This window comes from Perca fluviatilis, chromosome 8, assembly GCF_010015445.1.
Source record: "Perca fluviatilis chromosome 8, GENO_Pfluv_1.0, whole genome shotgun sequence".
Taxonomy (NCBI): Eukaryota; Metazoa; Chordata; class Actinopteri; order Perciformes; family Percidae; genus Perca; species Perca fluviatilis.
The window spans coordinates 14219291-14289173 of NC_053119.1; the positions used below are offsets into that span (position 1 = coordinate 14219291).

At 40.3% G+C, this 69883-nt stretch overlaps 6 protein-coding genes and 2 long non-coding RNA genes across 14 annotated transcripts; 4 read left to right on the forward strand and 4 right to left on the reverse strand.

The window, feature by feature from the left end:
• Positions 1 to 3906: 3906 nt before the first annotated feature.
• On the reverse strand, positions 3907 to 13240 carry LOC120564470. The gene is made up of 2 exons (XR_005640108.1): positions 7008 to 13240; positions 3907 to 4906 (listed from the first exon to the last, which is right to left on the reverse strand). It is a non-coding gene; the product is annotated as an uncharacterized LOC120564470 (long non-coding RNA).
• A 433-nt stretch (positions 13241 to 13673) lies between these two features.
• Positions 13674 to 17114, forward strand: LOC120564468 (receptor-interacting serine/threonine-protein kinase 3-like). 4 transcript variants are annotated; one of them, XM_039809487.1, is made up of 12 exons: positions 13675 to 13805; positions 14038 to 14231; positions 14359 to 14707; positions 14794 to 14942; positions 15038 to 15087; positions 15353 to 15514; positions 15666 to 15748; positions 15883 to 15940; positions 16031 to 16101; positions 16423 to 16468; positions 16581 to 16823; positions 16915 to 17114. In XM_039809487.1, exons 2-12 carry the CDS (start codon positions 14077 to 14079, stop codon positions 16920 to 16922), a joined length of 1374 nt encoding a protein of 457 aa, XP_039665421.1. In that variant the 5' UTR covers positions 13675 to 13805; positions 14038 to 14076; the 3' UTR covers positions 16923 to 17114. The 4 variants fall into 4 exon arrangements, with proteins under 4 accessions (XP_039665422.1, XP_039665421.1, XP_039665420.1 ...); XM_039809488.1 differs by lacking the exon at positions 16915 to 17114 and having other exon boundaries at positions 13674 to 13805; positions 14389 to 14707; positions 16581 to 16887; XM_039809486.1 differs by lacking the exon at positions 16915 to 17114 and having other exon boundaries at positions 16581 to 16886.
• Positions 17115 to 17720: 606 nt separating this feature from the next.
• On the forward strand, positions 17721 to 24709 carry impdh1a (IMP (inosine 5'-monophosphate) dehydrogenase 1a). Its single transcript, XM_039809485.1, has 16 exons — positions 17721 to 18623; positions 19132 to 19230; positions 19913 to 19961; positions 20720 to 20821; positions 21001 to 21075; positions 21233 to 21439; positions 21572 to 21659; positions 21754 to 21953; positions 22428 to 22518; positions 22637 to 22732; positions 22864 to 23007; positions 23235 to 23376; positions 23475 to 23618; positions 23697 to 23780; positions 23990 to 24006; positions 24144 to 24709. The coding sequence occupies exons 1-16, from the start codon at positions 18388 to 18390 to the stop codon at positions 24245 to 24247; spliced, it is 1878 nt and encodes a 625-aa protein (XP_039665419.1). The 5' UTR covers positions 17721 to 18387; the 3' UTR covers positions 24248 to 24709.
• A 1220-nt stretch (positions 24710 to 25929) lies between these two features.
• Positions 25930 to 32679, reverse strand: LOC120564658 (proline-rich transmembrane protein 4). Of its 2 annotated transcripts, XM_039809826.1 has the most exons (4): positions 32214 to 32679; positions 31333 to 31921; positions 30994 to 31212; positions 25930 to 29464 (listed from the first exon to the last, which is right to left on the reverse strand). In XM_039809826.1, exons 2-4 carry the CDS (start codon positions 31799 to 31801, stop codon positions 27351 to 27353), a joined length of 2802 nt encoding a protein of 933 aa, XP_039665760.1. In that variant the 5' UTR covers positions 31802 to 31921; positions 32214 to 32679; the 3' UTR covers positions 25930 to 27350. The 2 variants fall into 2 exon arrangements, with proteins under 2 accessions (XP_039665760.1, XP_039665759.1); XM_039809825.1 differs by having other exon boundaries at positions 30994 to 31921; positions 32214 to 32678.
• A 4589-nt stretch (positions 32680 to 37268) lies between these two features.
• On the forward strand, positions 37269 to 40935 carry si:dkey-5i3.5 (uncharacterized protein LOC565091 homolog). 2 transcript variants are annotated; one of them, XM_039809642.1, is made up of 4 exons: positions 37269 to 37527; positions 37923 to 38207; positions 39618 to 39864; positions 40053 to 40414. In XM_039809642.1, the coding sequence occupies exons 2-4, from the start codon at positions 37971 to 37973 to the stop codon at positions 40412 to 40414; spliced, it is 846 nt and encodes a 281-aa protein (XP_039665576.1). In that variant the 5' UTR covers positions 37269 to 37527; positions 37923 to 37970. The 2 variants fall into 2 exon arrangements, with proteins under 2 accessions (XP_039665576.1, XP_039665575.1); XM_039809641.1 differs by having other exon boundaries at positions 37270 to 37527; positions 37945 to 38207; positions 40053 to 40935.
• A 2521-nt stretch (positions 40936 to 43456) lies between these two features.
• Positions 43457 to 54055, forward strand: rbm28 (RNA binding motif protein 28). Its single transcript, XM_039809529.1, has 20 exons — positions 43457 to 43825; positions 44125 to 44271; positions 44363 to 44469; positions 44598 to 44673; positions 44787 to 44879; positions 45014 to 45085; positions 45221 to 45320; positions 45413 to 45696; positions 45790 to 45856; positions 45985 to 46094; positions 46182 to 46255; positions 46404 to 46539; positions 46856 to 46920; positions 47054 to 47212; positions 47384 to 47533; positions 48747 to 48821; positions 48914 to 49043; positions 49879 to 50017; positions 51308 to 51422; positions 53608 to 54055. The coding sequence occupies exons 1-20, from the start codon at positions 43708 to 43710 to the stop codon at positions 53743 to 53745; spliced, it is 2355 nt and encodes a 784-aa protein (XP_039665463.1). The 5' UTR covers positions 43457 to 43707; the 3' UTR covers positions 53746 to 54055.
• A 283-nt stretch (positions 54056 to 54338) lies between these two features.
• Positions 54339 to 56787, reverse strand: LOC120564497 (leptin-like). Of its 2 annotated transcripts, XM_039809530.1 has the most exons (3): positions 56707 to 56787; positions 55454 to 55653; positions 55015 to 55353 (listed from the first exon to the last, which is right to left on the reverse strand). In XM_039809530.1, exons 2-3 carry the CDS (start codon positions 55601 to 55603, stop codon positions 55015 to 55017), a joined length of 489 nt encoding a protein of 162 aa, XP_039665464.1. In that variant the 5' UTR covers positions 55604 to 55653; positions 56707 to 56787. The 2 variants fall into 2 exon arrangements, with proteins under 2 accessions (XP_039665465.1, XP_039665464.1); XM_039809531.1 differs by lacking the exon at positions 56707 to 56787 and having other exon boundaries at positions 54339 to 55353; positions 55454 to 55603.
• Positions 56788 to 64605: 7818 nt separating this feature from the next.
• On the reverse strand, positions 64606 to 65672 carry LOC120564348. Its single transcript, XR_005640087.1, has 2 exons — positions 65282 to 65672; positions 64606 to 65090 (listed from the first exon to the last, which is right to left on the reverse strand). It is a non-coding gene; the product is annotated as an uncharacterized LOC120564348 (long non-coding RNA).
• Between the last annotated feature and the right edge of the window lie 4211 nt (positions 65673 to 69883).

The window sequence follows — 69883 nt, forward strand, 5'->3', positions numbered from 1 at the left end:
GTGAGAAAATCATAGATGTATGGGTCTAATCATAAATGTTAAAAACAAATTGTGACATAAAAAAGTTGTGACAGTAAGCTAGTTTTTGTGAGCTGGGGTGACAGAAAGAAAATCTGGGGTGACAGCACGGCTGTCAGCTCTAACAGTAAGAGCACTTGTAAAGGGCCACCCTCTATGCTAATGCTAACCTAAGCAGAGGCAGTGTAAAATGGAGTCAAGGGACACCAACTGCCTGCCAGCAGATTAACCCATTCTTGTGTGTGGGGGGGGCAGTGAGCAGAGTTGATTGAGTAGCATGAGTTGTATCTGAAGGAAGCAAGCTCATCTGCTTTTTCACAGTGTATTCAGGGGGAAGGCAGCTAGCGGCTCAAGGAGAGATGCCTACGATTTGAGACAAAAATGAAATCGCGCTGAAACCATGCAGGAACTCATAGTGCACCTTTAAGAATGAGTCTGTGTTGGAGAGGACAATTTTAAAGGTGATCATATTTGTCGTGTTATTTATTCTCTCATTATATGTTGTCTGTGGTGTCTGAAACTGTCATGGATGCCCTGCACTTTTTAACTGCGCAACAAATTTACCTTTGGTTATAAATAAAGTAACCTGAACCTGTAGTGTGCCACTTTCCCTTTCTCCTCCTTTTCTTACTCACTCCTTCTATTCCTGCCCTCATCCCTCACTTTGTCTTTTTCTCCATCCTGCCTGTGCCCTGTCCATCATCTCATGCACTCTTCTCCCACCCTGCTCCTTTTACTGCTGCCTCTCCCTTGAGTGGGGTGCATGGCCTATCGCCATAGTAACAGACAGCCATGACAGGTGGAAATAGCAGGTAGTGCGGCGATGCATGACTCCCCCTGGGACTGCAGAATGCCAACACTATAGAATGAGAATGAGCAGAACAAGCTCTCATATACAAAGTACACCCTGCATACGGCTTTTTATTCATTGAAGCTAATCGTGAGAGGGGTCCATGCGTTATCTGTATTCTACACATGCAGCAAAGCCCCCCTGCCATTGTTTCACTGTGTGGCCGGACAGAGCTGAGAGAGGAGGTCAATGGATTTGCACATGTTGTGTGCTTCTATTTCATCGCTCTCTATGGCCAGATCTGAACCAGGCCAAGCCAAGCCAAGCCAATTTGTTTCATGTCAGTGAGGGACAGGGTTCTACACTAACAAGATCCTACAAATCCTCTGTTATGGGCTGGTTTTCTCTATATTGTGTAGCCCTAATTGAATTGATTCAGTCTTAAAGATGGGAAATGATCGCTTGCTACAGTAATCTCACACACACACACACACACACACACACACACACACACACACACACACACACACACACACACACACACACACACACACACACACACACACACACACACACACACACACACACACACACACACACACACCCCTTTAGCAACTTATATACATGCACTGCAGACACACACATGCCATTTTCACACTAAGATATATTAAATGACATCTGTCTCCGACATGCACAAACACCATGTTCAGCACCGCATCCCAATGCCTGCAGTAATCTGTGAGGGATTTCTCCCACACCTCACCACTGCAGTAGTTGAGCACGTGGAGGAGTTAAACCAAAGCTAGAGTTTTCTGAGTTGGATGCAAAAGACAGCCGTTTCTTTAGTATGGAAAGTGGCTTTAGAGCCTCACTAGGAAGTTAATAAAGGGGAGGAGCAAACAAGCAACATCCCTTTTAATGAGATGACAGCTCACCTACTGCATTAGTGGCTGCATGAGCATTTGCAATGAGGAGAGAGTGATGAGAGAAAGCCACAGCAGTGAAAGAAACGAACAAAGACAGACAGTAGACAGCGCCGACAATACTATACCCCTCCGAGACTCACCATGAGCAAACACACGGCTGATTCAGGCATAAGTTGGACAGCCATGTTGGGATCCTCCTTTAGTTTCTTGTGGAAAGGGAACGTTGTCAATTTCCTGGAGCGTCTCTCTTCGTTATCCTCTTCCTCGTTCCTTTTATTCTCGGTCTTCACCTAGGAAGCAAGCTCACCTCTGTCCAGATGAAGTCCTTTGACTGTCCTTAACCACCTCCCTCTGTCTCTCAGTCAGTGCTGCAGATAGCCTCTGGTCTCTGGTTGTAATGCCACAGTCCCTGGAGAGCCTGTGACTCCCCAGTCTCTCTGCGACTCTTCAGACTGAGCGAAAAGCAATCCTCCTTCTTCCAGTTCTTTGATCTGAGAGCAGAGCAGACATCCCCCCCCCACTCCCCCTTTCACTTTTAAAACACTCCCCGCAGACCCCACGCCCACCTCCCCCAAACCCCTGTGACTCGGGCGCCTCTTGCTAAATGCTCCCCTCCCTCTGTTGCTGCCTTCTGCCTCCCTTTTTCAGTCTACTCTCCTCACAACACAAAGCACATCCAGGCGTGCACGTGGGTTTTTGGTCTATTCTTTTTCCTGAGGATGTCCTGTTGCTGCTCCACAGGAAGTAACCTGCATCAGGGATGCTCCCCAGTCTAAAGCACCTCTCCACTGTGGTGGGAATGACAGACGCTCACCTCAGCTCTCCACTCAGACATCCAGCGCAGAAAGATCCCCTTTAAACTGATCCCCTACCTCATATATCATCAGCAGGAGACAAGGGCAGAGATGGAAGCAAATAAAGGAGAGTATGATAGACAGTTTCAAAAGGACAGAGGATGAGGGAAAAGGCAGCCACGAGGAGAGACATGTAGTGGAGATAGCAGCCACTGGTAAGAGAGGTCCACACTGTGCTGAGCATAAATGAGGGTGGGTGGAGAAGAGGGAGGGGAGAGAGCGATGGAAATGCAGAGAGCGAGAGCAGACCGCGCCTATCAACGGCAGCCAAAACAGCAAGGCAGCATGGGATGTGAGTAAATACACCTCAGCTCGCTTAATGAACAGGGTGTGCATGTGTGACATATGATTTACATCCATAGTAGCTGTCATGTTCACTGACACCTGTGCTACAGACTGTCAATTGGCATTCATAATTTAGCGTGGCTTGTGTCTTGTGTGTGCATGGGAGAGCATGCGTGGTGGAGAGATAAAGAAAAGTAATGAGAGGGAGATTCTCGAGAGAAGGTCAGAAATCATGAAATCATAGGAATAAAGAATGCTGTAGCTGGAGAGAAGGCTCAAGGCTCAGTGCAATCAATTAGCACCAGCTCAGCTTTAAATATTGTTATTTTGAGCAAATGTATGCACACGCATGATTCTGTGGGTGGGTGAACAGCTGGGTACATAATCCCAGCATTGTGCTTACTGTAAATAATTTAACAATTTAAGAAAAAATATTTAACAATCATTTTTCTCAAAAGACCCAGTTGAAACTAGTTCCATTACATGTATTTCTACCAGCATGATTCTACTGTATGTGAGTGTTTTTTTTTTTTTTTTAAAGACCCCCCTCCAATGAAAGTCAAATTTTGAACTGTCAACATGTCTTTAATTGTCAACGTGTCCATATCGTGTTTTTTATATGTTACAAGACATCATGAGCGTCAAAAGCAGCAAACCTCATGGCTGAGCGTTTCAGCCTTGGAACTGCAGTGTAGCAATGGCTCAAAAACATGGATTCAGACAGCCAAGGTTTCATACGTCACATATCTAAGGAATCTATCCTATCAACTTGCAGGGGGCTTTCCATAGCGTTAGCATAAAGCTAGGGTGAAATAAGGGACATTCGAGGAGAAGCCAGGGGTAGGCTACGTATTGGTATTTTGCAAGCTAAGTTTCACTTTTTTCAAAACAAAGGCAAAGACATACGCTGTGTCAGCCACTGCCAGTAACAAGCTAACAAGCTAACAAACAACCTAAACAAATCAAAGATGCTAATGTGGTGTATTTTGTAGCGATGCTGCATTGCTGGGTGGAAAGGAATCCGTCGACACTGTTTCTTGATTATAAAGGTTTATTTACATCAAAGAAATCAGCATCATGTACAAGCTCTGCAGAACTCGGAGAGGACCGCTTCTCAGATTCTCAAAAGTCACTCTAAAGTTCTTTGTGTGTGTGCCACATGTGTATATTCCATGAATTGGGGTGGGATCAATAACTGACCAATGGCTTCATGCCAACTGGCTCTGTCCTGGAGGGCCCCATTGATAACACTTTTCCAGATGTGTCTTCTGAAAGTAGGCTAAAGTTCATCACTTCTAGCTACATATAGATAGTTCAGATATGACCTAAATACAAGTTATAGAATGATCAGAATAAAGTAGGATGTTAATATACCTCATTTCCCCCCTTAGACTAATTAAGTCTCGAAACAAAAAGGAGTAAGATTGGTACAAAATAACACTCTCCATTACATCATGTTTCTTGTAGTATAACCTTAGCAATAACACAAGTTTTCATAGAGTGTGAACAATTTCTAGGAAGTGTAAACAAACATTTTATGGAGTGTAAGAGTGAAAAACCTGTCCGGCAGACAGAAATTCTCTCACGGCCCCTCTGCCCCAGGCGACCACCTTCAGTACTCCAGATCAATTAAAAATCTTTTTATCAATTCATGTAATGTCTTGGTGTAATCGAATACATATGACAGCCTCAGAAATCAAAATAAAATCAAAACAAAGTCCCAATTTAGACTGATCAAATCATCGGATCTGTAAAAGGACCTCGCCTTACCTAGACCCCGCTGTCCCTAAGCGTCAAGAAAAACATAAAAACATCTGAGGTCTCCATGTGCATCCCACAACAAAACATTCTTCTTCAAACAGTTTTAATACAAAATGAATATGACACAAAGAATATATCCACTGCATCTCCTTCGCAGTGTCGAACGTTCAATGTAGCGTCGATGGAATCTGAACATTTCATCACTGTATCCTTGTTCAAAATCCTCCAGTCCATTTTTATTGTCCATATTCAAGTATTTACCCGATATGCTTCTGGAAGAAAAGAGAACACCAACCAGTATCTTTGCAAAACAACACATAAAAGAAAACAAATCAAAATTACTATGAATGAATCAGAAATCAAAAATAATATGAATGAATCACATATGAATCACATGAATCACATTCCATTTCCCCCCTTTGATAAATAAAAAACACTAAACAATATTCAAAGAAATGTGAAAATGACGGCAAAATCAGATAAAAAATTGATATCTTTCCATCAATACTCCTAGATTTATCCTCAAATGATAGGATTCAAGATTACGAAAGTGTGTATTGTCTCTCTTCACTCTACTTTCAGAACTAGAATCAGATTGAACTGTAGCAAGTGCGTCCCTCTTTTTGCAACACAAGCTAACCCATATGCTTCCTAAATCCCTAAATGCAAAAAGCACACAGTAAAAACATAAACCATAGACTAAAAATTAAACCAAAGCCTTATTTTAAATGAAATGTCCAAATCCCTCTTTGCTGACCATTGATAGTCAGCAACAAAAGTTATGCCATTTTAAAGATAACTCTTATCCTAATGTATCAATCACACCTTCAACAAATTAAATCAAACAAATTGACCAAATCATAAACCTCCCCATTTTTTATTAACACATATGGATGTAGCCAATTAGATAGAGAAGACCAAATTTATTTTAAGAGCCAATCATTTTGTAGCATATAATTACGCACTTTCTACAATGTATCACACATAACTCTCTCTTCACTGTTTATTTAACAGATAGTGGGTGTAATAGATCTCCTTATGTTAAACACCCCTTCTTTCAACCTCATCTACTTGACATTCCTGTATAAACTGGACTGAAGCTGAAAAATAACCTGACACACAGCAATATACTAGCATAAAGCAATGTAGCCACCTTGCCACATTATGCAATTATAACCATGCATATATTAGTCAATACTGAATTCTCATTGCTCAATGCAAGCCATCATTGAAATTTAGACTGATACTTAAACTAACATCTCAACACATCAGTGTAACATGTTGAACTGTGAAACTTATCCTAAACTCTTCATACCAAGTCTACTCGCAAATGTAATGTGCAGAACAATCGTTCCTCTCCCTTACATTGTTTCTGTAATTAATAAGCCAACATTTTAATCTCTATCAAAATTCAATGAATTGCAGAGCTTCACTCTGGAGTCTTTGTAAGTTATTTTACCTTCTAACCCTACAGGTTAGAATCCTACAGGCTTCAGTAACACCACTGCAACTTATGCAGAATAATGAAATTCAAATCAGATTTCTAAACCTCTATATAAATGACAAAAAATGCTGATCCATCATTGGACTGTAATAACTGATTTCCATTCGTGAATCTATACTTAGAAAGAATAATATGAACAGATTACTGATACACTGTAAACAACCAATTAACCAATGCAAAAACTTTTCATTTGACTAAGATATATCTGTGAGTGGAAGTTATCTTATCTTTTCTCACATTATTACTGTTACTATTTTCATGCATCCCATATGGTCCTAATGACACTCGTGATACCACTTGCCCTTCTTTTTGTGTTAAAGATAAAAGGTGCATTTACAAACTACATCCAAGAATAGTTTACTGATGTTAATGTCAGGCTATTTTCACTAATAGTCTCACAATTGTTCTAAGCTTATTTTTAATGAAATTCTGAGAACAGCACTCTCAATCTGCTGTTTGTATCAACTTTACATTAATCCAATTCAAATTTATACATGAGATCACTTCCCAATAAATTATCTGAACAGCACTCAAATAATAGATGCATATTCAAAAATTGATGTCACTGGAGCACAAAAATAAAACCGTGAAATGTTCTTTTAACATTTCCTGACACACCAACTGAAATAACATGTTTGTCACTAATTTTGTTAGAAGCTGTCACAGGTCATTTCAAATTGAATAGAATGTATATCTCCAGGTACTGACAAAATGTAAGATTTTCATACCAAGTTGCTTAATTTAGAGGCTTATCCTAACCCTTCATATAGATGTGTTCACATAAGAGTAACTCTATTTTAAAAGTAGAACCAATTACTTCTTTAGAGTATATGTATTTTCAAAATGTGTGTTGTCAGTGCATTACCTACTTTCTATTCGTCGTTATGCGTTGATGTGCGCCAGAGCAAATCCGGTCTCTCTCCCCTCCTTCTCTGGTCAATCTGCAGATGTCCACGCTCATCTGTGGGGATCTATACCAACTTGTGACTGTCCTTGTCCTCAATTGTTGGATCTCTTTCCGGGCCTGATGACACCTCCTTTCAGATCTTCTGGGCACCTCTAGAATCCTGGCTCCAGACCCCTGTGAGGGTTCATCGGTCCTCCAATTGGCCTTAACTGGCCCCTGAATCCTCTTCTGTAATTTCCTCTAGGATTCCATCCTGGTATATTGCAATCACGGGAAAAGTGTCCATCCTGTCCACAATTGAAACACGCTTGTGAAGATATAAAATATGGATCATATCTTCCAGCTCGTCCTCTTCCTCTTCCTCTCCAGTTCTGTATCTGTCCAGAAGCTAGCTGTGGGTATATAATAACTGGAATCACTAATGGTGACTGTTGATTTGGTGAACACTGATTTTGCATAACCAGTGCCTGCTTCTTGTCCTTCCTGTCCTTATCTTTCTCCAGCTGCATTCGATTGGGTTTTCTGGGAGTTTCTCGGTCTTGTTCTTTCTGCTCATGTTCCTTTTTCCTATATAGCTCTACTTGGTGAGCTACATGATCTGCATAGACATTTTTTGCCATGCTTCCAAGTACAACCACCTCTTCCAGTTTGCTCCTCACTTGTTCTTCTCTCGATCCTGCTTCTCACCTGTCTGCCCGCTCTCAGCCCCAGGGGATATCCAGCACCTGCATCACTCATTTTTTTTGTTCAATAAACCTCAATACCTGTTCTGACCTTTTTCCGTATCTGCGCTTGAATCCAGGCAGCCCAGCCTAACAGATCTGTAAAGATCTTTATCAATTTCAGCATCATACATCTTCTGAGTCCAGGTGAAGTTGAGCTGAACTCCTCAAACTTCATTTCATCTGTGAATGTTCAACAAAGTACTTTGTGGGCATGTATGACATTGCTTCTTTAATGTCAGTCTCTGATCATGCCCTGAAAACCATCTGGGTGTCTGCTTCAACCACTCAATCATGGGCAGTTGCAAATCTGTCACCCCTCCTTTTCTGCTGCTCCAACTCCAGAGGTGTTTCTGGTGCCAGTATGTTGGGGATGGGACCAAAGTTGCACGCTGAATATTGTGTCTGTTGGATTGAGGTCATGTAGTACAGGGTCTGGTATTGTCCGTCACTGGTTCTGTAGCTTGGTGGGGGAGTGAGACAGGTCCGCTCTGACATCCATCGAGGCACACTGAATAAACACAAAGCACAACTCCTCCAAGAGGCATTAGCCTACTTTAATCATACTCATTTTGGTTTTCTTAATTCTCTTTCTACATTATAACCTATGACACCATTGATTCAAAATGTTGCTATAAAAATATTACCTAAGTAAGAGAAGTATCATAAAATATGTACTTCAAGTACTAAAAGTAACAACACAGAAAAGTCCCCACATTTTAAACTGGAAATGATCACAGTAGTTGTATCAATCAACTAAGTATTCAAGCAGCTAATCATTTCAACCAAACTTGTAGGCGTATTTGTTGGGCAGTCCAACAATAATAAAACATCATATTTCATAAACATATGTTTCATCTACACAAATCCTAAATCTTTTTTTTAATTTGTGATATGTCGGATCACAATAATATCTAAAAGCAATTCGTCTTGGAAATTACCATTAGTCATTCCTGAAAATTACCTAATTTGTCTCTCTTTCCTAGGTTTTGGTGCTTGTGATATAACAATTTTTTACCACTCTCATCTAAACGTTTACCCTCCTGTAGATTGTAGCCCAAATACTGCAGTTATCTCTGTACCAACAATATTAATATGAACCCCATTATCCTAATTCAAAAATACATTAATCTCTTTCTTTGTCTTTCTGTCACTTTCACAACACTCTCTTTCTGTCTTTAACTAACTTAGTACATTTTTGTACCCTTAACTTTCCCTTAAAGTTATGCCTTATTTTCTTTCCATTGTCTCATAAAACTTTCTTTTCCCTTTCTGTTTTCCCTTTCTGCAACACATGCTTACCATTTTCTCTCAACTTTCCTAATTATCTTTTGTAACAATTGTTACCCCTTTAATATACAAAGTATATGAACCAGCTCAGTCTAATGTTTCATTAAGATTGAATTAACTCGCTGTTTCTTCACAGGAATCGGATTCATTTGTTCTGTTTCCCACCTTCACAAATGTCACTCATTTCCTTGGCACAATGACATGACCATATGTGACAGTGGAGAACTTTAAGCAAAATCAAAAACCTTATAAAATTGTCGAATTTTGAATTATTTTATTCAAAGTCAAATCATTTTAGATGTCTCGCCACTCAAAACAAGTGATCCAACATTTTGGAATGGCAGAGGTGACAATCCTGGAGCCCAGCAATCAGTCCTCTCATCTCTTACTTCCAATAGAGGTATAGAGGCTGGAATTTTCTTATTCCAGGGTGATCAATCACTGGTCTGGGTTCCAGATGCAAATCACCTATGCCAGCTGTTAATATCTTTCTTTCCTTCCCCTTTTTTTTTTTTTTTTTTTCCTTCAGGCTTGAGCCTTGTTTATGCCTACTTTATCCTCAAATCTTTCTCCCAATTTTTCTTTTCATGCTTCAGAAGCAAGCATAGTTAAGGTTTCCTAATTAGAAAGACATTTTAAATTATTATACCATTTTTCTAGATGTTTTATGACATTTTTCTATTTTTCTTTCTTTATATCTGTCAACACAACTCTCATTTATAGATTCAATGGATCTCAATCAAATAGTTTCATAGTCAAACAACCGCTACTTTAACAAACAGAATACTGCACCTCAAGCTGCACCTAAGTCTGAAAGTCTCCCCCTTTCTTATCTTTGCAGCACAGGCTGCAGCACCCCAGTGCAGGCAGGGAGTGGCTTAAACGTCTGTGGACCCTAACATTCCTTAAATTCTAGACATGCGCAGTTTCAGTTGCCAGTGCAACTTCAGAGTGACAAGTTCTCCAAAATCGCACTCCCAACTCAGCAACACAAAACAAAACCCACAAACCAACACAAAACATACAACACAAATCCTACTTTGAAACTTCTTAATTCGACTATAGTCTATTTTCTCTCTTTTTCTTCTTCACTTATTTTACCCTAATCTGCCAACCTATACTTTTTTTTTTTTTATCTAAAACATATCTTCTCTATAAGATCATAACGTCCTTCCAGAAGGCTCATATATTTTAACACATTCAAAAACGTTCCCTCCAAAGCAGAGGCGTAGGCAGTAATGGGCGGCACTGGCCCGCCCACTTTACTCACTGGCCCGTCCAGCCAAGTTTGATCAAAATATGTTTTGTTATGAAAAATATTCAACTATATATATTATAGTTCTGTGTGTTTAATGTGTATTTTCTTCTGATTAAAACAAAACTGTTTAAACCAAACCATCAAACAATTACTAGATCAAACGCCTTCGGAATGTAGTTGGTTGCTATGGTAACAACAGGCAGACTCTCCGGGCTGCCTTCAGCAGCTAACGTTAGCTAGCTGGCTGTTTAGACAACGTAGCTAGCTACCACGGATGTGTTAAGCAATGCACTGTTAAAAGCGTTACCGCGACAACAATGGCTTATCTTTAAAGTGGTATGGACAGTTTTCTTGGATGGAATCCAGTGTAAATAAGGACGAGCTTTTCTGCAGTATGTGCAGACATTTCCCCAGCGGAGCTGACAGCCCATCAGAGAGAGAGGAGGCCCTCACACAGGTAACATTAAGTCAAACGTCTTTCACGCTTCTTGTGTTATTAATTAAGTAACCTAGCTAACCTAGTAACCTTCCTATTTTTAGTAAGAAATGGTAAATGTATAACTTCTCTGTGAGTGACCTAGTTTTGAGTTTTCTTTGACCCTGTCACTGCCGTGGACTTAATACACTGTCTAAGATTTGGCACCTGGCTGGCCACTTTTCATTATATCTTTCATAATTTAGCTAAACAATGCTTGGCTGGAAGTTTTCATTCTTTGATTTTCTTTTACTGCTGGTAGCCATTTGCTGCTCATGATCTGACCATAGTCCTGAAGCAACAATGCTGTTGCATTGTTACATGTGTGATTTCTGTCTGATGTAGCTAGGCTATTCTATGTCCTCTAGTATGTAAATGCCTTCTCTGCTGTGTGGGTTCATGTTTAGTTGCCACTTTGAGCAATAAAAGGGTTAATTTTATAACTGTGCTGTGCAGAGCCAATGCTGTGCAGAGCCAATGCTGCTGTTGCTGCCGTATGTTACAATCTACAGGTTTTTGTCTAGGCTATATTGTTGTGTACAAACTTTTTAGACAGAGCTTTGTTGGTTGAGCATGTTGTAGACAGTACTGTTATTGTCGTTGTAATGCAGTATGTTGGAAGGTAAAATCGTTGCTGTTTTTTTCAGTTAGTCCTTTTTGCTACTTCGTCTTTTAGAAAATGGCCCACCCACTTTTGTACTGGCCCGCCCAAAATACTATTTCTGCCTACGCCCCTGCTCCAAAGGGGACTCATAGTTTTAACAGATTTTCAAAAACGTTCTCTCAAGAAAAGACTCACTCTTTAACAAACTTTGGAAACGACTCATAGTTTTAACCGTAATAACCAGAATATCGTAACTTAAACTCCTGTTCCCAACCAAAACAGATATTCATATGTATATATATATATATTTAATGAACAAAATATCATCATGACATAAGCCACGCACACACAGTCTATCACACACCGCAGAGGCACCGCTGTTCTCACACACACTCTCTGTCTCTCATACACACATGAAAACTAGTTATTCAGCAACAAGAATGCATTCATTATAGGCCTACAATTCCTAAAGCATGATTCCGCCGTTTCCTTTTTCTTGAATTTCTGTTACCTTTTGAGGTATAGACTACAATGCGAGATTACTTCAGACATAAATTCGTCAACCCATGAAATCCGTAATTTCCATTGCAGTTTATTCTACACCCCCAGTTCCTAGAACTGACCTGAAACTTCACCTAGTCATTTTCAGGTTTTGTGGCCTGAGCTAGTCTCGCCTTATCCAAGGTCTTTAACCAAATTAACGGCGTTATTATCCTTATTTCCTTATTCCCCTTATTTCCTTTATTTTCTCTTATTTCCCTTTATCTTCTCCAAGACAAATTTCCCTAGCCAGGGTTATCAACTCTTTTTTTTTTTTTAAATCCAATGTGATTCCTTAAAGCCTATTTTTGCGCTCTCGCATGGTTATTTTAGCTTATTTTTGCACTCTTGCATGGTTATTTTTGCTTATTTTTGCGCTCCCGCATGGTTATTTTAGCTTATTTTTGCGCTCTCGCATGGTTATTTTAGCTCACCCGTTACTAATTAGGCTATAGTACACATTATCCTCTGTTCTCCACTTTACTTCACTTTTCCTCTATTTCCCCCTTTTTGCGTTGGCTCACAACGCAAACCAAATTTAAAACCGAGTCCCAACCACACAGCAATCACAACATGGCCCACGCACAGATCCGAAACGGTGCGACCAGACAGCACACACACAGCCTCAATGAACTAACTGACGCCCCAAACTTGCGAGAAATGCTCACCCTTTTCGCTAGCCTTTGGAAGCGGAAGTCAGTCCGTCGAAGCCCCCCAGTGATGCGGCCGCGGTCCCAACTCGCCCGAAGTTCGTGACGCCAAATATGTGGTGTATTTTGTAGCGATGCTGCATTGCTGGGTGGAAAGGAATCCGTCGACACTGTTTCTTGATTATAAAGGTTTATTTACATCAAAGAAATCAGCATCATGTACAAGCTCTGCAGAACTCGGAGAGGACCGCTTCTCAGATTCTCAAAAGTCACTCTAAAGTTCTTTGTGTGTGTGCCACATGTGTATATTCCATGAATTGCTGTGGGATCGATAACTGACCAATGGCTTCATGCCAACTGGCTCTGTCCTGGAGGGCCCCATTGATAACACTTTTCCAGATGTGTCTTCTGAAAGTAGGCTAAAGTTCATCACTTCTAGCTACATATAGATAGTTCAGATATGACCTAAATACAAGTTATAGAATGATCAGAATAAAGTAGGATGTTAATATACCTCACTAACCATTCTGATACGTCTGCTAGTGTTTTTTTGGCGCACGATCAATCACAGCAGAGTATTTTAACAAACATTTAAAATGTGTCTGGAGGAGGACTTTACTGTAAAGTCTAACAAAATCAGATATTTAGAGTGTAGAACTAAACTTAAAGAATAATTCACATTTACTCACAAAAGATTTTTTTGGTCTGATGAGAGATCACATGTATATTCTTCATCTATTTTAAGGTCACTCGGTGGTGACTAATATAAACGATTAAGTCTCAGTCACAGCAAAGCTTCCATAGGCTGGATCACACACCAAAAGCAGCAAACACGTTATAGATGGGAGGAGATTGCCACATCTGCAATAATACTTTTCTTACCACATCCCCACCCCATTCAGATAAGAAAAACCCAGTGCCCTTCATAACTTCCTCTTACAGTGCTTGCTTCATGTATCCTTAAGGAAGTTAAAATATGTATCACATCATTTTTATAGTCACTAAAAATAGAAACAAAATGGAAAAATACTCTGTGGTGTGGTATGGGCGACACTGGCCTCCCTCATAAGCCCCAGTAAACTCCTCCCCCCAGCTGAGCTTCAGGCTGCTCAGAGAACAGAAACAGGAAACTTGTACCTACTGTACTTGTTTTGCCACAACTTTCGTATGAACTAATTCTTGAATCTTAATGTACCCACACGCGGCGTGAGGGGATATATGGTGAGTAGAAGCCAGCTTTTTCTTTTTTTAACAAAACATAAGGGACATGTTAGTGGAAAATGTGTCTTCACAATCAAAAGTTGCTTTTAATCTAATGTGGTGCTAAAAGCAAGGGCACAGTATATGCAGTACTTACAACATAGTGTATAAAAACAAATATCGAAGCAGCCATTGTGCGACTTTTTTATGTTTGGCAGCTTTGTTTTCAAATTATTTTCATATTTTTGAATAGATTTGCGGTTGCAGTTGTTCTACCTGAGTTCAACAGGAGATGGCACTGCCAAGCCAGAAGACTGAGCTAGTTTGTGGCACGAGCTTGGAGAAATGGGAGTTAGTTGGCTCTGGGGGATTCGGCCATGTCTACAAGACCAGGCATAAGGACTGGGGATTTGATGTGGCCATAAAGATACTTAACGAGGGTGTTTGGTAAATTTTTTAATATGTGTATGTTTTTTGTAACTTGAAGGACTTAGTTCAAATGATTAATTCATGCATATATAAAATTATTATTTAAAAAGTGAATGTCTCTTTTGCTTTTTTTTTTTTTTTTTAGTCCTTTTAACAGTTACCTACCTCATTCCAGCTCCTTCACTAAACTGTGTGATGAAGCTAATCATATGGATAAGGCTTCCTGTGAGTTTGTGTTGAGGCGCTATGGAACTTATCAGGGATATCCGCCTGGTAATACAACATCTGTGCAACATGGAATAGTGATGGAGTTCATGGGAAGAGGATCTGTTCAGTCCCTGCAGGAAGAAGTCTCTGGCCCTCTACCGTGGCCCCTGGCCTTCCGCTTAGCCCATCAAGTGGCTCTAGGCATGACCTTCCTCCATTCAAAGAACCTTATGCACGGCGACCTAAAGCCAAGTAATGTACTGCTGACTATGGACCTTAATGCCAAGGTAGAGTGCCATCAACCTAAACTCTTATGTAGATATAAAGCCAATGTAATTATATTTAATATTATGTTTTCCTTCTTTCTCTGTAGCTAGCAGACTTTGGTCTGTCCAGAGTTTCCACCAGTGCTTTAAACAGCAACAGAGAAACAACAGGGGAGATTGGAGGCTCATACAAGTACATGCCTCCCGAGGCTTTTAAAGCATCATATGAACCTGTCCGTGCCTTTGACAGATACAGGTTGGACATAACATAGAATAATACTACCCATATTAAAAACCTTGACAGAATCACAGTAACCTTTTACTGAAAAACTCTTTCTCTCTCTTGATCAGCTATGGTATCCTGCTCTGGTCCATTCTTAGGGGTAAAGAGCCCTATCCAAGTAGGTGTAGTTTATTTTATTGTCCTAATATATGCCACTAAATAGTATTTCTTTTTTTGGCACTTCAATTTTCTAATATTTTATCCAATGAAATCACATTATGCCGTCTATTTTCTCCTCTGTGCTGTTTCCCTTCATAATTGATCAGTTTACAACTAAACTAAGCACTGTATGTACAGTACTGTTTATGTCCAGCTCCAGCTCCCACGCTCAGTGTTTGCATCTTTTGATGCATATCTTCATCATTATATCACATGTTCTGTAGCGGCTAGTTATGCTCTTGTGGAACTGAGGATCCCTGAAGGGGACAGACCTTGCTGTGAGGAAATTGACAAGATGAAGCTGATGGTTGATGGGTTGGAAGAACTGGTTGACCTCATGAAGAGGTGCTGGGATGGAAGTCCTTTCAAGAGGCCTACCTTTCAAGGTGAACATTTGTTATTGTTGTCACCATATTACAACATTTTCTACTCTAAACTATATACTTCAAGCAAATGAGCTTAGAATCCTTGTAGACTAGCTTGACACATACACTATGTATTAATATATAATAAATTGAAACTTTGTTTCTGTTTTAGGCTGCCTTGAAGTAACTGAGAACGTCTTAACAAAGCACGAGAAGGGAATTCATAAGGCGGTCCTTGACGTCTCGACAAGACTGGTACAACTCATGAATTTAATTTCAGAAAATGAAATATAGTGCAGATTAACCATGATTTATAATTTAGGAGGAAGACTTTGAAGTGGTTTATTTCTTTCTCTAATATATAATATATTCTCCCTGTTGTACTTTAGGAGTCACCAAACAGTAATCAACCAAGCTGGGCATTCAACGTTCCTCTTCAGACACCAGGTAGATTGTTAGTGGGTCAAGTGAGTGTGTCCTCATAAGTTATTCCTTACTTTTTCAAAATCAAACGTGATGTTTCTTTCTCTTTTTCAGAACAGTCAGAGTCAAATGATACTGTTGATAATAAAATGATACTTACAAAAACGAAAAGGTCTTCAACACAGGTATGCCAAATACCCTTTGACCTTTGACTCACTGGAAGTTGAGAAACATACAACCAAGATATATGTCATAGGAATATTGTTTATTTGTTTATTTTGTTATATTTTTTGTCTCATTAATTGAAATTAATATTATTTTGATGGAAATGGACATAACATTCTCAGTTTATTATCCTGCTATACCACACGTCATTTGGAGAAAACAAATAGAAACAATCCCGTTGTTTTAGACTGGGATTCTGAAACGCGTGTATAATGCATTTTTCAATGCACAAAATAAATTACACAATATAGACTGAAAGAGCTTTTTACTTTTGCAAACAGAACTCTGTCAGTGTTTCTACTAAAATAATGAGTGATGAAGATAAAGGTGAGTATTTCTGTCATTTTAATGTGATGAAAAAGTCTTGTTTCAATCACATTAAGACACATTAATAATTTAATTTCGCTTTTTATGTTCATTCTTTTATATTTCAAAACAGCAAAGTTTGTCGAAAACAACAGGGCCGAGTTGATTCAACGCGTTATCGAGGTAATGGCAATAACAGAGGAGCTTGGAGACATGGTCAACCCTGAAGCCTACTCGTGTGTTGAAGCTAAGGCGACAACGCAGGCTCAAATGAGAGTGCTTTACAGTGGGCCAATTCGTTCAGGAGGGGTAGTGGTCAAAGCAGCCTTCTACAACGCCCTCAAAAAACATCATCCCGAACTAGTGAAGAGGCTAGGTAGGATTTCCTTCTGTAAAAATTATCAAACATGGTAGTTAACTCCATGACATGTCATCCAATGTTTTAATTTCACTTTCTTTTCCCTCAGGTGGCTAATTTTAAGGAACTTGTGGCCTTCCTGCATTTTCTGCAGGTGAAAAACTTTCTTGCCTCTCCCGCTGCGGTTTCATCTTTTATGAAAAAAATCATATATTTGATTCCTTTGTATAAAGTCAAGTGTGTATATCATTTGTTGAGATGTTTTTGATATTTCACTAATAAACATATTGTTTCAGAAAAGAAAGAAAATTATGAGTCCTCACTTTCTCCTTTTCAGCTCAGAAAGTAACATAGTGAGTTCTGAGTTCTTAATTATCAGCGACAAAACATTTTTGCCATTACTAGCATTATGAAGGGGGGGATGCTGCTTGATTCCTCCAGTGGAAAGAGAGAGAGAGAGAGAGAGAGAGAGAGAGAGAGAGAGAGAGAGAGAGAGAGAGAGAGAGAGAGACAGACAGACAGACAGACAGACAGACAGGGTAAGAGGCTTTTCTAGTCCAATCCCTCAGAAACTGTCACAAGCAGTCAGTCAGTCACCTGCAGATGATGGTGTCGAGGGCTTCCCAGGAAACAAAGTTACTCTCCTTTCTCAGTTCTCAGTAATCTACAGGTTTTCTATTTACTAACTGTACTCTCAATGTGATTACTGGTCCAAACAGTGAACTGATCAAGACAAAAAACAACAACAAACCTTAATACTATTGTAATCCTCCAAGGTGAAAGTGTGTTTAAGTGTCATCTTGACCCATCCTTCTCCTCCTCAGTCCTACTGCATCACTCCACCCTATACACCCGTCTCACCCCACCCCATCCTGCATTAATGCTCCCAATCCTCTTTGTGGGAGTGTGACGTCTGCTACTGTCAGAAACAGAGTTAAGCTCAGCAGGCACCGGGAGAACAGAGTGAAGAGAAGCTCCACAGATATCCAAGCAGCAGCGCATTCTGGGTGCTCCAGGGGGACGAATCTCCGCCACCTAAGCAAGCCCTGACTCTCCTCCCCTGCGGCTCTTTGTGTCTCCAGCTAGGGGACGTTCATGGATTAGACAAGATAGTCGACTTCAGCAACAGGTTCGCCAAACTCTGTGCCCCTACCTGAGGGCCTTACTAGCCTCCAACTCCAGGAATGAGAGCTGACACACTGGATTACAAACTCTTCTCAGGGCAAACAACATTATTTTGAGGGACATTCATTGCTGCTGCATCTGCAGTTTTGAGATTTTTACAAATTCTGGCCATTTTGGTTTAACTGCTGTGCTGGCCACAAAACAGATGGCAAATAGCTTCCTCCCGTGTCAGGTGCGTCTGAAAGGTATTTGTGTGAACATGCACTCAAAGCATTAGGAGTTTAGGAGTGCTGTGTGTGGGAGCTGCAGGAGCCACTGTATAATAGGAGTGTGAGGGTGTAACTTTGTGTCTATGAAACAAGTCATAAGTGCGTGAAGTGTGTGTGTGTGTGTGTGTGTGTGTGTGTGTGTGAGGTGGTGGGGCCCTGTGGAGGTTGTAGCCCTGGATTTCTTAGAGATGGAGGGTCATGGTTATGAACGGTTTGGAGACGGGGAGAGGGACACTTACCAAATTGACTACCGGAGAATTGTAGGGGACATGGAACCAGCACGACCTCGCATCTCAAACAGAGATGGGGAACAACCTCACCCCTACGGGGCCTATGCCCACCCAGCGCCACATGGACATGGGCATGAGACTGCAGCCCAGCGATACAGCGCTACACGTATCCAAGCTGGCTATGAACCAGAGAGGTCAGTCTCATACTCGGTCTATCACCACACTTCATATACTGTAAGGTCATGCCCATCTCTGCTTTGCAGAAGTGATTGTGTGAAACCTTATAACTTCTATCTCTGGCAGCCACTGAGATGTTTATGCTTTCTAGCCTAAATGGTTATGCGCTTTTACAAACCCCTTTATCAGCTACCTGGGCAGCCAGCCAAATCCTCTTATCTGCTGCACTGCCGTCATAGGTGCATAGAAAGAGTATCCCAAGAACAGGACGGATTCCTTTTGTTAGCATTTCCTGTCTCCAGTCCAACATTTGTTGTAGGATCTGGCTATGTGTGTAAGGTCAAGAACACACAATTAACACAATTAACTCTATGGTGCTGTGAAGTACATGCTAGAAATAAGTGTCACCTATTAATTGTCATATATTTATACACTTGCCAAATATGTATTAAATATATAACAGACCCTGCATTTCATATTTTCAGTTATATCATGTCTGCATGTGTGTGTGTTTTTATACGTCAGCATGGCAGACTACTTGATCAGTGGAGGCACAGGTTATGTTCCTGAAGATGGATTGACAGCACAACAACTCTTTGCTATCGGCGATGGGCTAACATATAAGTAAGAAATGTTTACACAGATGAATTTTACCGGCCTATTTTATGGTATTTCACTCTTAACACTGACACGGAAGTACATGCCCACCTGGTATGCATGCATGTGCACTCACAGAAGCACACATTAGAGTTATGCAATATCTTCCATTAAATGTTTTGTAATATCAGTGATGATACACTGGCTTGGGTTTTATAGTTTTATATGGAGGATTACAATGAGTAATACTACTTTCAAGGATGACTCTGAGTGGTGGTACAGACATTAAAAGCAGTGTGTGTGTGTGTGTTTGTGTGTGTGTGTGTGTGTGTGTGTGTGTGTGTGTGTGTGTGTGTGTGTGTGTGTGTGTGTGTGTGTGTGTGTGGACTTATCAGTGTGTTAATGGGTGGCACGGTGTAGTTTCCTTAATGGAGGCTATATGCAGGGTTTATAAATGTAGAGCATTTCAGTGGGTTGAAATGATGACAGATTATGTCTGCTCACTGTCAGCTACGTTTAAAAAACTGCTGCTTTGTAGGAATATAATATCCGCTAAATGGTTCACATAAACAACTAAAGCTACATGATCCTTGTTTATGGTGTTTATGGTGGTGAATGTTATTAGAAATATTGATCATTTCATTTATGTCATACTTACCCAGTTCCAATGCGAGATGTTTACATGTGTCTATTTTGTCTCTCCTCGCAGTGACTTCTTGATCCTCCCTGGTTTCATAGATTTTACTTCTGAAGAGGTGGTGAGTATCATAACACAGTCCAGCATATTCACACGCCACAGACTGCATACTGTTCCCTGGTGCACAGTTTATTGTTGTTGTTTTTTTTTGTAGGTGATGCACAAAGAACAATTTCTTTGGAACAACATGAATATTTGCATTTGTCTTTTTTCATGTTAACTCTGGCATGTCATTCCTTCGGGCCAGAAACATGATCTTGTCCTTGACCTCAATAAAACAAATGTTTGCTGATATTTCATATTCTTGACAATAATGCACACGCAGAGGCAGGTTTTGCTGTAATCCTTGTAACGGATCTCTAAATCTTTGTTATGTTCCTTAGAGCACAAGGTTGTTTATTTGGCTTGCACTGTTTTCGTCTTTGCAAGCTCTGCTGGGACATTCAATTAATTTCATGGCTGGGTCACATGTGTTATTGCTGGATAGGTGTTCAAACAGACACACACACACACACACACACACACACACACACACACACACACACACACACACACACACACACACACACACACATTCATCCAACACTCAGCAGGTGAATTGCACAAGTTGGCCTCTAATCTGCCCAATTTGGCTTTTAGGCGCATTACTCAGTAAAATAAAAACAAACCTTAACATTTGGTTAACAAATGTGCAGCTGCAACACTGTACATACGTTCTTTTATGTCATGTCATTTTAGATTTACTTTGATATATGTGTTTATCAGTCTTTTTAGGATCATAAGATGATGATTCTGTTTCCAAATGTACTCCATTCTTAGGATCTAACCTCTGCATTGACAAGGAAGATAACCCTGAAGACACCTCTTATTTCATCTCCCATGGACACAGTCACAGAGTCATCCATGGCCATCGCCATGGCAGTGAGTACAAGCACAGCACCACCTTTCACACACACCATACCGGATCGTTCCCTCAGCTTAGCATCATCCTGTTCCACAGACTCTGCCAAAAGTGTACAAGAAAAGTGGATAGGTTTTCAGTTTCAATTATTTCATCAATGAATTCTTTCCTCTCATTTCCCTGGTTGGCTGGACTGAAGTTGATGGGTGGGATTGGAATAATTCATCATAACTGTACTGCTGAGTTCCAGGCCAACGAGGTGCGCAAAGTCAAGGTACGATGGACAAAGTCGACAAAGACATGAACTTACAATTGACAGAGAATTTAATCAGTGACACTGTACCACAACAGCTGTATTTCACAATAAGATGAAAACAATATACAATGAATGGCCTATACTCATTCAACACTTGCTTTTTTGTTGTTGCCAGAAATTTGAGCAGGGCTTTATTACAGACCCAGTGGTGATGAGTCCCCGACACACAGTTGGGGACGTGTTTGAGGCAAAGACACGCCATGGTTTCTCTGGGATCCCTGTTACAGAGACCGGCAAGATGGGCAGCAAGCTGGTTGGCATTGTCACTTCCAGAGACATTGACTTTCTGTCTGAGAAGGACCATGACAGACCCCTGGAGGAGGTTTGTGAATAGCTGATGTGTTAATGTTTGCATGTGTGTAAAAACATAATATATGCAGCAAACATATGCTGTCAAATAAGTTGGTGGTATATTGACATACATGCACTTCAATTAAACCTCTTTTTGATTCAGGCAATGACCAAAAGGGAAGATTTAGTTGTTGCACCCGCTGGAGTCACACTAAAAGAGGCGAATGATATACTGCAACGTAGCAAAAAAGGTAAATCTGTGAAGCAGGTCACGCTACAGTAGAGCAAAAGTAACCAGCACTTTCTCTTATTTCTGTCACTCATTTTACACTCGGACTCTCCTAGGTAAGCTCCCCATAGTCAATGACAGTGATGAGCTGGTTGCCATCATTGCTAGGACTGACTTGAAGAAGAACAGAGATTATCCTCTGGCTTCCAAAGACTCCCGCAAACAACTGCTGTGTGGTGCTGCTATCGGTACAAGGGAGGACGACAAGTACAGACTGGAGCTCCTCATGCAGGCTGGGGTGGATGTCGTAGTCCTGGTAGGTTTTGACTGTGATCTGATTTTGAAAAGTTAGCAATTTGATTTTGATGTCATAGCACAAAATAGTACTAAAAAAATACAACTTAGCTAAGAAGATTATGATGTCTATATATATATATATATATATATATATATATATATATATATATATATATATATATATATATATATATATATATATATAAATGTTGCATACATATAAATGTTAATATACTGGAGTCCTGCTGGACTTGGTTTGGTGTTTGCACCTTCACGGTTGAATGCACTTATTGGAAGTCACTTTGGATTAAAGCGTCGGATAAATGACATGTAATGTAATGTGATGTAAAAGTCAACACAAATGGTGGCTTTGGAGTTTCTTTTTATTCTATTAAACGTGAACTGTTCTAATTGACGTATTCACTGTTTTAAATCAAAGATCCAGTAGGTGCTTCATCTCTCATTGAAACTATTTCACTTGTTTGGATAACAGGATTCCTCCCAAGGAAACTCAGTGTATCAAATCAACATGATAAACTACATCAAACAGAAATATAATGATCTGCAGGTAGTTGGAGGAAATGGTAAGCTCTAATTCCTGTCACAGAGCATTCTTCTGCATTTGTGCTGCGGAAATATTCTGAAACCTATTACTCATGTCTCTCACATTGAGCTCTTGTCTGTGCCTCTGTGTCCCTCTAGTGGTGACAGCTGCTCAGGCCAAAAACCTCATAGATGCCGGTGTGGATGCCCTGAGGGTGGGCATGGGGTGTGGCTCTATCTGTATCACCCAGGAAGGTATGATCAAGAGTGCAGTACTGTGAGCAGCAGCGGGTTTAAGATATTTTTTAAAGTCAACAAATCTGCAAGTTAGTTTACATGTGATAAAGCAGGTTTATGCTATAAAACATTATGCTCTTGCTCCTCAGTGATGGCATGTGGACGGCCCCAAGGTACATCGGTGTACAAGGTTGCAGAGTATGCCCGACGTTTTGGGGTGCCAGTAATTGCTGATGGAGGCATTCAGACTGTTGGACATGTGGTGAAGGCTCTGGCCCTGGGAGCATCTACAGGTAGATTTCTGTTCTCCTGTTTCCACAGGAAACAGTTTTGTGATTTACATTTGGATCATTCAGTAGACACTTATATGTAATGACATAGTTTTTTGTTGTTGTTTTTTTTAACCAATGGACTACCTTTTCCAAATAAAAGAAGTGTAGTCTTTTTGCCCATGCCTGTTCTTTGCGCACAGCATAACGACATCCCATTTTTTTTGTCCCCTCATATTTCTGCCCCTTAGTGATGATGGGGTCGTTGCTCGCGGCAACCACTGAAGCTCCAGGAGAATATTTCTTTTCAGATGGTGTCCGTCTGAAAAAGTACAGAGGAATGGGCTCCTTGGATGCCATGGAGAAAAATAACAGTCAGAAACGCTACTTTAGGTGAGGGAGTGGAGTTACAGAGGTCCTTTGAAAAATGTATAATCGTTTAATGTCATGGTGACACATTTATCTCTTACTCTGTGTGGATTGTGTTCCAGCGAGGGAGATAAGGTGAAGGTGGCTCAAGGTGTCTCAGGATCAGTAACAGATAAAGGCTCCATCCATAAGTTTGTCCCATACCTCATTGCTGGTATCCAACATGGCTGTCAGGACATAGGAGCCAAGAGTTTGTCCATTTTACGGTAAGTGTGAAATAGTGTGTGCTTTTATTGTATAAGGACTTTTGACTTTTGACGATGAGCTATGTGTCTTTGCACCAGGTCAATGATGTACTCTGGAGAGCTGAAGTTTGAGAAGAGAACCATGTCTGCTCAGATGGAGGGAGGAGTCCACGGCCTCCACTCGTGAGTCTGACCTCTGACCCCTGACCCCCGGCTTCTGATCTTTCCCCCTCCTCTGCAAACCCTTTTTTACTACATGTGCACTAACAATGTGTGTCTAAGCTTTACTGATATTCAGAAACCTTTTACTATCAAATGGAATTTACCTGTGCTTAGCGGCATCAAAAAGTTTCTTCTCTCTTCCTCTTTTCTTACCCATGCTATCACTTTAGATATTCTTTTGTGCCATGTAAGTACATCCATGTGGTTATCACAACTTCATCTTCTTCTTTCATCTATTCATCTCCATCCAAGATTGCGTTTACAGCAACGCACAAAAACACTTTTCACACACTCTTCTTTTTCTTTCAATTGTTTCACGCTTAGTTACGAGAAACGACTTTACTGAGGCTGGAGGAAGAGGAAACACTCGAACAGGACCAAATGTCCCGAGCCCAGCAGCTACCAGCAGATGCACCGGGCACATGTGATCAAACTACAAACACAAAGCTGTCGTTGCTGTACAACACAGACACACACTCTGAAATCTGACACTGCTTTTTGTGTGTCCTTCCCCTCTTTTTGACAAAACGATACACGTTAACCTGAATTTAAACTTTGAACTTTACATGCAGTCACATCCCCACATAAACCCCTAATCTGTCCACTGTGGCCACGGTGCAGTAATGTAATTAACTATTCATGCTGATCCCTTTCAACAAGCAAACGGATGTCATTAACTACTTTACGATAGGCTTATCATTGCTGGTGTAACAAGAGGCCCATCTCCTTGTTGGCCTCTGAATGTTACCCTGATACTGGACAGTATACAACAAACCTTGCAGAGGTGCAGCCCTATATTTCCATTTAATATATCACACAAGATAATATTGCAGGAAATTAGGCAGTTAATACATTTTATTTGCAGAATAAAAGACATAACAAAAAAAGCAGCAAGTCTTTGGCATGTTTTAAATGTTCAACATTTTATTTCATAAAAAGAGGAAAGTAACACAAGTTAAATAGCTTCATTGTCAGTTTTCTGTTGATACCTTGTGTATAAAGCTCACTTTGACATTAGTTTAGGTTTAAGCAAATTCTATGTAATGTCTCTGATGGGGGAAAATGTGGCTGTTACACAAAGAATGCTCTGCTCTCATCACCCTGCATGTAATCTTACCTGAAGGCAGTGAGCTTTGAATGTGCTGCTGCTGTTGCAGAGGCGACCAAAGCTTAAAGGACAATTCCGGCGTAAAATGAACCTAGGGGTTAATAACATATGTGTACTGAGTCGAACGTTCTCTGGAATATGTTTTCATGCTAATCGAATGCGTCTCTAGTTTTTAACAAGCTACCGCAAAACCGGTGATTAGCTGCTAACGCTAGCTTTCGGGGCAGAGGGTAAATCACAATTTTCTACCACTAACAAGGCTCAAAATAGCACTACACTTCCACAGTAGCATAATGAGGGTCCCTACATGAAAACCGAAGCATTGAGAACTTTGTAAGTGTACAGACAGTTTATTGAAAAGATAGATTATAAAGACAGTAACGTAGAAAACAGTCATGAGCAGTCAAATCACGAACGTTGTGTTTGAGCTATGTTACTGGTTGCATGGCATTCGTGGTTCGACTGCTGATGACTGTTTTCCAAGATGGCGGCCGAATGTAAACACAAACGCTACTGTCTTTATAATCTATCTTTTTAATAAACTGTCTGTACACTTACAAAGTTCTCAATGCTTCGGTTTGCATGTAGAGACCCTCATTATGCTACCGTTTAAGTGTGGTGCTATTTTGAGCCTTGTTAGTGGTATAAAATAGTGATTTACTCTCTGCCCTGAAAGCTAGCATTAGCAGCTAACCACCGGTTTTGCGGTAACTTGTTTAAAGCTAGAGACGCATTCTATGAGCATGAAAACATACTCCAGAGAACATTCAACTCGGTACACGTTATTAACCCCTAGGTTGAATTTACGCTAGAATTGTCCTTTAACATCAGCCTTATACCACACATACATATTTGTAACAAGGAGTACTTTAAAGAAGGGATCACGTGTAATCTCACTCTGGATTTTCCTCTGGATAACAAAATGTTTGTGGGATAATTCCATACATTATCCACATTTTTACATTCATAATACAAATGAGTTGGAGTCACACTGGCTTGACATGTTTTTATCTTCCATAAATTTATTTAGCAAAAACACAATATTAATTACATAGTTATTGTCTGTCCATAATGCATAATATAAGTAGTTATTTGTCTTTTTTCAGGGCCAGAATTTAAAAAAATTAAATGGTGAGTTATTGAAATAGGGCTCTGGAGTCAGTGGAGAAGAGTAGTAACAAACCAATTGCCTGGGTTAGATTTATTTCTTTATAGAATTGTAGACAAAAACATTCTTTCAAGTTGATTTATCAGTTTTAAATGTGATTTGTTATTTGTCTGGGAGGTACTCAACATCTGTGGTATTACATATATATATTTTGTCAAAGGCATTTGATTTGATTCGTTAAATCTCCAGAAATCAATCAAGCAAAAAGTGTTGTTTTTCTCATTACCACTAGAGGGCAATATATTCAAGATTTAACCTCTGTGAGCCTGTGAGAGGTTCTAACATTGGCACACAATGCCACAGTTTGCCACTGGTAGTAAAAAAACAAAAAAAACAAGCTCACATTGCAACTTGGACTGTACGTACTACTAAAATAACAAAGATACCACTTAAATGGCTAAACAAGCAATTCAAAAACATGAAAGACAAACTCATCCTTTGTATATATGAATTTTCATTGAATTTCCAAGTATATTACACCCCACTTAAATATTAATAATAATAATAATCCTCTGAGGTAAGCACTAGATGCCAAGTGTCTGTTCCCATGATGAAGTACATGTTTGCCAACTCTAAATGCCCAACAAGGTGCTGATTGTATTGTGGCTGCTAACCAGTGATGAAATTGTGTCTGTACAATCCCAAAGTGGAAGAGGCTTAACTCATTATATATTAAATCCTTCTGAGCACGTTGACTATTGAACACACATCAACGGTGTACAATGAAACTGTTTGAGCCCATATTGTTTGTCCATTCACTATTAAAGAAGGCTCTCCTTTACCTGTGTATGCCATTCAGTTTCTCTCTGTAAGATAGCTTTAAATAAAAAAAGCTCAACATGTCAGTTATACAAATATTCAAACTCCTGCTTAAGTTAATGTCTTGAAAGCTTTGCACTCTTTTGCAATATATTTGATTCTTGACATTCATAAATGTGTATGAGCAGGAAATGAGCAATAAAATTAGACTACTGCCATTATTTAAAAAAACATTACTGCAAAGAGAATAGCTTAGTGGCGTTGCTGAAAACAGTTTTGAATATATATAATATCAACAGTATAGTATTTATAGAAAATAAATTGGGTCTACACATTTTATCAATAATGTCCATTCCCCTTTTTATCAGTTCAGGTAATCATTTTCATCTGTATAACTTTAATGATGTACAATTTAATTCCTTCATCTAATCAGAGTATGCTATTTCTGTACAAAGACATGTGCATATTTTAATCACAACTGGACTTTTATAACTTTCTATAATTCAATGGTGTCACTGCAAACACTCAGAGTGTCAATTTGTCTGCACACGTTGACAAACTCTGCCTGTACAGCCATATCCCATTCCAGCTGTTTGCTTTCACTCAGGTGTTTAGTCCCTGCCAGCCGGCCAGATCCATGACTGTCCTGGGAGGCTAAGCTCAGGGTTTGGTATCGTCTGTGGTAAGACAGGTGGGGGATTGCTCGTGGGAGGCTGCTCTGAGCAAAGTTTTGACCTCTGTTTGCCCAGGAATGTGAGCGCAGTTTTCCTTTCTCCTTAGGATTGCTGCACAGACCATGGGTTGAGCCAGAGATGCTCTCTTTCCAATCCCATTGCTCTGGTGACATTGGTGGCTTGCTGTGAGATGTCAAAGAGCCATGTGGCTGGGAAGGTCTTAAACTGGACAGTCCATTCTCTTGATCTACATCACCACAGGAAGAGGTTCGGTATAGGGCATTTTCCACAGAGCTAGGCCCTTGCTTTGATGAACCTTGGCTAGGAGGGCTCAAAGAGAGGCTGGAAGAAGCATGGAAGAGTCTTGGCAAACCAAATATACTGTCTGAGAACAGGGATTCACTGAAAAGAGCCTGGTCAATGCTGCGGGACAAGTCTATGGGAGATGGGGGCTGCAGGTCCACAGTAGAGTCAATCTCCTGTCTTAGGCTATCCAGTGACGATAGCTGAGACTCAACTGCACTCTTAGGCTTGTGCGGTGGGCTTGGGGGTGTAGGGAGAGGTAGTGAAGTGCTCCGGGTTTGGCTGGACTTGGGGACACAATCTTGCCCATTTCCAGGAGGATCCACCATTGAGAAAAGAGGAAGAGCCTCGGACTGTCCCTTAGTGATGACATCACAGACCACCAGCTTTTCCTGTTTACCCTGAGACCAAGAATCGTGAGAGGAGAGGACAGGAGAACCTACCCCTCCCTGAGAGGGCAGGGTGAGTCCTCGTGAAGGGGAGCTGCAGGAGAGGCGGGACCAAGATCCTGGCCGGGGATGAGTTATGGTCTTGATAGAGGAGTTGTTGTGACAGAATAGAGGGTGTGAACCAATGAGAGACAAACCTAGACACACCCCAACCTCACAGAGCCTGCAGCCTACTTGAAAGCCCCACCAGGGCCAGGGCTGGAACCCATAGCCATCAACCCCACCTAAACCAAGGGCATGCAGGATCCCATACAACTGGAGGCCTCCGCACCCTAACAAACACAACGAAGCCCCCACTCCAGCTCCTGCTGCCCTACCCCAGTCCTCAGCTTTGGCAAAGGGGCAACTTGCAGGTTGCATTGCGTCAGGAGATCCTCCACTCTCTCCATTGTCATTCAGCCTGTAGATGTGTTTTGTGTTGAATTGCATTAAGCAGTAGAAGATGAGGTAAGAGCATGAGAGAAAGACAGTGAGACATACAAACACACCCTGAGGGAATAGCAGGATCACGGAGGGGAGGCTGTGGAAGAGCTGGAGCATGCCAACACACCCTAGAGAAACCCCTGAATACAACAGGGACATACACAGCAACAGGCAAGGTCTGGGCAAGGCTGAGAACGAGGTGGAATTAGCAAGTGGGAGTGAAAGATGCATGCGTGAGCGTAAGGAAAGAAGGAGGAAGGCCAGGGAGAAGGCTGAGATCAAACAGGGGAAGGGCAGCTCAGAGAGCAGCAGAGAGCCCAGAGGGGGAAGACGATCTTGGTGATTGTAAGCATCATAGAGCAAACAGAAAGCTTGGATTCCTGCAAATGCTAGGAGGAACAAGTGCAGCAGGGTGAAGTAGGGGCTTCCTGGGGGACAGCGCAGGGGCAGACCTAACAGGCAGACCACAGAGATTAGGCCAAATACAGTAAAGACAGAGCCCAGGCCATAGACGTGTGCTTCCCACGCAAATCCCCATGTGGCGAGGGCAGAGTTCCAGTCCGAATACAGAGGGACGAAAAAGGCAGGGCTGAGATCCAGAGAGGGGCCCGGGGACTCGTTGGGAGTAACATCATCTGGGTCGGTGGGAGTCCAAGACTGGTTTGATGTTTTGCAGGGTATGGCAGATGTGTCTGTGTTACAATCGAGCAAGAGTGTGCCACTGGTCTTTGAGAGATGCAGGTCATCATCCGTGGAGCCATCTACAAAGCACGAAAAATAAAATGGAACCAACTTATTTGTTGTGTCAACAGAGAACCAAAAGGCAGACATTTTAAATGCTAACATAACTGAAAGATTTTAGTTGGCAAATGGAGAGAGCATGTTAACACACTAAAAATAAGATGGTTAACATGCCAAACATGGCCTGTCGAACATCAGAATGTTAGCCTTGTCATCACAAGCATGTTAGCATGCTAATGATGCAATTTTAATAATGGTGACATTCATTTACAGATAAATAAACATCATAATAATCTAACCAATGAACACAGGCCAAAGAGATCTTTATTGATAAAAAAGAGAGCAGGGGAGAATCTGCCATGTGTGAAGTTAATCCATAATAAAACAGAGTAGGCTTGTAACAGGGAATCTCTAACTGGGTCACAGAGAGAGAGAGTGGGAGCATGAGGAAGAGAAATGTGTGTGTGTGTGTGTGTGTGTGTGTGTGTGTGTGTGTGTGTGTGTGTTTGTGTGTGTAAGAGAAAGAGATGTGTGTTGATTAGCCAGTATTGACCTCATTGCTGCTCTCATTCTGTGTGGCTATTAGTGAGCACAGTCAAGAGCTGTTATGCTATCATGATTGTTGTATATCCTACAAGCATATGCAGAAATATTTAACATTCATATCTAATTGTGATTGTGTAACCAATAAATAATGTAAGCATCTTAATCTCTTGGTAAAATAGCGTTCAGCGTAAACTGTAGCTATTGAGCCACCAGAATCAGGAAAGCTACTGGTTGTAACTGGAATGTGTCCTATTTCTGGTCCTCCATTAGTAGTGAAGTGATTATGTCAATGCATAAGCAGCAAACAAGCAGTGAGATATCTATCTAACAAGTGGCAGATGTTCACTTCGCTTGAGGAAGGGAAATTCCTCACACAGTTCTGTCAAAGCCCTCCTCCCCCTGTGCTTGTGGACACAACACATAATTTACTGTGACAAGTGAGTGCCATTGTGTGTATGTGTGTGTGTGTGTGTATGTGTGTGTGTGTGTGTGTTTGTGTGTGTGTGTGTGTGTGTACAGTAAATACTGAATGAGTAGGTGTGCACCACATTATCCAGTAACCTTTGCTGTGGGAAAGGACACTGACTGCAATGGGAATTAAATGTTTCTACATCAACAAGCTAGTGGAGGACAAGATAGGGAGAATCTGTGATAAAAGGATTGAGACAGAAGGACAAGGGAGAAAGGGTTGGGGAAGAGTTGGGTAGAGATTTTTGAGGAGAGTAAAAGCTTGGGGAAGGTCATCGATGCAAACCATTCTGTGAATGTAAAACAATTGTGGGTGGCAGCAGAATACATATCGGAAACACTGCAGTCACACAGACTTGGAGTCTTGCAGATTTTATTTGAGGGCAATGCTAGTAATCCTGCCATTCACTTTTAGGCCATGAGTGACTAGTGCTAAGTGTTAACTGTGATTGGTGTCAAGTTTAGTAAATTATGGATTTTATTTTTTATTTTTTGGATTCTCTCCATTCAATTTCATTCAAGGCAGGACTCTTACCTTTATCTGCCGCTATGCTGACAGCTCCTCTGTGTAAAATACGACCCATAATATCAAACAATCCATCTCCGGACTCTTTCATTGGGACAGTCCCCTCTTGTGTCTCTCCCTGCGTGATAACAGAGGGGGACGTGGTCCATCCCCAACTGGCTACTGGTGGAGTGGTGCGCTCAGGGCTGGGCCCAGGTCCAGCAGACAGAGGTGAAGTGGAGTCCTGGCCTGATGGAAATGAGCCAGACAGAAGAAAAGGTAACTGGCTATTGGTCGTCTCATTCTGAGAGGCTGAGAATGGTGGCTTGTTCTCTGCAGTATGTGTAGAATGCAATATAGATCCAGTACTTGTCTCAGATGGTTGATACTTTAATGTTTGTTCCTGGGTACGTTGAGTTGGTACTCCTCCTGAAGACCTTATTGGTTGTGCACTCTCCTTGGAGATGGCATCTTCTGTATCTACGGGTGTGGATATGATAAGTCCCTTCTCATTAGGATTCAAAAGCGATGTCTCTGTGCTCTCCTGTAAATCAATGTATTCACCAATCACACCTTGTCTATCTAATTCCTCAGACGATGATAAGGACCAACTCACAGGTAGACCCATGAGGTCAACATTCTCAGTCCCAAACAAGGGATTCCCCAGTGCTAAACCAGATCCATGAGGTCTCTGTGGGGGCTGTGTGAGATGCTGCACTGCTGTGTCAGTGACTGGCTGTTGTGTTTCCTTGACATTTTCTCCAGTGAAGGCTATGACGTGAAGTGATAGAGGCAAGGAGAGGGGGAGAAGAAGATAAAGATTCCACAGAGAGAGCATGGTGAGGGTCTACAAACTCCACGGCAAAGTCACATGCTGTAGGTTTTGAGGGGTGTTGTCCAATCACATGCTTGACAGATCTTTGACCTCAGGTCTCTGGGAATCTCATGCTTAACACACCTGGGGGGAAAAGAAAGGTTAATCGCCTTCAAGACACAATCAGTGTAACCAGTGTATTGCTAGGATATCTGCAATAAATAGCTTGAATTTCTGCACGTGGGGTGAGTACTAAAATGCAAATACTGTATATAAAAAGCACTCCAAAACCATAGACCCTTTCTCCTATAAAGTCCTGTGACATACACAAAGTACACACATTTGAGTGTAAAGATCCATTCATAATAACAGCACATGAAGAGACATTAAGTACACAATGGCTTTCTAGTAGCTGGTGTCAGTTCAGCGTTCTTACCTCAGCATTTGCCCACTCTGCTGCAGCCTCTTTAAACATACATGCTTCTCCGTGTCGCTGCATGCCTGCAGTCTCTCTCTCTGCGCAGCACTCTGTGTCCTTTCATACTCTGTGCTGTGCCCCTCTTCTCTCCATCAGACAGTCGACACATGGGACAGACCCCACCTCCTCGAGACAACCCCCACTGTCCCACTCTCTGCCGCTGCACTGATCTGACAGTTTGACTGTTTGCACAATCCCGTTCTCCTAAATCGGAGGCATCATCCACACCACACACAGTATCATCTCTTACTGCTGGTTCTGTTCCCCCACATACACTCACAGACATCCGTCTGGTGTGGATAATGTACTGTATGTGATCTTGAATATGAGTGTAGAAGAGAAGAAAAGAAAAGAAAGAAAACTGAAAAAATTAGGGAAAAGGAAAGGGTATAAATATGTCATCAGGGCTAAAGCACGCTCATCAACCATTGGGCAGGAGGTACCCTGCACTGAACTAACCCGTGCTTCAGATCAATATGTGCCATTGAGTGTAATTTATAACTGATGCTGTGCCCTTCCTCTTAAAGTAGCCATCATATAAACAACTCAGTTTATGTCACGAACAGTAGACGAAGCAGGAAATTCTCTTTGAATAGCACAATGCATAATGCATGATTGCGGTTACTTGTGTGCATACAGTATAAGCTGTAGATACAGTACCTCTGAACCAAGTGGATACACTTTAAAGAATTGCTAACATTAAGACTGTAATTACCACACGTGACCTTGCTTCCATGCCATTATTGTGGCAAGAGCCTTTGACATGAAAGATCTCTCTCTGATAGTGCAATGTTACTCGCTTTCTTTATTTTCTTGTTCACGTGTGCTGTTTCTTACCCAATGGGGGAAATACAGCAGCCTCGTGGCCTAATTCAATTCCCAGGGATGTTTCTAAAATAGACACTGATCCACATACCTTTGGATGCATTTAAACTCAGAGAGCTTAAAGTCACACTTCTGTGCCGTCTAGCTGAGGTAAGGATCGTAAAAGTTCTGTTATAAACTCTCCACTGACCACTGCTGAAGTAGCAGGACACATCATTTTTCAAGCCAGGATTATTGTTGTGTGGGCATTCTGCCAAATGCACATTGATTATTCTTCAATCCAAAACATAGATAAATATGGATTAAACTACATGCCAAACAAATCTGCCAAACATATGTTTAGTACAAAACCCCAAAACATGAAGACATAAGGAAAGGCTGATTCTGCATCCAAAGAAAAATGTTGGCTGTGACAGTAAATACCACAGCCAATAATAAAGAGAACAGTTTACCCACTGTCTTCTAAGTTTCATTGTGCCAAGCTTCTCCTTTCAGGATAAAACATGCCTTTGATGATAAAAATGGGATTCAGATTCACATAAACAGATTGAAAGACAGTGAGGGCTATTTCAGATCATGTAGTCAGTCAGTCAGTCAGTCAGTCAGTGAACTTCCAGAGGGGTGTGAATAAGCCGCTGTCTGATGAGGACACAGGAAAGTACCAACCCAGCCGTAACTAAAGGGACTGGAAAGGAACAATGACAGGCCAAACATATGAGCTCAGTGAGGGACATGGCCAAATTATTGTTGCCTCACACTTGCTGTCCTAATTCATTGGGCAACTGGTTTCTGTTTAGACAAGTCATCCTCCAACAAGACAAAGTCAGCAGGGATTGGGGTCCAGCTGGGAATGTGGACAGTCAGGACAAGACACAAAAACAAAGCTGCACAAGCAAAGGGGAGGACAAAAATGAGCCATGGCCCTGGTTAGGATAAAGGGTGTGATAAGATAACGTTATATTCTGTATATTGAGTCCTACTGGGCATGTCCATGCAAACATAGAAAGCCCATTACATGACTTGACCTTTTAGCTTTATTGCCTTTCTCCTTTGTTGGACGGATGTTTTAGGTATGGCTGATTTGATGATTCAATGACAATGTTGCACTTTCATATTCAACATTTTAGAAACTAGTCTTTGTTTCGTTATGTGTGCGCGTGGGGAGTGTGTGGTAGAGCGAGTGAGAGAGTGACAGTGATTAGCTTCGGAGCGAGTACCGGCTCAAGAGGCATAGTGTTGCTACGTTTACACGTGGCCGGCTATTTTCATAAACGGACATTTCAACCTCTCGCTTTTCAGAAAAGTGTTCGTTTATATGTACCCGTGTATATATGCCGTCAATGCAGTCAAGAGCACGCCAGACCTGTAGGTGGCAGTGTAACGAGAAGCTCAAGCCCACGTTAGCCAATCAGAATCCCGACAATAGCAACAACTGCAACCAATCACATCCTCTTTCTCTCTCTCGGCCGCCTAAACCTCCGTTTGTCTCAGTTTACATGCAAACGTGCAAACGAGGTTTTCCAAAATCTCCACTTTGGCCGGAGTTTTTAGAAATAATCGTTTTCTGTGATAAAAACTGGGTTTTCGTGTAAATGAGAGGCCAAACCGCAGGAAAATATCTGCGTCTTCCCTTCGTGTAAACGGGGCCTGTGAGAAACAAAGTGTCTCTCCTGTGCTTTCTGAAAAGAAGTTATCCCTCTCCTTGATTTCATATTGTTTATGGCGAAGGAGAACCCAGAAATGAGTAGGGGGATATGCAACCCTACCAAGCAACGGCCAAGCGGACCAATCACAGCTTTTGCTGTCTGCTTAGCCGCAATGTGTAGTTATATTTTTTGAGAGGTGCACGTCAGGCTAGTGCGTAGGGTCTGGTGTAGGGTCCGTATCTCCACGTACGCAGAAGCATAAATAGGCCTTAAGGGTTAAGGGGTTAACACACAGACAAAGACACATGTCTGTGGATATAAGGTGGAGGGAGGAAACTTATGTGAATACCGGCAAAATAAAACCAATGCCACACTGAAGGTGTCCTTCTTGCATTGAGATGACAGTGCTACATGAGCTGGCTGATAGTGGATTAATATTGACTTTGTAACAAACAACTGACACTGAAACTCGCTCAACACTCTATACAATACATTCATCATACTGTGTTTTCCCATTAAATGAAAAATTCACACAATTAGTAATATACACTACAGAAATATAAATATTAGATATATGTCAATGTGGAATTTTAGGACTGCTAAGACTTGAGAGACCTAAAAAATACCAAAAAAGGCGCCCCAAAGAGACCTATCGCAGCAGACATTTTGACTTGTCATTAGTAGGGAAAGCACAGGTGTATTTAATAACGTTAATGATGGCTGAGAACGTCCTGGTATGGTGCATGCTGGTTCACTGGAACTATGAATGGGACACTAAATGGAACTGATGTTATCAATTTCACCTGTGCTTTTCCTACTACATGTCAAAATGTTTGTCATGAAAAAGGTCTATAAAGTCACCATTTAAACTCACAGACATTACATAAATCCCTGAATTTTATGTAACAATGTTTTTTTCTGTTAGGAAAGACAAGACAAGTTGTTGTGCATGGTCACTATTGAATGTAAATGGACTGTTTTTATATAGCGCTTTTCTAGTCTTAACGACTACTCAAACCGCTTTAACTAGTACAGGAACCATTCACCACTCACACACATTCATACACTGGTGGCCGAGGCTGCTGTACAAGGTGCCACCTGCTCATCAGATAAACACTCACACACATTTACACTCCGATGGCGCAGGGGTTCAGTGACTACGTTTACAAGCTGTCAATTTTCGGGTTATGGTCGGGTTAAGGTCATTATTCGGGTTTCTGAAACATTCGGAATAACCCGTTTACATGCGTGAGCAGAGAGAGTTACTCCTACATGGAATTTGTAATCAATTGGCAATATCCCGACGTAAACGGCGACGCACGGTTAGCGTCTGGACGTAGCCTACGGACAACCTTAAGACGCAATAACTTTTCGGTCACCTTCTTATAAATCTCACTATTTCCAACATGGCATCATGCTTGGCGTAAATATATACGCCACTTTCATAAAGCCAAATGGCGTGTTATTTTACGCCATTTTCAGCTATCCACGTGTATGATACACGCTGGATACAGCTGATGTAAACAGACCCACCACGTGGCCTCGCCACATTGCGCGTTATCGCGAGAACGCGACGTACTACCGCGAGAACAACGTCACACGCCTGTTAAGAAAAAAAAAATTGGTTGAGTTTAGGAAAAGAGCACAGGGAAAGGCTTTAGTAACAAAACAGTGACAAAAACACGGAAAATAACGACAAAAACACGCTTACGACAACAACAAATGGTTGGGTTTAGGAAAGAAACATTGGGTAAGGCTTATTAAAAAAAAAAACTAAAAAAAAAAAAAAAAAAAAAAAAAAAACGGCCGAAAAAATTCACCACACGCCGGGCGCGAACCCCGCTCTCCCAGGTGAAAGTCCTGTGTTACCGATCCGCCACCCCAACCTACCTCCTTACCCAATCCCCCATTCCTTTATACCACTCACTACGGCGGAAATGGACTCGCAATATAGGCCAATGGCGGCCGATTTGCGTTGATATACACGCAAAAATGCGATTATGCGTCTTGATAACACGCAAAAACGGACTACAAATTGGCGTTTCATACATACGCCAATTCATGAGATCAGTCTGCTATTTCAGTACTTTCTGCCGTCAACAAAAGACATTATATTCATGGTTTTCGCCACACTAATAAAGAAATTGGTTTCCTCCTCGCTCCAAAAGTGTGGTGCTGTGCTGCGTCTCGCAATGTTTACCTCTACTTCTTGTTTACTTCCGGTATACTGCGCGCAGGTTTTCTGCATTGACATATATATTCCCTTTAATTTAGTCGTTAGTGAGTAATAGGCTATAGAGAACAACATGTGCCTATGAATGATGAATGGTGTAGCCTAGAGTTAGAAAGTAGAGATAGGTAGATTACATAGCATACTGATTAGGCCGGTCAGGATAGTCTTCTGTTAGTGGAGTTTGTTTGCTGAGCACTTTATGTCCGAAGGAGGGCAGCAGTTCGCCTGAGCCGCGAATGACAACAGAGAAAAAGAGAAAACACTCATCCGATGAAGAAGGAAGAGAAGGAGTAGCCAATGGGAGTAGCATACTGTCTATGGGAGTTGCCTATGGCAGATATAGGGCAGCATGATAGTCTGCCAAACCCATAGAAGAAGTTTCAACATAAAAACAAACCTGTTCACTACTGGTAATTTTGGGAAATGATGCACTTTGGAAACAGGTCTAATCAGTCATTAACTAGTATCGATGGCAAAAAACTAAAAGCAGGTTAGTAACTCAGCCAGCAGACAAAATAAAGTTAGAGGCTTAACGTAGCCTCACTGTATTCCGGACACGTTCGACGCAGTAAGTATAAAGTCCCATATTACATCAATGCGTGGAAAGATAAGCCTGATTGGTTTGCCTGTCTCTGGGGGCAGGTCTTACACACAAATTAAAGTTTGATTGACACATATTAGTCTTGAATAATTTGGAAGAAATCTTGACGTTACGTTAATTCGTCAGTAGGCTATAACTTAAAACACTTAGCTACAGTATGTTAATAGGTTTTATCAGATGTTAGTAGCCTTCTCATTGTCATTTTTACGTCTATTGTTTTTCTTATTTTTCATTCCTGTCCCCTTGTTTCCTTGCCTGACAAGCCAGACCCACATCAAAATGTTACGTTTGCTTCCGCTAGGGTGCGTCTAGATTTCTAGGTTACTTGTTTTCCCTCTTCTTCTTTTTTTTTTTTTTTTGAGACGCTTCTCACATTTCATCCAGTGGGAAGCCTGACGACAGACGTTACTATGTTGGGCAAGGTGCTCCTGAGCAGAGGCATCACCGCCCACCGCATCAGTAAGAATGTAACTTTCTACATGAATGAATCGGCATCTCCAGTCTCAAGATGTCAGACCAAAGCCTGTGAAGACCATACACCCCTTATGCTGATGATGCCGTGGTTGGGTTCGCGTCCTCAAGCTGTGGCCAAATATTGTGAAATCTACTTCCGCACTGGCTTTGATGTGCTTGTAGTGGAGAGTGAGGTAAGATAACGACAATATAAATCCGTGAGAATTACAACATTACTCAATAGAGTTTACACATAGTGAGTGCTTTGTATCACAACCTAGAACTGTCGAACTGTCTAATTTGAGCTAACTTCATCATGACTCAATTGTATTATTATGATTTGTGATGCATAGCTGATGCACTTTCACTAAGTTAGGTAATTCTTAGAAATAGGGAACTGCTGTTTTTTGTAATATAGAATAGAGATGTGTATCATCCATGCATGCACCGTATATGTTTGTCCTTTGCCTTTCCAATGATTAAGTAAAACAAAAAAGTACATTTTTTAAAAGCCCATTTGTGTGTAAACAAGATAAAGAGTTTATTGTGAACCTCATAGATTTATGAGTTAAGCATGAACATAGTGTAAAGGACCTTAAAGGACCACCATGCACACATTTAACAACCAATAAAGACCAAGACAACAAACAAAGACATATGCCTCCAGTGGAGCAAAGTTTAATTTTAAAAAGGTTATTCTTTGTTGCATAGGTTGTAAGTCAGTCTGGTCTTTAATTGTGGTCTTATGGCCATTGGGGATATGCATCAAGGACTACATGCATGCATGCATTCACTGATGTACAGGTGGCACATGTACGTAGCAATGTGCCAACAAAGTCAGGGAAGGAGATGGGTGCAATCTAGTAAACATGGCTGTAAACAATGCAGGTTTCCAACATTTAAGCGACTTTGAGTCCATGAAAAGCGCTATATAAATTCAATTTATTATTATTATTATTATTATTATTATTATTTAAGAAAAATTGGCTTTGTAAATGTTTTGTGGGGAGGGAAATGTATTCAACATGTTTGGTTGACCTCAATGACACACACAATGCGTTTTAGTTCGAAACACTGACAGTAAACATAACCTTTGCTCATTTACAAGAAAACCCCACAGGGATCTATACCAGTAAGGGGGTTAAGTGAAAGGTCTGTTAACCCTGAGTTGAGAGAAACTGTGGGGTTTTCAGTTCCAGAAACGGATCATTTTAACTCTGGGTCAGTTGCTGTGGTAACATTATGCTGTGAACCTCTCGTGCTCGCTAGCAGGTTTTCTTCAACAAACCCTGAGTCTCTCTTTGTCTCCTGCTGACCCTGAAGACATTTTTAATTTCCTCATTCATTCATTCATACAGTCAATATCTAAGGGCATATCTGAGCTCATTCATTTGCAGAAATTTACATTGGGAGAAGAACGACAAAATCCCAGTTGGATAGTAGTTTATTAGTCATCAATGTAAGCACAGCGATGTCTGTAACTTCTGTGATCTCTGACCTTTAATGACTCAGTACGAGGATAGGATGGGCCCTTAACTCAAACTGCCTAAAGCCAACTGATGTTTGATCAGCATTCTGTTTTCTTTCTGCTTGTGTTACACAAGGTGCAAGAGTTCCTGTGGCCTCGCTGGGGTTTGGATAATGGAAAGAGGTTGCTAGAGTTGCTCCAGAGTGAACGCTTTGTGTCCCGTCCGCTGCTTGTCCATGCCTTCTCTATCGGTGGCTACACATTTGCTCAGATGCTGGTACATGTGTCCCAGGACACACGGAAATATCAGGCGCTCACACAGAGGATCAAAGGCCAAGTCTATGATAGCCTGGTGGTGGGCTCTGTGGAGACAATGGCCATAGGTCAGTTCAGCAGTCCCATGATTTAACAGAAGCCTCAATTTCATTTCATTGGTATCCATTATGCACAATCACACTGGCTAGATTCAAAATCTGATGTTTATACAAGAAGTGATACATGGTTGAATAGGAGTGAATGTCATTCAGTGCAAATGATTGAAGTGTGTTTTTTCTTCTTTCTTTCTGCCCAGGTCTAGCTAAGACTGTATTTCCACGTTGGGAGACACTGGTAAAACAAGTAAGCCAGTTATACTTTGGTATGTTCAGACGGCAGACGGTGGACTACTATAACAAAGGCATTGATGCGTTTTTGAACACTCCCATCACCGCTCCTGCACTGTTCTTCTTTTGCGAGAATGATGCATTGTGCAACCCACAAGCCATGGAGGAGGTGCTTGATCACTGGCAGAAGCGTGGGATAGACATCACAGCAAAGAAGTGGGCGGACTCAACACATGCAGGCCACCTTAAGAGGCACCAACAAGAGTATCTGACCACCCTACACATGTTCCTCCACTCACTTCACTTCGCCCCGCTGAAGGCCAGGATGTAAGATTATTTCATTACAACACAATGCCATATTAACTTGACTTTGCTTGTTTTCTGTTTTTGGTGAAAGACATTCATTTAATGTATACATTAATTACAGCACTTGGTGTAGGTGGAGTAACAATACAGTCATGTTCAATTTAATTCACAAAATGGGGTGCTACTGTGACATACTCAGGATGAATTTAATCATGTTTATTGATGTAGTTTGGATGAAGATTTATGGATATTTCTTTCCTTTTGTGCTGTAAAAAGATTTGAAGCTGCAGGGTTTCAAGTTAGCATGCATCTGGGGCTAACATCTGTGACCTCTGGTGCTTTGCACAACTAACAGCAGCCCTTTAGCACTGGGTCCAAAGCGCTATAACACCTTGCTGAATTTTAATATGTTCATGAAGAAGTGCTGCAGTAAATGCACATATTATTTTTGCAATTCTACAGTTAAATGATATTAAATGCATAATGTTTTCTCGATTAAAATATCAGAAAATAGTGGAAAATGTCTTGTTTCCCTACATCCCCACAGTGGTTTTTCTGATGTCTTTTTTTGACCAATAGTAAAAATTCCAAAGATTTTCCGTTTCCCATCATGTATCATCAAAAAAATCATCAAATCCTCACATCTGAGAAGCTGGAACCAGCAAATATTTGTCTTTTTTTTTTTTCATAAATGACTAAAACAAATGATTGATTAATCAATTATTAGAATAGTTGTTGATTCATTTTACCTCAAGCGACTAATCAGCTAATCATTGCAGCTCTGTCAGTGTAAATAATAGACTCTTAAAACAATAAATACAATCTTAAAATAATAACATCTTTACTTCTCTTCATAAAACCAAACAAAATAATAAAAAAAGAGCTACATAAGAAAGTCCTTGGCCCCAAACCACAATTTCTAAGCAAATGTCTTAAATGCTATTTGAGAGATGAAACGAATGCAACCAAAGTCAGTGGAAAAATGTGAACAGAGTTAGCCACACGCACATTTGTTCTAGGCATCATGAACTAATGCATCACAATTTTATTTACGTAGCACCTTTCATTACAGATAAACTCAATGTGCTTTACGTTAAAGGTCCCATGACATGGTGCTCTTTGGATACTTTTATATAGGCCTTAGTGGTCCCCTAATACTGTATCTGAAGTCTCTTTCCCGAAATTCAGCCTTGGTGCAGAATTACAGCCACTAGATCCAGTCCCACAATGAGCTTTCCTTAGTATGTGCCATTTCTGTGTGTGTAGCTATTGAGGAAGAGAGAGGGGGGGCAAGGTGGAGGGTGGGAGTGTGGCCTTGACCAACTGCCACTTTGCTCGTTTGAAAGCCATGATGCCTCTCTCTCATGGATGGGCCAAATTCTCTGGGCGGGCAAAGCAGAGAAAGGGGAGGTAACCTTGCTCCTTATGACCTCATAAGGAGAAGATTCCAGATCGGCCCATCTGAGCTTTCATTTTCTCAAAGGCAGAGCAGGATACCCAGGGCTCGGTTTACACCTATCGCAATTTCTAACCACTGGGGGACCATAGGCAGGCTGGGAGAACGCATATTAATGTTAAAAAAGCTCATAAAGTGACATTTTCATGCCATGGGATCTTTAAAGAACATATAGCAACAGTATGTTGACATGATAATGGATGATATAACTAAAAACAAATGTGTACAAATATTTTGTCGAGTGAAAATGTTACAGTTTTTCTCTGAGTTGTATGACTCCATGAATGTATAGAAACAAATACAACTTGAGTTTCTGGTAATCTTGGGAATCAGTCTGTCTAAGTTCGGACACACAGAGCCTCGTCTCAGCAAACTCTAGTCAGTCATCCATTGACTGCTTGTAGCCAAAAGATATTCAGAAAAACAATGCTACAGCGGTCAAATTGAGAGTTTGAAAGTAAGAATACAGATGCCCCAACTTGTTCAAAGGCGCTCCACTCCAAATCTGTATTTGTATCATTTTTTTTTTGCATGGTCAGTTGCTAAGATTAAGTTGATACTGAGATCCAGCAATATCATCTTAATCAGCTCCATGATGTTTATTGTAGACAATGGTACTGAAGGAATGTACATGTGCTGTTTCTTTGGGTGTGTCTTGTGTCTTTCCAGGGAAAACTCTTACTCTGTAATGTTACTCTCTGTAATGTTACTATCTGTGTTGGGGGTGGGGTGTTTGTATGTGAACAAGAGGTGCTGGTTGGTTGAAGCCAGGTACACAGAACACTATAGGTCATATCATATGACAATAATCAGAAAGGAGATTTATGTTACCTACTCTTCAGTACTCATAATTTAGATTGTGAAGCAAGACATGCAACTATTTCTAGAAGCTGTTGTGCATGCAATGTTTTCTACTTTCTCTAAACCAAACAATATTTTTTTACACCACACAACATTTCACATTTAAACAAACCACTCCAGGTACTTGATTTTTTTTATTGGTTTACCACTGATTAAATGTCTTCTTCCTCAAGAATTGCCAGGTTGGTGTTCCTTGACAGTGCTGAACAAAACCCCAAAATATAAGGCACTGTAATATCCATATAATACACCCATATCATATGGCCTCTTGAGACAGAGATGGCATAATGAACCTTAGTGGTAAACCGGTATTAATTATGGTGATTTCACAAACTGTAAGTAACAATTTAGACTTGTTTAAGCGTTTTACAATTGATTGAATGGTCTGTTGAAGGTTGTTGTTGTTGAACATATGCCTCTCATATTGTAAAGCTTTATGTCCCATAACTTGAACTTTTATACATTTCTGATTTGTGCAATAAAATCTCTAACACTAACTCTATTTTAGTTATGTATATAATTTGTCCTATTAATTAGTATTTGTTTCTCACCTACTGCCTTAGTTTATTTGGGATTCAAGTTATCTATCTATATGTCTATCTGTATGATCATCATACACAGATAAATCATTTTTTTGGATTTATTTACAAATTAATAAATAAATAACTTTGAGCGTGATTGCTACCTCCGGGACGGTAGGCGGCGGCACGAACCGGCTTTCTGCAAGTAAATGCGAGGTGTAGTTCGAGACCGTTTCCGTTTAGTTTCCAAGATGGCGGCCCACATACATCCATGATGTAAACATGCGATTTTATCTTGAAGCTAGTTATCGTTATGTTTAACATTTCTGGAGCATGTATTATTTTCGCCGATTCGTTTGATATCGAATAGTTAGATATTGACATCCAATACGGGATTGTTAACAATTTAGACATCAGTTTGTGAGTTGTTACCGAACATTAGCGGGCTAACGGCTAACGTTAGCTAGGCAGCGCAGAGCCATGCCAGCGCAGACCATATTCGTTGGTTCTCTACCAGCTTCAGCTACAAATGAACGCCTAGAGGAAATATTCTCTGAAATTGGTCCTGTAAAGCAATGCTTCGTGGTCAGAGAGAAAGGTGATGTTGTCGCTGTCATTTTACAAAATAATGAATTTATAAAATGTACTCTTAACTGTTAATAAGTTAGGTCCTACTGACTGACTTATACACTCTCAGTACAATTAAAACATTCTTTGACTCCCTGACAAAGGCTTGTATGCCGAAACGCGTCGGAGATTTTTTTTAAAGGTTTAAGATGACCAAGCCATAACAATAAAGGCTTTTTAATTTTTCTAAAGAGTGCAAAGAGTGTCCTGAGTTTTACAATTAAAACAGTCATGTAAACATTAATTAATCTATTTGTGTTTATAAACCAGGCGCAGAAAAATGTCGGGGATTTGGCTATGTCACATATTGCATGCAGGAAGATGCACAACGAGCCATGAAAGAAATAAAAGAATACGACGGAAAGAAACTTTCTATGTCAGTGGCGAAGAAGAAACTAAACGACAAAAGGAAAACAGGTGTGTGTATAAAGGCATGTCCAAAAACGAGCAAGTGGGAGTGCTCTCACGCCATGTCTACTTGATAATCTTGTTTATGTCTTTTATTTAGCACATGAAGAGCCAGCTGCAGCACCAAAGGGAAATGAGCAGAAATCCAAAGGCTTCAGGAAAACCCATCTGAAAGCTAGACTCATCATAAGGAACCTTAGTTTTAAGGTACAGTATGCTACATGGTATGCAGCAACCGACGAGCATACTTTGATTTATTCTCTTACCTTTATTTACATATCTTCTGTTAAAATGGTACTCTTGACCTGTAACATATGACATGTCTTGTGTTGCAGTGCTCAGAAGATGATCTGAAGCAAGTTTTATCTGAGTTTGGAACAGTTCTTGAGGTCAACATTCCCCTCAAACCTGGTATGAAATGGTTTACATTTTTACTAGATGCACAAATAAGCCAAGCAACACCTTGGGTTGTTGTGTGACCATTGAGTGTTCATAAGTTATGTTCTTATGTTTTTTCTTTCTAGATGGGAAGATGCGAGGTTTTGCGTTTGTCCTTTTTAAAAATGTGTCTGAGGCAGCAATAGCGCTTAAAGCTATGAACCTAAAGGAGATAAAAGGTTAGTGAGTCAGACCCTTTGCGGTTGTGTGAGAATCACATTTCATTGTTTGTATCTCAATTTGGGAAATTCATTTTAATTTAGTTTGTATCATGTAGATATGTTTTTTTAAAGGTTATCGTTTTCATTTACAGGTCGGCAGGTAGCGATTGACTGGGCTGTGCCTAAGGACAAGTTTATTGCCACACAGCTGTCCTCGAGTCCAGGTAATATTCTGCAAGGGAAAACATTAATAGCATAGAATATATCTTTATTGTCCACCACGGTGGGAATTTGTTGGCAGATATGTCTAGATTAAAATAAAAGTATGAATTTTTAACACTGTTTCGTTTACCTCATAGGAAATAAGAATACCGAGGCGACTGCAAAACAGTCAGACACAAAAAGTGACACTGAAGAGGAGGATGAAGAAAAGCCACAAGCAGCACCAAAGAAAAAAAAGTGTGAATCTCAAATATGTATATCTGTGTTAACATGCAACCAGATGTTAAAAGCTGGTTAACTGGTTAATATAATTTTTTATTTTTCCACAGAGTCCCTTCCAAACCAGCTGTGCAACAGGTGGAAGAATCCCAATCAGATGATAGTGGGGAACAAGACAGGGAGGAGGAGGAGGAGGAGGAGGAGGAGGATGATGATGATGATGATGATGATGATGATGATGATGATGATGATGAGAGAGAGGATGATGATGTGTCCCAGGAGGGAGACGACGACGACGACGATAAAAGTAGCCTTGAGTCAAATGATGATCCAGATGACAGTCAGGATGAAGAGGAAGACGAGGAAGATGAGGACGACAAAGACGATGAATCAGGTATCAATCTCTGCTTATATCTTTCATGTAAATAAAAATGTCCACTAAACATGTTATTTTAACACTGCTTGTCTGCTACTCTTGTGTCTAAAGCTAAAAAGAAAGCCTCAAAGAAGCTCCTCCCTTCAGATGTGAAAGAGGGCCGAACGATTTTCATCAGGTGTGCAGTTTTTCTCCCTACTTCTTCTTAAACCTGCTTTTGTTTTATCTCACTCAAGTGATCCACGCATTCATACTAACTTCTCATCCTATCACCGTGTTTGTTCATCTTACTCCTGGCTCATTTAGGAACCTGTCCTTTGATACGGAGGAAGATGGTCTGGAAGAAGTTCTCCTAAAGTACGGAGAGCTTAACTACATAAAGGTTGTTGTCCACGCAGACACAGGACATTCGAAAGGTAAGTCAGCAGTTCTTTAATTAAAGACTCTTCTCTGTGTTGCCAACACAGGTTAATTGACTTATTTGGGATTTGTTGTTTTACCAGGTTGTGCATTTGCTCAGTTTAAGACTAAAGTGGCTGCAGACAAATGCATAGCTGCGGCACAGGATGAGGCAGAGGTAATAACTGCGGAATAATTAACTATAAACATTTCCTGTATCCATCTTTATTATAATATAATAATTATATTTATTAATGTCATGACATCATCTGTTGTCCTGCTTTGTGCAATGAGTTGTACTTGTAACATTGGGTTATTTGATGCAGAATGGTGGCATCCGTGTAGATGGCAGAAAGCTGTTGATTGTGTCAGCGGTGAGCAGAGAGGATGCTTCCAAGCTGAAAGTGAACAAAGTGAAAGTAGAATCGGGCACCAGGAACCTGTACCTGGCCAGAGAGGGATGTGAGTAAACTAATTTCCTGCTCTCTTTTTCTCCTCCTTTGACACCTGTCAGTTCTGTCTCTCAACTCTACTAGTGACCCTTTTACCTTACACAGAGTAACTCGATTCACTGTCAATATTAAAGGTATCGCTTCATGCAGATTTGACTTCATAACATCACACATACAGCTGTGAACCAAGATTAACAATAACTTAGGTCTGTCTTGTGAGATCAGTATTAAAATAAGTATTGAAATGGGTTTAGTTGTCACATTTCTTTGCTGAATTGCTTCTAAATCAGTTTTTATACTTCATGATATTCTCTTCTGACCTCCAGTGATCCGTGCTGGAACCAAGGCTGCAGAGGGTGTGCCTGAAGCAGACATGATCAAGAGAACCAGAGTGAGTTAATTTTTTATTAACCATTTAAGATGTTTCTACTTGCAGAATGATTGTTAATGCATGCTAGTTTATCTTATCATCTCACAAATTACTCATGTTCACGCATATATTTGGTGTTGTCCACTTCCCTTAGTTTGAAGAAATAAAGAGGACCAGGCTTCGGGACATTAGTGTGTTTGTGTCAAAGACTCGTCTGTGTGTCCATAACCTGCCCAAGTCAGTGGAGAATAAAAAACTCAAAGCACTTTGCCTCCAAGCAGTAAAAGGAAGCAAGGGAGTCCGCATCACAGAGGTGAGAAACAATATGTCAAACTGTTAGATATTTTAGCTGTATTATTATTATTATTATTATTATAGCAGTTATCAGTCATTTGACGCTTTGTTAAACCATTCCTGGAAACAGCTTTGTCTGACGTGTGTGTGTGCGTGTGCGTGCGTGTGTGTGTCCTTTTTCTCCATTTAGTGTCGGGTGATGTATGACAAGAAGCCAGAGAAGAATCAGGTGGTGGGACAGTCGTTAGGTTATGGCTTTGTCCAGTTCCAGGACCATGAACATGCTCTCAGCACACTTCGTTACCTTAACAACAACCCTGACATCTTTGGCCCAAACAAGGTACTTTTCGCAACAGAATAGTTGTTTTTTTAAAGGACCTTTGTTGCCGCTTTATTTATTTACTCTTACAATCTTAAGACTACAAATTTATGGAATGCCGTTTTATTCACAATTAAATACATAAATAAATGAATAAATACATGAATAAAAAAATAAATATGCCTTTGAAATACATCATGAAATAAATAAATGAGGCAATAAATACATAAATAATTAAATAAATTTAATTATTTCATGGTACTTTTATTTCATAAGTCCATATTTATTTATTTCAAGAGACTTTTATTTTCCTAATGCCACATTTATTTATTTCACTCTATTTATTTCAAGTTCCTATATGCAAATCAGGGGGCGTGGCTATCTCTCACATTCAGAACAGAGTGAGTGAGCTAGTGGGCAAACAACTGCTCTAATTCACATTAAGCTGAACATTTCCATTGAAGGTGAAGTGAGACAAGGTGAATGGGAAACAGGTATCTCTCTCTCTCCCGTGTGTGTGTGTGTGTGTGTGTGTGTGTGTGTGTGTGTGTGTGGGGGGGGGGGGGGGGGGGGGGGGGGGGGGGGGGGGGGGGGGGGGGGGGGGGGGGGGGGCCATCCAGCAAACATTGGGTTCTCCGAGCGACGAGCTAGCAGCCCCGGCAGGTGCTAGCTGGCTGTCGCGTCACTATATGGAGCTTCTCAACTCCGAAAACTTTGAAGCCAATTGTCAATTCGGCAACGATTTGCGCAAGACTGCCTATATTTGAAATCTAAACTTCTCATTTCTCACCTAAAACGTTCTCAGAAGTGAATTTAGTGATGAATAACATGGCGAAAATTGTTAATATTTTCTTGTTGTTGGTCTGCCAAAGAAGTCCCATTCACCTTGTTCTGAATGTGAGAGATAGCCATGCCCCCTGATTTGCTTATAAGAACTTGAAATAAATAGAGTGAAATAAATAAATGTGGCATTAGGAAAATGAAAGTCTCTTGAAATAAATAAATGTGGACTTACGAAATAAAAGTACCATGAAATAATTACATTTATTTAATTATTTATGTATTTATTGCCTCGTTTATTTCATGATGTATTTCAAACGCATATTTCTGTATTTATTCATGTATTTATGTATTTATTCATTTATTTAATTGTGAATAAAACGGCATTACATAAAAATTCTGGTGTTTTTTGTTTTGCTGCCACACTGGATTATATTTTCATGTCATCCTGCAGAGACCTATCGTTGAGTTCTCCCTGGAGGATTCAAGGAAACTGAAAATAAAAGAATTGCGACACCAAAAAAACAAGGTCCGTTTGTATAAATGTGTGTGATAGTTACATCCTTAGAATCCTTGTTCAAAATTGTTTTTTTTTTTTACACTCAGTGGATATCTTTGCAGGAATTCATTAAAAATCAGACTTTTCAAGGAGGATCGAAACCTCAGCCCCAGACAGCTGGAGATGGAAAAGGACCCAGGAAAGGGGGAAATGAAGCACAGTCCTCATCAGAGCAGACGGGAACAGAGAGAGGTACGAAAAAAATAATTCTTTCTGTACTTAAAGGGGTGCTATGCAGTTTTGGCCATTTCTTCGCTGTTTTCTCACTTTTTGCTCGCAGGTTTCTCTATAGAGCTCCCCCTACAACTTCAGAATAGATATTTGGCAGCTCCTATGTTTACTTGTGTCTGACTCCTCGCTCGGTCAGTCTGCCGTTGCCTCTTTCTCTGTTCCTCCGACAATGTTTTACTAGCTTTCTACTTCTTTTTTGCTGGCTCAGCCATGACGATAGTGTGAAAAACTCCATCGCTGCCTTGTTCTTATAGCTAACCGGTTCCTGTACGTCTAAAGTGCCATGAGTAATTTGTTAGATCGCGAGACCTGATATCACGCGATACTTCCTGACGCTGAGGCTGCTGCCTCGCCGGCCGAAAGTTGCAAGGGTGCTTTTTCCGCTCACAGGCGCTACAGGGGGAGCGAGACGACCACCATTCAACTCGAAAAAAGTCATATAACTATTCCAATGACTCCGAAGCTGTTCATTTAAGGTAAATTAAGCTAAACAAACTGCATAGTTCCCCCTTAAGTTCTTTTCGCCTTTTCCCAGTTGAGAAAACATATTAAAGGTGGACATGAGGGTCTAATGCAGATGGGCTCAAATGGGTTGCTGTTCTCCTGTCACAGCTAAGATGCAGTACAGCACACTAGCTGTGGAGAAACCATATTACATTTGACACACTGAACTAAACTCAACTAAAGTTAGCCTTTTTTATTTTTGTTGGTAACATTGACATCTTTTTTTTTTTAATTTTTTTTTTTATATACATCATTTTGATTTTCTCTCTGTCTACTTTTCTGTGTTTATCAGCTCCTTCTCAAAGCCAGAAACAAGGCAGCCGCTATTTGGGCTTCCAGACCAAACCTGAAGTTGAGCATGTGGATTTGGAGAACGGAAAGAAACGGAAGAAGGTTCTTACATTTCCTACCCATCGGGGACCTAAGATCAGGTACAGTTCTATAAACTTTACTAGTGTCCTGTTTACAATGCACCGTGTGCCACTCAGAGCTTAAGCAGATAAATCTTGACAGTATAATTCGTAACACTTTAGGGGTCCGTGTACTTTTTCGTTCATTCGATTTTCCTTTCATAAACAGTCTTAAAAAACAAAAAACGAATGATTATTTGATTTTCGTTTTAAAATACAACATTTGAAATTGAAATACAAGGCGTTTTTTTCCTTTTCATGGTCAAAAGGGGATGGGAGAAATTAAAAATATGCTGTGAGTTTCATTTTCTATTTCATATAACAAAAATAAAAACACTCGGAAATAGAAATGAAAAAAGGCTCGTTTTTTCATATACAGAGACCGGATGTTGTCATTTCCAAGGCAACAGCGCCAGCGTAGCCTACCAGTGTTGCTTTCAGCCTAGGCTAACATTACTTTGGAAACCTATACTCTTGATAATGCTTGGAGGGAATTTTATTTCATAATGTCACATGTATTTATTACCCTATCTCCCTGCCTCCCTCTGACTCTCTGTCTCTACCCGCCGCAGACAACTTTGCCCGAAGAGAGTCAAACCAGCTGAGGAAACAGAATTTCGGTTCACGGCTGTAACGTTACCGTTACACCACCGTTACCTATCCCAGCAAACTTTCTGTTGGTGCCGTTAAACTTGCTGATCTGGCAGAGAGTCACCGGCGGTTTGGGATCAGATCATGGGGATCAGACCTCCGGTGCTGGGTCTAATATTCTAATATTAGCTGCTGCAGCTAGCTAGCAGCTAGCCACCAGCCCTTTGACCTGAGTCCTCGGTTCGCTCCCCGGTGCTGACTGACTCTGGTCCGTCTGCAGAGCTGGCGTTACCCGCTCTAGCTGAGCAGGGAATCTGCCGCGCTCGTGATTTATTCATATTTTCTTTTCTTTGCAGATAGTGATATGCTATGATGCACTGATGCCAGGCAGGCTTGCTTGTTGCTTTTATTATTATCTCTTTTACATTAATACAACTAGTATGTGCAGTAACAAGGGGCAAATGATCTAGCTTTTCATATATACTTTTTTTAACTTGAGAAAAGTTCTTTGGCCATTTTGCCCTGGTACTACACTTCTTGCTTTGGTCTATCCCCATTAACTTCCACAAATTGGTCGCTAGTTTTCGCGGGGTCCACTCGAACGCTGTCAGGTTACTAATGGCCCTTCAAAAAGGGTAACCATATGACAAAACTATAACTCAACAGTGGGCATCAGGTTACAGATCAAGTTACAGATGCGTGCTGTTCTGTCCTTTGCAGAATGCGTGACAAGGGAAAGCAACAGGCCCCGCCACCCAAGAAAGCAAGGCCTGGCTCCAACAGGAAGGACCGTCAAAGACAACAGATGGAAAAGCCCACACGTCCCCGAAACCAGGTTCACACATGCTCTGTTGTATATGCTTATTTGTAATTTCGGGTCATGTTCATAAAACATCTTACGACAAAGAGTAGCTGCTGAGGCACTGATTTATTAGAAAGTACATAAAACAGTGGCTTTCTCAGTATATATTTTAAAACTCTTAAAGCATGGACTTTGGGTAACCTCAAGACACATTTCAACACCAAAAAAGCTTTGAAATCTGTCTGACTCTAACTTAAAAAGAAACTTACCAAATCAAAACAATTATAAAACTGAAGAGGGTTGAAGTTTTTGAAAGATTTAACAATAGTGACTTTGTAAATACATGTATAACAAAGATAGACTGAAACAAAGCATAAAAAAAGGTTGCACTGCATTCACTGAAGACAGAACAGTTATGTCTTCCAGTAGTTCAGTCAATATGAAATTGAATACTTTGCCGCCACCAAGTGGAATTGTACTAATATTATTTTAGAACATCACATTTTGTCAACTTCTGTTTAGAGCCTTGCCTTTCAGCCAGGCATTAATACAGATAAAATAAGTTATACTTTAATGTGGGTTACTGAAGAGTGAGAAAAGGTTTTCTGTTTTGGGGTGAACCAGCCCTTTAACTGCACTGCTTGTTAGCTTATCTCTTAACGTTAGGCTATTTTTACAAAGTTAATCTCTGTGTGATCGGCACTTTCCAAAGAGTAGGGCTGCACGATGTGAGGAAAATACGCGATACGATACAACAAATTTCTTGTTGAATTTAAAACCAATATTTATTTCTAACATTCTTTTATTGAACAAATTGAACATTGAATTGGCAATGACAGGCACTACTAAAAAAGAATGACCTACACTTTAAAGTGCAGTTTTCAACTGATATTTTCTTTCAACTAGGGCTGAAACGATTCCTCGAGTAACTCGAATAATTTGATTACTAAAAGTCCTCGAGCTTCGTTTAATTAATGTTCCCAACGTTGTATTGCTCACGGTGTTTCCGCACGGAGGAGTATTACTGTCGCATACCGGGCTGACGCTGCTGGCGATGCATGCCATGAAGAAAGAGCGTAAAATGAAGAAAGAGCGTAAGGGGCTAAGAGAAGAGACAGGCTGGAGAAAATGACAGAAAGTGAACTACACCAAACACAGCAACTACCAAAATCAAAGACAAGAAATTACGTAGTGGTGACCACAATTTGATCTAAAGAGCCGACTTGTTGACTATTCATTCGGAAAAACAGCTGATTGTTAAGCACCATTTTCTCTCACTCTCTTCACGGAGAAACAGCTGATCAACGATCTACTAGCATAAGTGTAACAGAGCTGTGTGACATTGTAATCAAATATATCAATGAAAATAGGTTGAGTTTAACTAATATTTACATATAGGCCTATAAACAGATCAGTCTCAGGTTAAAACTTGTAGTTCTGAAAGTTAAGTTGCACAACTTAAGGTAATGTTTATGTATGTTTAATGTATGCCTTAGTTTGAGGTTGTTAGTTCATTTCAGAAAATGTTTTCTCTAAAAACAATGTAAAATGGCACTTAAATGCACTTAATATGTTTTAGTATTTTTGAGAGATGATATTGTAAGCAATGTAGGCAATACAAATGTTGCTTTTTCTGATAATTAAACCAAACTATTGTATATTATTGCTCTTCAACGAAACAAAAGTATTTCTTAGACGATTAATCAATGGAATGATGGGTAGAATGCTCGATTACTAAAATAATGGATAGCTGCAGCTCTACTTTCAACTAACACAAAAATTCTCGTAGTGTCTATCGCGATATGTCGCAACCTTTCGCGATATGTATATTGCGCCAGTTGTTATTGTGATGCCGATTTTATAAAAAAAAAAAAAAAAAAAAACCAATGCGATATATTGTGCAGCCCTACCAAAGAGCCATTTTTCCAAATTTTCCAAATGTGGCTCATTAAATTACAAGTAATAAAGTCATACAATTTTAAAAACTGGAACATAACCTTTTTTTTTTTTTGTCTTTGAGATGCGTTGGACAAATAATAAGCATTGCCATCACGATCACAGATCTTACTTTGGACCTTTATATCTGCCAGCAGTACTGTTGAACTATACTGTACTATTTAAGTTTTTGAAACAACAGTGCGTGAGTTTGGTGATACGTTGTCAGCGTTGTCCTGTAAGCGCCTTATGACTGTTTGTTTATTTTGTTGTTTTCCTGAAGGTTAAAGCCGCAAAGAAGCAGTTCAAGAGAAGGGACGGGGACCGCTTTGACAGCCTGGTGGAGCAGTACAAGAAGAAACTGATGGGTAACGGTGACAAGAGCACCAATATCAAAAGAAACAAGTGGTTTGATAGCTAATGCTGTGTGTGTGTCAGTGTCTGTATGTGTGAGTAAGAAAATGTTTTGAAATCGGAAGTGTTTATGGACCCTCTTCAGTCGACATTCTGAGGATGTACAATGGTTCTCATAAATGTGTCAAATTGTACAGTATACGCCCATGTGTGAAACTTTACGGTCACTTAACTTCATTCATCCTTTTTCCTGCATTTCTGTTATCCATGCTCATGTTTGTTTGTTTTTTTACGACTAAAACAAACTGAATAATGTAAAAATAGTTTTTCATGTACTTTGGCTTTTTATGAAAATATATTAAAAACCCTTGACTTTGTGTTTGATAATCTTTTATCTTTTAGTCTGAAATCCGTATTTGTTGGATTCACAGATTTGTTATAAGTTATCATTACATTCATTGTTTTTAATACTAGTTTTAAACCAAGTTAATCATAAGCTGATAGCTCTGGATAAACACTTCCCACTCATGAACCTTGAATTCAAGTAAACACCCACAAATGACATTGTATATTGACCTGGTGTACGTGTCTTTTCTACTTCATTCAGATCCTTCTCATCTTTCACTTACTGTACAACACTGACAAACTATATATCACAATTCATATTTTTGTTAAATATTTATTTAGTTTAAATACAGTAGTAAAAAAACACTGTACAAAAATATCTACAAAATATCATCTACAGATATAAATAACCATTTTGGAAGAGCGGAAGAGATTGCACTGAAATGAAAGTTGCTCTTTGTCCTTCCTGTCATACAACTGCACCTGTTTTTCTTGGCAGGTTTCAACCTTTTTTTTTTGTTTTTTTTAGGCAAGTTTCAACCTGGTTTTCAGGATTTTCCAGGCATGACCTCACTGCTCATCGTGACGTTTCCTCTGGCTGCAACCAGCCAGCTGATTCAGCTTCATGACTGAATTATGAATTGGGTCCATAGTTTTCACTAAGAGCTGTTTGTTGATGCAACAGTGGTGTCACAATGCAAACCTATGATTTATCTTTGTGTGCAAAGCGTAGAACACTTTGCATAGAAACAATCCTGAGGAAACTACACTTTTGCTTCAAACATCCTGATGAGAAGACAATGTTACAAAATACATATTTTCTAAATAGTCTATAAATTAATACGTATATAAATAAGTGTGTGTTCAAGAATACATTTCCTTCAAAACATTGCAAAAGTTCAACTTTGCCAGGTGCGAAGTCAGACATCACTGATGCAGACGTGGCAAATCTTGCCAGCAACTTGCAAATATTGGTCCTAATGTCAGTCTTTCAGCAAGTCTCAAGATGATCCAGATTTTTCAATAGCATATGGAGAAACTCCTTCACTCTCATGAGAGCCTCGATGCTCACGGTGTGAATATACTTTAACTTTTGACTCTGTAGCTCTTGGAGCGGCCCCGGCACCGAAGGCTTCGGCCGCAGCTCGCTGCAGTGCCCTTGCCTCCACTCATCGAGGTAACCCGTAAGTGAAGAGATATCAGACTTGACCTGAGGGATCCAGTCGTTGGTGTCAGAGATCAGGCTGTTGTAACCCTCCAAGACTGTCACTATTGAGGAAAGTCCATCCAGATCATCAGAAGGTTGACGCAGTGTCAGACCAGTAGGGACCTGCAGCAAGAGAGAGTGAACGGGATTCAGTCAAAAACACACCCACTTTTGTAAACACTTTCAGATTCAGTGTCACCACAAACAGAACCATAAAGATTACCTGGAAATCTTTATTCAGCCTAACCACCAGCTGCTCGGCCATCCATTTCACTTTTGATCTCATCTTCACTACTTCCGCTGGCAGAGGAGCAGCTGTACCCACACTCAAAACGTGCAGCAGAGAAAACAGCAGGGCCAAAGTGTATTCCATAATTGTAGTATTTCTCTGGGTTTACCAAACTCAGAATAGCACTGGTATTCCTAGGAGAAAAGAGGATGCAGGTTATTCTTCCTTTTAGTGTTTATCTTTCACTTGCTGTTTCACCATTGTGTCATCTCATCAAGACAGCATCATTGTTAGTGGTGGAATGTAACTTCAGTAGATTTACTTAAGTACTGTATTTGAGGTACTTTACTTTTCATGCCACTTTCTACTTCTACTCCGCTACATTTCAGAGAGAAATATTGTAGTCTTTACTCAACCACATGCATCTGACAGCTTTAGTTACTAGTTACTTTACAAATTAAGATTTTTTGCACACAAAACACGTGGTTTATAAAATACAATGTTTATTATAAATTAAACTACCCAACAATATACAGGCCTACAAGTCCAGCTGAAATGATTAGCCGATTAAACTCTTAGTTGTTGACAGAACTGTTTGGATCGTTTGTGAGGATTTTTCTGCATTGAGTACTTTTATTTTTAATACTTTAAGTAAATTTTCCTGATGATACTTACATACTTTTACTTAAGTAACACTTTCAATGCAGGACTTTTACTTGTAAAGTGTGGTATTAGTACTTTTAAGTAAAGGATCTCAATACTTCTTCCACCAATGGTCATTGTATACATAACACACACATGCTTCCATCCAGTCATTTACTCAATATGTTTGATTATGGCAGCAAATATTTGTGAAAGAGACACCTGGGAAATCCTGACTGTGTAACAGATACAAAGATCACTGACTTTGGCCAACACTGTTATTCTCAACTCCCTGTTTTCCAAACCTCTGCTACATCCTCTGTGAAGAATAGACAGAAGGCTAAGTCCATAAAAAGCTCAGCTGCGAGACAGACAATCTATAAGCAACGAGAATGTCTCCTCAACTGTCACACTTTTACAAATATGCATGTTTTTAGAAATGAATCCAGCATTCAAACATACTCCAAAAAGCTGTTAAACAAAGTGATGCACTGCTAAATGGTGAAAGCCCAAGTGTGACTGTGAGCACAGCCAAAAGATGGAATAGTTGAAGCCCAAGAGTAAAGGAGATGGGAGAACGAGATGGAGAAGAGAGTTGACCTTACCTTAGCTGGATGTCTGTGTGTATGCCACAGTTGGGCTCCATCAGGACATCTTATAGTGGAGGGCTGTTGACTCATCTCTTACTCACCTCTCTCCAAACCCCCATGCCCCCCTCATCCACCCCCACACTTACACCCTGACCGCTGCCTCCCCTTGTGGAACTGCAGGAGCTGGTGACAAGTTTGAATATGTTTTTGGTGACTACCTGACATATTTGAATCACCGGGCAAACATTTACACAAACTATCTTATCAAAATTAGGATGTGCACAACACAACACCCTCATGTTCCTGTGTAAACTTTAAAATACTGATATCTCTTTTACAGACAGGGGCGATTCTAGGATCAGAGCTTTAGGGGTTCCTGGCACCCTTTTAACGCAATTTTGTTCAAACGTTATTCTACTGTGCTAACTGTGCATGTCCCAGAGCAGAACCCCCTAGCTCAGCCCCTAGTTTGATTTTTAGCAATTCTTTTTTAGGGGTGCCAGGATCAAGTTAAGGAGTGCTTCAGCACCCCTAAAAAAGGGCTAAAATCGCCCCTGTTTACAGATAGTTATTACAACTATGTTTCTAATGTTGTGACTGCAAAGACGTTTGCCGCTAGACTGATTAATATGCCATATGTTACATCCTACGCTGACACTCACTTATCGTCACTGCGCTCTCTAAACATTGCCTAATGCCGCCAGTTACGTAAGTATTTATTTAGGATGTTCCATCACACAGTGTGTCTAAGCACCCATGTACAGTAGCAGGAAATAAAAAACCGAAACAATAAAAACACAACAGCAGTTATTTGGAAGAGTATGACACAGCTCTTCTCCTGACTGATCTCATTATTATTATTGGATTATATAAATCAGATGCTTCTCATTGATGGAGATTACTGGCCTGATCAGGTCTTTATGTCCTTATATCTTGTGTTTTGTTACTGAATCTGAACGCATAAGCATTTCTTTCATGTCTTCAAATCTTTTTAATTGTACTTTGTAATTCATCATTTTTTATATCATTGTACGGTCTTAATTTTCATTTTAGTTTGTTCAATCAGTAATTTATTGTATAGACTTGTATAATCAATAGGACTGTATCACTGGGTTTCAAATAGAGGAAAAAAATAGATGCTTTCAAAAGTTGAAATAATCAATACATTTTTGGTGACTTCCAGCCACACATACAGCATCTGAGTCATCTACATCACATTATTCCAATGTTTTTACAGTTTAGCTGTAACGCTGCATCTTACATACAGAATGGACATAAGTTGATGTTTGTGTGAGAATTTGCATTTTCAACACAAGTTAAACATCCTGCATGATCTTTTCCAGTTCAGGTTGGCAGGTCAGGAGCCTGATGTTCTGAACATCGGCCAGACAGCAGTTACATTTTCTCCAAACGTCTTTGTAGGTGATAGATTTCCATCAAATTATTGTGATGAATACTTGCTAATACATTTTGATAACTAACCTAATGTGGGTACCCTACTAATGATCAGTTTCCCCTTTTCACAACACAAAGTAGTAGTCTAATGTAGGTCTCCTGTCTTTATAGACTTTTGAAGCACACATTTAATTTCTTTCTGCTAAATGTGCTCATATTCAATGCTCTTCTTGGGAAAATTGTTTTAAAATCTATTTATTTTTCGAACAGAGTGGATATTTTTGAATGCGGATCGCTGTTGTTTCTCCATGGAAAAGGATGGGGGAGGCCTGCTTCCACAGGGAACAAAACCATAATGGCGCTTTTCGTTTTCCCTCAAGGTAACTTACAGTAAATCCTGCAAACTGTTAAATGCCTCATGCAGGTCACACACACACACACACACACACACACACACACACACACACACACACACACACACACACACACACACACACACACACACACACACACTGAGAGGTCTCATAAAACTATTAACACATAGTCATTGCCACACGTTTAGCAGAACAAACAGAACTGTGATAGGATCTGAAATTTTTTTGGGAAAAAGACACACTAAAGGACATATTTCTGGGAAGGAAAGTAAAGTGGGTGACCGTATCCCACTTGTATTTTCAACAGGAATAGTGTATTATTCATGAAGAAAAACATGAAGGAATGAGGTGAATGATATAATTGGATAGATAGTTTCCACATATTTTTTTCCAAATAAGTTTCTTCTGAGCTGTCCCAGAGGGGTTTACGCAGCTCTCTTACCAGCAACAAAGCAGGTTTCATTGGGCGCAAAAACATATTCCTGACATCTGGGGTGAATAATAGCTGCCTGTCGCTAAAACTATTTTTATACTAGAACTTTGCCTGCTGATATGTGACGTGTCCATATACAGGAAACATTTTAACAAAATGTGGATAGTCACTCTTGACACAGTTATGACTATCTATAATCTGTTAATTTAGCCCACGGTTCTGAGCATGCTCTAATTAGTTCCAAACAGTGAAGATACACATTTGCACATTTGTGGCTACATTCAAAACCACAACTGCAGCAAACATCTTTGTGGGTTATGTGTGGATGCCCCTTGACTCTGGGATCATGGAGGATCAATCAGCGCCGGCAGGACAAGAAGTCACCTCCGGGAGAATGACAGAAGGACGCTGCAAGGCTTCGTTAATAATTCATGAGCACTTTGTGTCACATGACTTATGGGAGCGTATGAGTCACATCCTCAGAAGAGGTGTGTGCCCCTCTTTTATCAAACTATAAACTCTTAACGCACACACATAAAAACTGCATGTAAGGTTAGGAGAATGGTTGTCATTACTTTAACAGTGAATGACTTGGAGCAATTTACAGACCTGAAGGTTAACGAAATGTTACTGAGCTGCTCCCTTAGTAGCACTGGCTGAACCATTGCAATGGGCTTTACACAGTATCAGATTACTTGTCCAGATGCAGCACGAAAACCAGGAATCCCACTCAGCAGGATCTGCCTGGATGAGTCACAGGAATGACAGGAATTCAGATTTAGTGATCCTTCATGTGCTGCCATTCAGGACGATGTGTTGTTTTCACCCCCAGACACTTGAGTGACGCTAACACCATAAAACTGGTCTAAAAAAACCTGAATCAGCTTTTTATCGCTTCATAGCTTTAGAATGAGTCAGACATCTGTAAAAGTCAAGTCACAGCGAGCAATATCTTATAACATTTTAGCAACACTGACCAGTTTTACATTCCATAGGCAACACATACGAACACAAGGTACCTATTACAAAGGATTAAGCAAGTAAAACTGAAAAAAAACAACACCTGAGTGAATTCATGAAGACTATAACAAGTGACATGTTATGCAAGGTCCAAGATATTTTTAGGGTTCACTGATTCCCTTTCCCAACATTTCGGGGGATGTTGAATAATACATCTGTAACACGCTTACAGTAATCCCTTTTCCAGCCAGTCAGATCCCCGCAGTGTAAAAGTTTTAGCCAAGACACTGAAACAGACTTACTGTAAATAAGTCCTCTCGCTTTCTTTTAGTCCAAATTGCAACAGAAGCAAACTCAACTGATTTTGCATCCTCAATATGTCCTGAGTAAGGAAAGAAAAGCCCCGAAGAATCCCATTAGGGGAAAGTTTCGAAAAAGTCCCAAATATAGCCTATTCATACGCATATTCATTATTTTTCTCACGTGAATAGGGTAACAATTCTAACCTTTAGATATCACCATGAAAATTACTGAGTTGATTACTTACATCAAGACAAACAACAAATTTATTACAAGTCTATTTACTATATACTTTTTAAATTGTTTGTTAACGTGGGCAAACAGTGCATAATCTAATTACGTATGTGCTAATTTGCATAAATACCACAACAGATCTAAACATTGGGTATAGCCAGGTGAAAATGTCTTGTTGGATCTTGTTGACATCTTACAGTAAAAGACTTGAAGTCAAGGTCTGAATGGAACCTTTTTAGGCTACCCATGAGCATTAATACATAAATGGAAGGAAGAAGTACTTTAAACCAACCTTTATTAATTCTTATTGCAGAGATGGGGAACAGGACCTACCTTTTGTCTTCTGCATTCTCCTTACCCTTGTCTCCTGTTCTTCCCTCAGACTCATCACCCAGAAACAGTCCCACGGACCCAGGCCAAACCCCATCTCTGCAATAATAATTAATAAAGGCTGAGAGATAATTCACATTTCCATTGTATAAAGAATATAACACAATGTGTTAAGAGATTGTTGTTCTGGAAGTTCTGTCAATGCAATCCGGGAAATAAGCTTGTGCAAAAACATACAAACACTAAGTCCCTGGCAGGCAAACAAGCTGACTCATAATGAAAGTAAACATCTGATATCAAAACCCTTATGTAGACACTTTTGGAGGACCTTTTGCAGGACTGTAAATACAGAGAACTTAACTTAAACATGTTGCTGGATGATCACATGACAATACAATACACAAAACACCTAGGTAAAAGGAACCTAAGTGATGTTAGCTCTTTCTTGCCGAATACTTTGAAACACACTTTTTTTTACAGTATGTGATTTTGATGGTGCTGTTGTAGCACTTTACTATGCGGGGACTCCTTCGAACACTGATTGAGAATTACCCAGAATAAAAGAGGTGGGTTATCCAAATGATGCTTCTAATTTTCCTTTGCAACACTTGCAACACACAAAGAAAGTACCGGAGAGGGAAGGCTGCAATCACAAAGAGTTTTTGAATCCTGCAGTACTAAAAGCTCATGTTTGAAAAGCCTTTGCTCTGGATGGGATTAGTGTGTAGTTAATAGTTTGTATGCAGTACGCTCCATTCCCAGACCATTCATCCATCCAGCCAGCCCTCTTTAATGGCCCTCCAGTAAAAAAAATAATCAGTCCTTTATTATTTCAAATGTATTATCTGATAGATAGATTGATAAAAGAATACCCAGAACATTTGTGTCCCCAGCACAACTGCCAAGATGTGTTGAGATGTGGTAAAGCACAATTAGACTTGCAGTATCATTTTGGTTTGGTTGTATTTGGACGATAAATGGGCACTGGTGGCCTATATGTTAGAGAAGTGACCGGGAGGTCATCGGTTCAATCCCCAGACCGACAGGATAAAATCTGGGTGGGGAAAGTGAAAGTGCAGCGCTTGTCCCTGCAAAAGAGAGGGTTCCTCTCAGTGTACCTTCCCTCAATAAATAAAGATATAAAAAAGTGATTATCAGGTATTTTAGGATTTGTTCATGATTACTGCATCACACAGTAATAAATATTGACTCTTCTAAATGGAGTCAGAGCACACCGTATTATAAGACTCATTTTATGTCAGACCTCGGTGTTATAGTGTCATAAAAATAATTAAACAGGAAGGAAGTATGTTCTGATTTTAATGAGACATACAGTATGTTTATTTCACACAAAATATTATTATCATACAAGGTAGTTAGAGGCGTTCACTTTTATTTTAACCAATCAGAAGTGGCCTTGAATTTCATGAGCCAATCACAGCATGACATCCCTGTTTTAAACCTGTCTCTCTCTCCCCCTCAGTTGTCATTTCAGGCTAAGAGCACAACCCTCCTCCTCCCCTTGCTCCTCCGGTCTTCATCATGCACGGCTCCTGGTTCCTCCTCCGGCAAGACTGCCGTCGGCTCCTCGTTTCGGGTCTTTGGGTTCCTCACACCACCATCAGTGTCTAGACTCCATCGGGGGATCAGCTTCTGGCTTTCTAACCCCCTAAATAGATATCATTTCATAATGATGGAGTCTAATCTCCAAAGACTGTACATGTCATATCATGCATTCGTACAATAAATCTTTGCATATCTGCAACAAAGTCTCTCCTGATTGAATATTTATACTTGATTTAACAGTTGATTACTGGCAGCTTTATTTTTAAACATATTTTTATATAATGCAAAAATGATAGCAAGGCCAGACAGGAAGGTGGGCTGGGTGCCCTCACACACAACTTCACCTTTAATGGTCACCATGCAGCACCCTCTAGTCAGGGTGTCTCCTGAAACAAACATTTATAAAACACATTACACTAGTGGTTTTTACATGCCATTTTCATCTTCAAGCTTTTTACTTCAAACTATCTTTTAGTGTCTATGAGGGATTTTTCAGGTTGACAAGAGGGAGTGGGGACAGAGCAATGAACAATGTACACTGAGAAAACCTGAAAAAAAGAAACCTCTATACTCAACGGCAATCCAATACAAGACCCTTACAAAATACTATTAAGTAGTAATTGCTATAGGTGGAGAAAAGCTTGGTGTGCTCATGATGTCCAAGGTGACAGCGGAGGAAGAGGAGGATGGCATTTGTGGAGTGATAGTAAAGTAATAGAAAGTAACATAAATGGTTAGCCTTATGTAATATCACTAATATTCAGATCAGCCAAATATGTATTTAAAGTGTGATGTCATAATAATAAAAATGGATAGAAGTCTGATTTTTTTCCAAGGTTTTCGTGACTAACACAATGTAACTTTGATATTTGTTGGTACCCCAAAAAGGCTATGAAGCCCAGTGGACAGAATGCAAGAATGGTTTAGCCAAATATGTGAAACTGAGTGGATGTTTGACTGACCGTTAAGGTGGGCAACAGCTTCTCTGATTGTTTGCTCCTAAGTGTAAGCAGACAAATAAGTGGCCCAAACTGGACTGTTAACTCTGGGCAATGAGTGATGCAATGGTGCTTTGGCCTCAGAGAAGGCTCAGGAAATACATTTTGTTACAAGTTGTCCAACTTTACCTTTTAGCAGGCGATCAGTCCAGAAGAAATGGCAGGTGCACGAATGAACTCCACCATCTGTCGAAGCTGCAGGACAAGTTGCCACACATTATCAGCGTGGGGGTTCTCATCTTGTCTCCAATTAACACCGACAGCAATCTCAGGAAACATTAGTTCCAGATGTTTGATGTATTAAGCCAAAATGTAGGGCATAATACCTTCAAAGAGATCTGTTGTGTCTGCAAAAGAAAACACTGTTTCTGAAATTTCCAACAAAACCCCCAGAGCCTAAATGATCTCCTGCAATGGCACACACAATCCCTTTCCTAATCTGACTATATATATTTGGATGCCGCTGATCTTGAGGTCTTTGGGATCCTCGACCAGTTGTTCCATTACCAAGTCTTGACCAAAATACTAAGATCTTGCTCTCTTCAAAGGAGAAACAAGTTGCACACGATCAGTAGTTGATAGTTTTTTTAGGTAAAATGCCATTTTTCTTTCCTGAAGGCCAATGGATGAACTACTTCAAATGAGTCCTGATAGAGAATCAAGCCGATGCACAAGGGATATGACTTTAAACAAAGCATTACAATTCAATCATGGACTTAGTTCTTCGTCATCATAGACTCACACTGGTGTTTGTTTGGTTTATCGGTGTTTTAAGCCCCCAACGTCTCCTTCCAGGCAGCGCTGCAACGGTTATGGTTATGGTTAGGGTTAGGGTTAGGTGCCTTGAAGTCAACGGTTGCACCGCTGCCTGGAAAGAGACATTGGGGGCTTAAAACACCATTGAGCGTTTGTTTGATTGGAATGTTTGGGGGGGTTAGCATCATCATTTGGATAAAGAAACCACGTTTCCGCAAAAATGAGGGCATTAGAAAGTGATTGGTTCTGCTTTCGTTGTTTGCGAGACAAAGTAAGTGGATCAAACAACACCAGAACAAGAGATACAAGTTATTTCAAACCAGAAAACAGAAAGCTGGATTTTCTTTCTTCAAGCTTTGTGGGATAGTTTTGGAGTCAATGGATGAAGAATGGTTTAATAATGTGTTTGCGTGTGTTTAACTGGAAGCAAAATCGCATCACTGCTCTGCAGAAATGTTGAATCAATTGGCTTGCACCTGATTGTGCTTTTATGCTGTTTTCCAAAGAACTTCTTGGCACAGGAAATGTTGATTGTCGCTGAAATTAGTAACAGATAGGAAATGACAAATGTGTGCGGACATTTTTTTATTGAGTCGAGACGTGTTCACAGGAGCTCATAATTCACATTCTTCACCAATGCAATGCTGTGTAGGCTGCTAAATACTAGCAGAGACAACAACTTCTCATTCACTTTATGGACAAAATGTGTGCCTCCAGATTTTTTAAAATGTATGACACACTTGAACAGCCAAACAAAATGTAGAAAACAAATGTTACACCTGTGTTACATTAAAGATTGTAATCATGAATAAATAAAATTACTAGCTTATGGCATTATATATGCAACACACAAGGAGACTACCATCAAGATCATGGTCATCATCTTAACTGCTTGTCTGTCCATGGATTTGTCGTGTGTGGATTCAAGTCAGATTTCCTCAGCGTCAATAGAATTGAGCAATGCTGCCACCCTCTGGAGGAACTATGTGGTGCTTCAGACACATTGAGAATTGGAGTAATGGGTTTCAATTCTGATGCTCAGGAAACATGAACCTGCGTGTTTAAGTGAAAGCAAACTAAATCAGGCAATAATTTACATCTCAGATAAAAGCTTAATCAGTTAACGGCAGGTATGTCTTAAACCACACACACACACACACACACACACACACACACACACACACACACACACACACACACACACACACACACACACACACACACACACACACACACACACACACCTTTTGTGTTGGCAAAGTCAAATTTCCCAATTGTATTCTCTCAAACTTGATTGATGAGCAAATTGAAAAACATTGAATTCAAAAAATATAAAAATTGAGGTCAAGTGTCAAGAGGGAATTCCATGAAAACCTTCCTTGATGTAAGGGTCCCTTGCAGATGCTTTTTGGGGTAAGGGCTTCCTGGATAGTCATTTGACAGCAAGCCCAGACCGCAAAAAGACCTGAAAAGAACAAAACTGCTCATCTGATTTCATGGCTGACGATCCAACACAGTTGGTCCAGCATCTGAAAAACACAGTTACAGATCCATGAGACTGAATGTAAATTAGGAATAAACGGCGTCATTGTCAATGCTCATTTGGATTCTATGTATTTTTTCTGTCTTCTGTTGGACTAAAATGTCTCAGATGGAATGTAACTGTGACACCTAAACATTCAAACTCTGCAAGAGAATAGTGATGACGTTCAGCACTTTTCTTTTTATTTTCTACTGCCTTGGCCAGTTTAGTTTGTATGGATAAGAACATTGTCTAAAACTAACAACTGAAAATGATTCCACTTAAGCAGAATAAAAACTATATACATGTATATAAAGTGTAAATAGTTTGAGTGTGACCTATTCCAATAGGCCTCAATCCCATATACTTCTGTGTCACTAGTTGTACATTTCCCTATAGAACCATAAAAAAGAAGTGATAGCATGCAGAGGTTTTTGAGTAGTCCATTTGGATGTGATTTCACCAACAACACTATGAACCCCTTTTTTTTCAAAAGTCAAAGGTTATTGTTAACAGGTCAGCACCAGCATGTAGATTCTGATGTCATCTACAGTACAGGCCAAAAGTTTGGACACACCTTCTCCTTCAATGTGTTTTTTTATTTTCATGACTATTTACATTGTAGATTCTCACTGAAGGCATCAAAACTATGAATGAACACATATGGAATTATGTACTTAACAAAAAAGTGTGAAATAACTGAAAACATGTCTTATATTTTAGATTCTTCAAAGTAGCCACCCTTTGCTTTTTTTGATAACTCTGCAAACCCTTGGTGTTCTCTCAATGAGCTTCATGAGGTAGTCACCTGAAATGGTTTTCACTTCACAGGTGTGCCTTGTCAGGGTTAATTTGTGGAATTTGTTCCCTTATTAATAAAAAAGCAAAGGGTGGCTACTTTGAAGAATCTAAAATATAAGACATGTTTTCAGTTATTTCACACTTTTTTGTTAAGTACATAATTCCATATGTGTTCATTCATAGTTTTGATGACTTGATGAGAATCTACAATGTAAATAGTCATGAAAATAAAAAGGAAACGCATTGAATGAGAAGGTGTGTCCAAACTTTTGGCCTATACTGTAAATTTTTGAACAATTAATTTGTTGTCTTGCTTCCTCTTTTTTTAGTCATAATAGTGTTTGTTTAGAAATAGATTTTACTGGAATGTACTAACACAGATAGATTAAACAAATGAGTACTTTTAGTTTAGAGTTGAGAAATTCCACATTTGAAATAAACAATTTCACATACTGTACATTTATTGTCTGTGAGTTCAGCTTGATTTTGAGTTTAAATAGTGAAAACAGCAATCATGTATGATCATAGTCTGACGTTAACGTGCATTAAATTAGCAATTGATCATGGTGTGCTTGCTATATTAGTATTGAATAGGAGAAGTGAATCAAAAAATTGTATCGGAAGACATCCCATGCACCCCACCCAATACACATGCACAAATGTATCATCACCAAGCCTATCAATAAAACAAACCAGAAATCCCATTAAATACACATAACTAAATGCAAAGAATTATTTTTGTAACATTTGTGAAATACTGGTTTCCACGCAGGTTCCTAAATTCCTATTTGTGATCTAGCATCGCCACGCCTTACACCTCACTGAGCCAGTAACTGACAATAGGGTCTAATGTCAATTGGCACCCTATAAAAAAAGTCAAACTGTAAAAAAGCATTTTGATTGGTATATTTTGCAACTTTATGAACAAGGGGAATTCAATGAAACTGGAACACCTGTGAAAAACACTGAAATGTCCCAGAGCATGCTGGAGCACTTTGTGAGTTTCTAATAGGAGACGAGAATGTGGTGTATCAAACTATAGTTCGGAACAAAGCCGGAGAAGGAGAATCTGGGTTTCAGTTAAATGTGAATCCCCAAGTTGGTGTAAAGGCGAGATGGTGCATGAACACAAATATTCAGAGAGATTATTTATCTAAATGAATATTATACAAATATATATTTTTTCAACACACCTATTACCCAAATAGTGCACAGCTGACATCAATTCACACAGGTGCCTTTACATGCAATAGTAAAAACTTGATGGCTGCAGGAAAAGGTGAAATATGTCATGTGTGGGGCCTACCATTGATCATAAAGAGAATCTGTATTAATGTTCTAGTAAATATGATCTTTTCACGATAAAATACAGAGTCATGGACTGTTTTATGAAGTGCTATTGCCAAACAAAGATGCTGCAGCCAGTGCGGACAGAAGACAGTACACCAAACTGGATGATCTTCATGTGAGCTGTCCATGGTTCTGAAAGCCTCACACCAGCCCTGCCGGTAAACGCCCTAAAAATCCCCCCCACCTCCTCTCACGACACTGTGCAAGTGAGTGTGTCTGTTTGTGCGTCTGTCGGTCTGTCTGTCTGTCTGAATGTGTCCGATAATGTGTGTGTGTGTGTGTTTGTGTGTGTGTTTGAGCAGGATCTTCTTGCTGCATGCAACATGCATCCCTCTTGGGGTTTTTCTTGTGGCAAGGGGTTGCACTGTCAATTCATCCTGCCTTTACCCACGTCACCCGGCCAGCAGCCTACTTACTACCCTCTGACAAAAAAAACCCTCCTCTAATAATGGATGTGCTCGCAATCAGTGGGGAATAAACACACAGATATGACAGCACGAACACTTGACAAACACAAACTTTCACTGTAAAGCGATGATCCACATGCGAATTCAAGTTTTGGAAAAGACGAAATCTCCACGCATCACCACCGTTTGGCTGTGCGCGTCGGCAGGTCGCCGGGCTGCAAAATCTTGAGCTACAATACCTGATAACCCCTCTTACAACAATGCCAATCAGCAATTTAAAGACAACATCTGGCACACGAAGAACATCATGTAAAATGCAAGAATAAATGGCCAATAGCTGTATTCATTTATGAGAGGTGAGATGAGGGAGAAGGTGCTCGTTACCTCTGTGCGTCTAGTTGCGAGCGCTTGGAATAGGTCGGGATGTGAACAGCCCTTTGGAGAAAGAAATAATCAGAAAATGCAAATAAAACAGAGTATAATCACATGTAGCTAATGGCAGAGAGGTAGACAGCACTTAGCGTTAGGCAGGGAAAACAACACAACACGTACACACAAAAGATCATACGAAGAACAAACAGCCGGAGATGTGTACATCAAATCAAATCAACGCAACACAATTATTTCTCGAAAAATGTTATTCTACAAGGCTAGTCACCGGCAGGTATCATCCCACAGATGTGCTGTAGATGAGGAGGGGAAAAAAGCCATCCGTATACACACCTCCCTTACTATCGCTGATGGTCGAAGGGTTGGGGCGACGTGATGCCGCTGTCATTCTGCATTTTGATTCATCTCTATTTTCGATGCATTTTTTGAGGAAATACACTTCCATTTTGTACTCGTTTCCATCCTTTCTGTAGGAAATACTGCAAAAGCCCCAAATGGAAGCCACTTAATTCCTCCAGTCTGCGATTGACCCGCATTGACGTCATTGCGTCATTAGGTCTCCCCTGGAAACACGGGGCTCCCAAAAATAGCAACACATTAATTCAGCCTGCGCTGGGGTTGGCTTGGCAGGGGTGACTATTTGTATCAATCCATAACCCCTCCTCTGATTCTAAGCAATAATACAGTTCTCTCTCTCTCTTTCTTTCTCTCTCTCTCTCTCTCTCTCTCTCTCTCTCTCCCTCTCTCTCTCTTTCCAAAAATAGCAGTGAGTCGTGATCAGCTCGTCCTTGAGAGAGAAAGAGAGAGAGAGAGAGAGAGAGAGAGAGAGAGAGAGAGAGAGAAAGAAAGAAAGAGAGAGGTGGGTGTGATGAGAGACGCCCGCACCTCTGCTCTCCTCTCTGCTGGCTGGCTGAGAGACAGAAACAGCACCACGGGGTTAAAAATAGCAAAAGAGCGGTCATCTAGCCCAGCCAACAGTGGGATGTGGGAGGAGAGGCAAGACCCTAAACCTAGTTGACGGCCATCATAAAAGGGCCCTGCCACGGCCACACTGAGACGGCCTGTCACAGGTGGCCTCTATTAGCCATTCATTCATTTGATAAAAACACACAGGGATATATGTTCATTCATTCATTCATCCATTCATTCATTCATTCATTCATTCATTCATCCATTGTAATCAAGAAACAACCTTTCACTATCATGATATCACATCAGAGAAGCAGTGCAAGGCCATGTTAGCCTCCACCACTGGGTTGAAATATGCCAGCTGGCCACTGAAAGTGCATTTTGTCTCTTGAAGCCCCCCCCCAAATTATTCACTTATAGAGCAGAGGTAAGGTATCACACAAAACCATTCACATGGGCTGTTTTTT

Bases quoted from the DNA above. Each gene is read 5' to 3' on its own strand.
- LOC120564468 (XM_039809486.1), top strand. From the start codon at position 14,077: ATGGCACTGCCAAGCCAGAAGACTGAGCTAGTTTGTGGCACGAGCTTG. The intron at 14,943-15,037 runs GTTGGACATAAC...TCTCTTGATCAG, and splicing joins CGTGCCTTTGACAGATACAG to CTATGGTATCCTGCTCTGGT. The intron at 15,088-15,352 runs GTAGGTGTAGTT...CATGTTCTGTAG, and splicing joins GGGTAAAGAGCCCTATCCAA to CGGCTAGTTATGCTCTTGTG.
- LOC120564497 (XM_039809531.1), bottom strand. From the start codon at position 55,603: ATGGAATACACTTTGGCCCTGCTGTTTTCTCTGCTGCACGTTTTGAGT. The intron at 55,354-55,453 runs GTAATCTTTATG...CTCTTGCTGCAG, and splicing joins GGCTGAATAAAGATTTCCAG to GTCCCTACTGGTCTGACACT.
- rbm28 (XM_039809529.1), top strand. From the start codon at position 43,708: ATGCCAGCGCAGACCATATTCGTTGGTTCTCTACCAGCTTCAGCTACA. The intron at 44,272-44,362 runs GTGTGTGTATAA...TCTTTTATTTAG, and splicing joins AAACGACAAAAGGAAAACAG to CACATGAAGAGCCAGCTGCA. The intron at 46,095-46,181 runs GTAAGTCAGCAG...TTGTTTTACCAG, and splicing joins AGACACAGGACATTCGAAAG to GTTGTGCATTTGCTCAGTTT.
- LOC120564658 (XM_039809825.1), bottom strand. From the start codon at position 31,801: ATGCTCTCTCTGTGGAATCTTTATCTTCTTCTCCCCCTCTCCTTGCCT. The intron at 29,465-30,993 runs GTAAGAGTCCTG...CGTGCTTTGTAG, and splicing joins CAGCATAGCGGCAGATAAAG to ATGGCTCCACGGATGATGAC.
- si:dkey-5i3.5 (XM_039809641.1), top strand. The intron at 38,208-39,617 runs GTAAGATAACGA...GTGTTACACAAG, and splicing joins TGCTTGTAGTGGAGAGTGAG to GTGCAAGAGTTCCTGTGGCC. The intron at 39,865-40,052 runs GTCAGTTCAGCA...CTTTCTGCCCAG, and splicing joins TGTGGAGACAATGGCCATAG to GTCTAGCTAAGACTGTATTT.
- impdh1a (XM_039809485.1), top strand. From the start codon at position 18,388: ATGGAGGGTCATGGTTATGAACGGTTTGGAGACGGGGAGAGGGACACT. The intron at 18,624-19,131 runs GTCAGTCTCATA...TTTATACGTCAG, and splicing joins GCTGGCTATGAACCAGAGAG to CATGGCAGACTACTTGATCA. The intron at 20,822-21,000 runs GTGAGTACAAGC...GCTGGACTGAAG, and splicing joins CCATGGCCATCGCCATGGCA to TTGATGGGTGGGATTGGAAT.